The sequence below is a fragment of the Lathyrus oleraceus genome, chromosome 7 (genome assembly GCF_024323335.1).
Source record: "Lathyrus oleraceus cultivar Zhongwan6 chromosome 7, CAAS_Psat_ZW6_1.0, whole genome shotgun sequence".
Lineage (NCBI taxonomy): Eukaryota > Viridiplantae > Streptophyta > Magnoliopsida > Fabales > Fabaceae > Lathyrus > Lathyrus oleraceus.
Window position 1 is genome coordinate 26,660,887 of NC_066585.1, and position 72,089 is coordinate 26,732,975.

Consider the following 72,089-nt stretch of genomic DNA (forward strand, 5'->3'; position numbering starts at 1 on the left):
ATGTTATGCCTTTGGGTCAAAATTTAGCGCTATTTTAAGCAATCGTAATTGGACTTATGTAGAAGTAATAACTATCTGAGGTCGGGAAATAAATTGTTTGGTGTTAATGCATGTTAGAGATATGGTATAATGAACCATACTCCTAAAACATACCACACACAAAAAGAAAATGATCAAAGGATGGACCTAATCTCATCCATACTTGTATTGGTTCATCTAACACAAAGTTATTGATGGACCAATTAGCCTTAGGATATTGAGACTTCATTGGCCAATGAAAGGAATGGGATAGAATGAGATTGAAGATGAAGAGGGAGGGGAGATGAGATCAATAAAAGTTGGTCATGAGAGGACTTTTATTAAATTAAAATCATCCATTCATTTTGGGAGATGAAATGTACATTTCATCAATCCCCTAAATCCAATGATTTTAGTCGAACAAAAGTCAAATCAACCTTGACCAAGTCTCAAACACATAGTCAAACTTCACAAGTCAATAAAAATGGATGAACATAATTTCTACACAATTAATCAATTAAAAATCAAATTAAAATGTATTTAAATCAAATTATGTTTGATCCAAAACCTAAAACCTCTTCAAAATACCAAAGAAATAGCCAAGAGATTTATCCTAGGTCAAACAAGGTCAAAGGACCTTAGAAAAAAAATCATTATTTTTTGAAAGTCAGAAGTATTTTTAAACAATTAAAAATATGCAGAAAAACAATTAAATCATGAAAAATATCAAAGTTAACCCAAAAAATAATTTTAATTTATAAACTGAAAGAGGAAAATATTAGAATTTTTTTGGTGAAAGTCCCATATTTTTTGGATTAAAAATGAAATTAATATGAATTAATAAAAAATAAGAGATTAAATGAAATAAACAAAAAAAAAGAGCCATCTGATCTCCCTCATTAATTGAGGTGGCAGGTCATATGGCTAGAAACGCGCGGTCCACATGCACACGAGTCAAACACGCTGCATGCATGGTAATCTATTTGGACGCATGAGATTAAAACAATTCAAATGGATCAGATGGCCTGGATTGATCCAGCGCACCACCAAAGCCCTAACTCCGGTCATATTCTCCGACGAGGGCCATCGGACTGGTCCAACCAAAATCTTATGAAAAATGAAAGGTGAATACACTAATTTGAAGGAAAAATGCTCAGGAGCACGAATCTTGCCTCAATTTTGTCCAATTCCAAGTATATAAAAAGATACAAGGATTTGAATTTTGAGGATCACGAACTAAGTTGCTTCGATTTAACCTCAAATCAACTCAATCTTCTTGTATACATTGATAGGACTTCAGACAACCAAAAATAAACAAGAATGGTGAAGAATTGATGGGGAATCAAAGAGATGAAAATTCTAAAAATTCACCTTCAATGGAGCTTCAGATTAGCACGATCTTGCTTTCAATTATGCTTGGCCTTGCTTCAGATGCTTAATGGAGGTGAAATAGATCAAGGAAAGGTGTGGACTCTTGGAGTTTCAATCTCAAAACAGATGGAGAATTGAAACTCGATTTTTAATGAAAATCCTTAAGTTTATCCTTCAATGGTGAGGGTTTGGGGTTGCAGGTTCAAAGCTTGGGCATGAGGTCCTTAATTCTGAGCAAATAGGGTCTTATTTATAGCCAAGGATATTGATTTCCACACACTTCCAATTTTGGCAAAATTTCAAAATTCCCTTTGCATGGTTGCATGGGTGTGTGCTAGGCCCATGAAATAATGTGTTCTGATCCAAAAATGAGTGTGCATCATGCTGAATTCATGTTGGAAGGCCATGCAAATGTGTATGAAAAATGGAAGTGGAAAACATCCAAATGGTCCTTCAACTTACACCCATGCGCAAGTCCTTCATTCTTTGGCCAAATGAGACGATCTTAGACTTTTTGGGAAGGTGAGATCAAGGGGAACAACTTTATTTTTGTACACTTTTTTATTTGAAGCTTGGATCATGATGAACTTTGAGGTGGAAGTTTGGGAAATCAAACATATTTGAAAATTTTCAAAGTCCCAAGTCAAATGTTCACTTCTTCCACCTTGAATAATGTTTTCTATGAACTTCAAATGAGAAATGTTCCTTCATAAAAGTTGTAGCCGTTTCAAACCTATTCAATTGGGTCACAAATTTGACCTTATTTGGATTTGGCATGAAGGAGTTATGCATTTTAGAAGTTGAGGAAAATCACTTGTTCAATGGTATTGACCCAAAATGACCTATAATGTTTCCTCTTAGCATATGAATTTTCATGTTGAATTTGAACTTCCTCAAAACATAAAAGTTAAATTAGACACCTTGAATTTGATCATGGAATTTTAATGGATTTCATATCATAAAAATTGAGTGAGTTATGGTCTTGGGAAAGTGACCTCCAAACTAGGGTTCAGACAAAATGACGTATAATCTTTCATCATAAAAAATGACTTTCCAAGAAAAACCAGCTCTTGACCTAAACATAAAAGTTGTTTGGAATGTCATTTTGAGTAACTTTTATCTTGGAATCATTTTCATAAGACAAACATTGTAGGAGATAGGGTCTAGGGAACCCTAGTTTTGACTAGTTGACTTTCTCTGGTCAACCACCATGATCCATCTTGCTAGCTTGACATTCTATTGACTTTTGGGACTCATGGAGGATCACATATGCATAAGATTATGAAATATGAAGTATCCCTTAAAATATTTGATCAATTGTTGAAGAAACTTGTTGAATAAGTCACACAAGACACCCAGATGAATTAGGGTTTCCAAGGAAAACAAACTCCAAACTCTTGATGATTTCTTGATCAAAATAACATGTGAAGATCATGGGGATCCATATATGACACTTAGAGTGAATTAAAACCATTTCTTGATTGTACTCCTTGCACTGAGGTTCTTAAACCCTATATATGAGCTTGATAGAGCATGGGTGAGCATGCACACTGCCTACAAAAGCAACAAACTATACATTGACATATTTTTGGTATTTTGGTTAGTAGACAAAGAAAAAATGAAGTATGACACAATCAAATATGCTTGGTTATCTCTCCCAATGCAAACCCAATGGATGAAGGGTAAGGAGGATGCCAAGGTGTGATCGCAGTGCCAATGCATATGATGAGATAGCATGAGGGATCTTAGGGTCAAAATTGGGGTCTTACAGCTGTCCCTATTTAAGGACGTTCTAGCTGAGGAGATGAAGGTTAAAATCTTCGTATCGACTCAGTAGAATGGACTTAAATAACAACAATAGAGACAAATTTTGGTCCCTAAGAGACCTCATGATGCATATGATATGAAATGTTAAAAATAATCTCTGTGGGGAAAATGTTGCCAGAAAGGAAAAGAATCCGGAGAGACTGAAATTCCGTAGGAGCATAATGCATTCCATAAGGAAAACTCACCGGGGAGACAAAGACTATGAGGGATAAAAAGTTGTGCATAGGCCAGGCTACGACTTAAAATTGCTGGAGACACGAGAGGAATTCCATGAAAATAAATCAATGGAAAGACTCAGCCAGGGATAAAGGGGAAAATCTGCAGGGGAGACGGGTAAATCAGGACAAAACTGAAATACTCGATCCAAACAGGGGACAACGATTTCATTGAGGAAATAAGCACTCGAACTCAACTGGGGAAGAAATGAACTTCAACACAGGAGTGACAGAAATATATCATCTATTACCGGTTATTGGGTAAGGAGATAACATAATCTGACAGAGAGGACATCCGTTACCGATTAGGGTAAACATATCAAGGATGACTCGCTGAGGAAGACAAGAGGTGTATTCACTACCGGTCACTGGGTAAGAACAACCTGCTGGGGAAAAGCCAAATAGGATTTACAACTACCGGTTACTGGGCATAAGACCAAATTGAGAGAATATCTGTCACTGGTTAAAGTGAACATATCAAAGATAAACTTAAAGGGAAGAATATCTGTCATTAGTTAAGATGAACATATCAAGGATAGACTGTCGAGGAAAAGTAGGAATTACATATATCAGTTACTGGATAGAACACCAAAAAGAGAATATTCGTCACCGGTTAGGATGAACATATCAAGGATAGACTCAGAGGGGAGAAATAGGAATTATATCTATCCGTTACTGGATAGAATACCAAAAAAGAGAGAATATCCGTCACCGATCAAGATGAACATATCAAGGATAGACTCAGCAAAGGGAAAAAAGGGATTTACAACTAACGGTTTCTAGGCAGAAGACCGCAAAGAGGAGGAAACCTGACACCGGTTAAGATGAACATATCAAGGATTAAACCTCTAGGGAATGAAAAATAGGGATTACAACTACCTTTTTACTATGTATAAAACCACAAATAGAGTATCCGTCATCGATTAGGATGAACATATCAAGGATAAACTCAAAAGGAAAGAATATTTGTCATCGGTTAAGATGAACATATCAAGGATAAACTACCTGGGGAAACGTAAAATGAATCTGTTGGGAAAAACAAGAAGAAATAGATTACTGTTACCGGGTATTAGGTAAAAGTATGGTACTCGCAAACCGAAGAGTATTTCCAGTTACTGGGTAATAGACTCTCAGGGGACCAAAAGCATCTATCTAGGTAAGAGCTAGAATGAAACGGTCAATCAAAGACTCAACCCGGTGAGGATATAACTCAAGGGGAGTGGTTTCATACAGATAATCGACTGGGGAGGAAGCTAAAATAATAATCATCCATGAGGAAATAACTCAGTGGGGAATGAGAAAGGTTAAAAAAAATTACTTAGGGGGTTGACACTCTACAATTGAGGAAGGACAGACACACCAAATTTGCATGGGGGAAAGGATACCACCATAGTAGAGGATCAGAAATAATGAATCAGAAAGTGGAATAATAATGCAATAATGAAATCTATGAATGTATATGTATATGTATATGATGATTATGCTGACAAAGCAATCACAAAGGATATAAATGTCACTAATTTGAATCATCGCTACAACACTCGGCTAATCTCGACAGGATGGAGGCATTAGTTGGAGAAAAGAGTTAGGGATGGATATAAACCATCCATCTCAGAGGTTCGACCCTAGCTAGGGAAAGGGAACAGATCTACTGAGGATTTGAATCATCAACTCTACGAGGAATTTTAGGTCAACACCATATCGAATGGGAGACAACCTCGCAGGGGGTACTACCAATATTGCTCAAGAATAAGTGCTGACGGGGGATCAGGGGTGAAATCCGCTGGAGAACTGAGAGGAAATGAAATCTTGCACTGGAACTATGCAAACTGCTGAGAATAAATGCTTACAAATCGGCTAGGGAATCGATATCAAACTCAACTGGGGAAACAAACTCGCTGAACCGACTGCTTGGGGAGACCAACAATGTTTCTCATTTTGGGACCCACCTGTTCTCCGACTGCTGTTGATATTCCTTATTGAAATCAGTTGATTAAAAGTAATTGCTTTTATTTTAAGAAAAAGGATTTTGGTTTTAAATTCAATTTAAAAAATGACCATCATAAAATTTAATTCTATTTGGCTGAAAGATATATAAGAGTAGAAACAATTGGATAAAAAAGCTCAACTTTTATTTAATAGAATGGTAGTCTGTAAATGACAAGACTCCATAGATCTTTACAAAAGTTGAAAAATGGTAATTTACATGAGAAAGGGCTACATTGAATACAATGATCACTAATCCTTCTACACACTTCAGTCTCCACTGTGCTCTTGGTTTCTATTGAGAGTGACGAAATAGAACTAAATGACATGCTTAAGAATATCTTCAAGACTGAAGATCAGACGAATGCAGTTACTTGCCATAATCCCTAATTTTTGCATAAATTTCCCCACTTTGGGGTACTCAATTTATCGGGATAAATTTTCTGTTTTATGTCTCTAACTTTTGCCTGGATCACCCTTTCGGGTTTTCAATCCACCGAGACGCTCATTTTTACCTAAGTCGCCCTTTCGGGTTTTCAACTTAGCGAGTTGTTCTTTTCTTTTTTTAGGCGAAGTTTTTCTAGACTGCATCAACATTCACAAAACGAGTGAACTCTTCACCATCCATAGTTGTAAGAATCAAAGCACTTCCTGAAAAATCTCTCTTTACAACATATGGGCCTCCATAATTCGGAGCCCATTTGCCCCTAGAGTCTGGTTTGAAAGATAGAATCTTCTTGAGCACAAGGTCACCTTCTCGGAACACATGAGGTCTGAACTTCTTATCAAAAGTTTTCTTCATTCTCTGCTGATATAACTAACCATGATACATGGCAGTCAACCTTTTTTCTTCAATTAAATTCACCTGGTCTTACCTGGTCTGACACCATTCAGCTTCTGTCAACTTGGCTTCCATTAAGACACGCAATGATGGGATCTCAACCTCTACGGGGAGCACAACTTTAATACCATAAACAAGTGAAAAAGGGGTTGCCCCTTTTGAAGTGCGGATGGATGTACGGTACCCGTGCAAAGAAAATGGGAGCATCTCATGCCAATCCTTGTACGTTACAACCATCTTCTGAATGATCTTTTTGATGTTCTTGTTCGCAGCTTCAACAACCCCATTCATCTTGGGTTTGTAGAGAGAAGAATTATGATGTGCAATCTTGAAGTCTTTGCAAAGAGCTTCCACCATATTATTATTCAAGTTAGATCCATTATCAGTAATGATCTTACTTAGCACACCATACCGACATATAATCTAATTCTTGATAAACCTCACAACAACTTGCTTAGTTACATTTGCATACGATGCCGCTTCAACCCACTTTGTGAAGTAGTCAATAGCCACCAGAATGAAACGATGTTCGTTCTAAGATTTGGGCTCAATCACACCAATCATATCTATTCCCCACATGGATAAGGTCCATGGAGAGGAAATGACATTCAACAGTGTCGGAGGAACATGAATCTTATCTGTGTAAATTTGGCACTTATGGCATTTCTTCACAAACTTGCAACAGTCAGATTCCATTGTCAGCCAATAGTAACCTGCTCTCAACATAATTTTATCCATAGCATGTCCATTGGAATAAGTACCAAAGGAACCTTCATGGACTTCAGTCATCAATAAGTCTGCTTCGTGTCTATCCACACATTTGAGCAAAACTATATCGAAGTTTCTCTTGTACCGCATAGCACCATTCAGGTAGAAGTTGCCGGTTAATCTCCTTAAAGTATTCTTATCTTTCAAAGATGCCTCAGACGGGTAAATCTGACTTTGGAGAAAACACTTGATATCAAAATACCACGTCTTTTCATCTCTGACCTCTTCAATAGCAAACACATGAGTTGGCCTATCAAGACGTATCACAGTAAGATTGGGAACTTCATTCCAAAATTTCACCAGAATCATTAAAGCCAATGTTGCAAAAGCCTCCGCCATCCGGTTTTCATCTCGAGGGATATGATGAAATTCAACATTTGTAAAGAAAGTTGAAATCCTCCTCGCATAATCTCTATATGGTATCAAACCAGGTTGATTTGTCTACCATTCACCTTTGATCTGATTCACAACCAAAGTTGAATCTCCGTAGACGTCCAAATACTTGATTCTGAGATCAATGGCCTCTTCAAGCCCCATAGTGCAAGCTTCATACTCAGCCATATTATTTGTACACTTGAAAGTCAATCTAGCTATAAATGCAAAATGAGTGCCTTGAGGAGTAATAATCATTGCCCTAATGCCATTACCATACTGATTAACAACTCCATCAAATACCATGCCCCATCGGGAACCAGGTTCTGGCCCTTCTTCAAGTAATGGTTCATCACAATCTTTCATTTTTAGGTACAAAATCTCTTCATCGGGAAAATCATATTGTACTGACTGATAATCTTCAATTGGTTGGTGAGCCAAATGGTCAGCCAAGACACTACCTTTGATTGCTTTCTGAGATCGGTATTCAATATCATATTCTGATAACAACATCTGCCAACGGGAAATCCTCCCGGTTAAAACAGGCTTCTCAAAAATATACTTGATTGGATCCATTTTGGATATCAACCAAGTAGTATGATTCAACATATACTAGCGCAGACGCTTAGGAGCCCAAGCCAATGTGCAACAAGTCTTTTCTAGCATAGAATACCGAGTCTCACAGTCGGTGAACTTCTTACAGAGGTAGTAAATAACATATTCTTTCTTTCCAGACTCATCTTGCTGACCAAGAACACAACCCATACTTTTATTAAGCACAGTCAAATACATGATCAAGGGTCTTCCTTCAACAGGTGGAGACAGAATCAGAGGCTCAAGCAGATACTCTTTGATATTGTCCAAAGCTTTCTAGAAATCTTCGGTCCAATCACAAGACTGATCTTTCCAAAGAAGCTTGAATATAGGGGCACACGTGGCAGTCATATGCGATATGAATCTTGAGATATAATTCAAGCGTCCGAGAAAACCTCTGACTTGCTTCTCAATTTTGGGCGTAGGCATCTCTTGTATTGCTTTGACCTTGGCAGGATCAACTTCAATACCTTTCTCGCTGACGATAAAGCCCAACAACTTACCAGAACGAACACCAAATGTACACTTATTGGGATTCAAACGGAGTTTATACTTCCTCAAACGCTGGAATAGCTTCAACAAATGCTAAACATGCTTTTCTTCATCACTAGATTTAGCAATCATATCATCAACATAGACTTCAATCTCTTTATGTATCCTATCATGAAAAGAGTGGCCATAGCTCTCTGGTATGTTGCGCCAGCATTCTTTAAACCGAAAGGCATCACTCTATAATAAAATGTTCCCTAGGGTGTAATGAATGTGGTCTTCTCCATATCTTCGGGTGCCATCTTGATCTGATTATAACAGGAAAATCCGTCCATAAATGAAAAGACTTTGAATTTAGTTGTATTGTCTACCAACATGTCAATGTGTGGCAAAGGGAAATCATCTTTCGGACTAGCTTTTTTCAAATCTCTACAATCAACACACATACAAACTTTACCATCCTTCTTAGGAACATACCCCATATTGGCTACCCATTGCGGATACTCAGTGGTAACAAGGAAACCGACATCAATCTGCTTTTGCACTTCTTCATTGATCTTCACTGCCATATCAGGGTGAGTCCTCCTCAATTTCTGCTTGACTGGCGTGCATTCTGGCTTCAACGACAATCTATGCTCCACTATCTCAGAATCCAAACCAGGCATGTCTTGATAGGATCAAGCAAACACATCTGAATACTCTCGGAGAAGATCAATCAACCCCTTCTTAACCTCTGGACACAATTGAGACCTAATCTTGACTTCCTTCACATCATCTTTTGAACCCAAGTTGACTAGCTAAATTTGCTCTTTAAATGGCTGAATGGTTTTTTCCTCATGCTCAAGTAGACGAGATAGTTCATCAGATACTTCTTCATCAATCTCTTCCTCAGCCTCAAATAAATGGAAATCAAAGTTTGGAGAAGGAGTAGGACCATTGTGTTCAATGGGTTTAGAAACCAACCTGCATAATGATTTGATATTTTAATTTTAGAGAAATGAATTGTGACCAAATATTATGCAGATGGACAATTATTTATTTATGTTTTTTGTGATTACCAATTTCAGAAAAGCAAAAATAAAATATCATAGATGTGGATGAATAAAATTTTATTTTATTGATGATAATTTGAAAAATTCCCAACAATGTTCACTTCTCCTTTAGGCATAGGAGAAGGAATTTTCTTAAATGATGAAAAAGAAAATTACTTAGAATGATGGACAATAACAGGAACATCAACAACAACCCAATTGTTGCAAGTCCTGTCATGCGTTGTAAATTTGGCATAATCTTCGTCTTCATCGCCCTCGATCACAGCAGCTGAGTGTTGTTCATTGCCATGGATGGACCCTCTGCTACGTAAACTCTGTTGCAGTTCTTCAGCTTTGGAATTAGATGCCCCTCATTGGAATCCCAATCCAGCTCTGTTCTTGTTCTCGGCGACCTCTACCATACGACCCCACTGATCTGTACTTCCATCTTCAATAATTTTCTGCGCGTCTTTGAAAGAAGACATGGGTGTCCCAGTCTTCTTTACTTCAGCAATAGATAGAGCTTGGAACGGAGTTCCAACCTCCTTCTTAGCTTCAACATACATGAAAGATGACAAATGGCTCACCAAAAGCACTTTATCTCCACCTACAATGACAAGCTTGCAATTCTTCACAAATTTCAATTTCTGGTGCAGAGTAGATGTTACACCTCCAACCTCATGGATCCATGGTCTTCCCAATAAGCAACTATATGTCGGGTGGATATCCATTACTTAAAAAGTAATTTGAAAATCACTCGGACCTATCTTCACTGGAAGGTCGACTTTTCCTATAACAGTCTTGCGAGAACCATCAAATGCTTTAACGATTACACCACTATACCTTATAGGGGCGCCTTGGTAGGATAATCTGGACAAAGTTGATTTGGGGAGTACATTCAAAGAAGAACCAGTATCAACCAACACATTTGACAGTGCATCCTCCTTGCAATTCATCGCTATATGTAATGCCAGATTGTGATTTCTGCCTTCCTCGGGAAGTTCTTCATCATAAAAACTCAAGTTGTTGCAGGAAGTAATGTTAGCCATAAGGTGGTCAAACTGATCCACGGTCACATCATGCTCAACGTAGGCTTGCTCCAATACTCTTTGCAATGCTTCTCTGTGCGCTTCAGAATTCATTAGCAGAGACAACATTGAAATCTTTGAAGGAGTTTGGAGCAACTGCTCCACCATATTAAATTCACTTTTCTTGATTAATCGTAGTACCTCATCATCATCATTAGGCTTCAATTTGCTGGATTCACCAGACTGACACATTGGAGCATTAATTGGGTTTACTGCAGGTACATCAACCTTCTTACCAACTAAAATATCCTCAATCACTTCTTTCGGAAAGATTGGACCAAATACTCGACCGCTACGGGTCACCTTCGTAATATCTGCAATATTCACAACAGAATTGGTTATGGGCAACAGAACCTCTTGAACATTCTCCACCATGGTAGCATTATACTGATACGGAACAACTCTATCGGATGCATACGGGACGGGGCCCACTAACCGTCTTACTAACGGCGATACCGATCTGTTGATATTGTTGTTGCTGCTACTGTCAAACTGAATTACTACCCGCTCAGGGGTCTTGAACACTGGAACAATCACATTCACATCATCTATATCCCTAGACCGTTGAATCTGGATTACATTCTCATCCATCAACTTCTGGATATCCCTCTTGACGATCAAACACCCACGGAGGTTTACACTGCAAATTGCACAACCATCATGGTCGTGCTCACAATCACTGATGGTACACAGGGTCCTATGCATCTTCACCAGGGACCGACGAATACGTCGCACATCGAAGACTCGGAAATTTCCTAGACAACCATCTACCGTATTGACAGAGGAATTACCATGAAAGGGAAATAAATTGGCTTTCACATTTGACGCACGGTCCTCAAAGGACACCATCCCACTCTTCAATAGTTTCTGAACCTCATACTTCAACGGGTAACAGTTCTCGATATCATGGCCGGGAGCTCCTTGATGAAAGGCACAACGAAGTTCGGACTTATACCACCATGGAAGTGGTTCTGGAATTTGAGGCGGATTTCTTGGCTGGAGTAGGTTCTTGAGAACTGATAACGCGAAAATACATTGTATATTTGCCTTGATTTACACTCAAAAATTGTACCACTTTCATTTATATTCCGATTATTCCGCAAGTGTTCGAGTTATTTTTGCAGGTATTTCAATCTCCATGTTTAAATGAGAAAAGTATATAAAAGGAAGGAAAAGAAGAAGAAACAGAAGAGAAAACAACAGAAAAGCAGAAAATACAAATCCTGTGCATGTGACGACCGTCACAAACCCTGTCATGACCGTCACGCCCTGGGTGTCACGACCGTCACAGGCCCACCACGACCGTCACAAGGCCAGAAGCATCATATTGAATTTGTCAACAGAATTGATCCACGCGCCCATTTTTCTCGTTCCTCAGCCCACTTTTCCGTGAACTTCTCACTCAACCAAGTCACCCTTATTTCTCTCAATTGCCAAGACCAAATGGAGAATATAAAAGGATGGAAATTGGAAACCTACGTGCATGCTTAACTTTCCTCCCTGAAGCCAACTTTCAAGATTTTTCTCTGCATTTATTTTCCACAAGAATTCTGTTTTCTATTTTTTTCTCTTTAGCAATATTGTTTTCTTTTACCGCAATTTAGTTACCGTTCCGTTCAGAGTTTCCGTTTTCCCTTTCCCTTTCCGTTTTTCATTTAGCCAAAGTAGTAGTTTCCTAAACTGGGGAACTACTGCAATTTATTTAATTTAGTTTAAGCAATTATTTCAAAGAAGCAGAATCCAACCGACCTGTGGAGGACTGCTCAAGCACTTCAAGATTCAACATATTCTATTAATCCAATTTCTAGGTTTTTATTCAATTATTATTGTTATTGATTTATTATTATTATAATCATGTTTTCTTTATTGTTAATCTGTTTATGTTCATTTGTGTTTGCGTTATTTAACATGTCCGACTAAACTACCGGTATCGGTATGTAAACAATTTAATTAGATAGGATTGAATAATAATCGGTGTAAAACTTCTTTTCTCAAACAATCTTTTTGGCTATGGTTTTTAATTTAAATTTAATTAACTTTGTCACGAGAGTGAGAAGCTATTTAATACGATTTTTCCACGAGAGTGGGAAGTTAACTAAGGTGAGAACCGACAATCGCGAGAGCGCGAGGGTCGAACTGGATAGTAAAAGCTAGGCATTGATTTTAAAAACAGCGAGAGCACTTTAAAAGAAATTAGAACTTATTTATTTTCAAAAAGTATTTTTAACTTCAAATGGGACAGTGAGAGCATACATTCTGACTTAAAAGTACAGTCCGAGTCAACAATCACGAGAGTGTGAGATAAATCCTTTTAAATAAGTATTTTCTACTGAAAGATATTTGGTACTTAAAATATACACCGATGACTTATCGAATCCTTGACGATTAATGTGTGGCATACTGATATCCCTCTATTTATATTTTCTTAAAACTTAACTTCCTTTAGTGAATTCTATTTGGACTATGCAACGCTCCTGTAACATTTCAAAGATGCATGATGTCAATCTTCACTGACTTTATAGATGACATTATGGAAGTTTTTATGGATGATTTTTCTGTTTATGGGTAGAGCTTCGAAGGATGTCTATCAAACCTTGAAATGGTACTTGAAAGATACGTAAAGGTGAATCTCGTCTTGAACTGGGAGAAATTCCATTTCATCGTCCAACAAGGAATCGTGTTAGGACATGTAGTATCTGATAAAGTAATTGAAGTAGACAAAGCTAAGATCGAAATCATAGAGAATCTTCAACCTCCGAAAACCATACGAGAAATACGAAGCTTTTTAAGACACGCCGGTTTCTACCGACGCTTTATCAAAGATTTCTCGAAAATTACCAAACCACTTACTGGTTTACTAATGAAAGACGCTGACTTTATTTTTGATGAGACCGGAAATTCTGTCCTATGCTGAAAATCTGACCATAATCCTTACCCGTTTGGATGGTTTCCACACTAACATTAATAATGTAAAAGATGAAATAAAGAGCATGCGCCTTGATGTCTTAGGCTTAATGGATGTCTCCGTCGAACAGTTTGATCACTTGAACTAGGCTGTAGCTGCTTTGGGATAGAACTGTGGCTGATTACATCGACCGCTGAATTCTCCTACTCACATTAAAGCAATGAGGACACTACTATGTTTTAGTGTGGGGAGGGAGCACTTTTATTTCTATTATTTATTTTAATGCTTGTAAGACCCTAATTTTGATCCTAAGATCCCTCATGGCATCATATCATTGCTCATTGCATTTGCCTCAAGGATTGTAGCATGTGTGGCTCATTAACCTTTGGGTTGGGACTTGTGTGAGTTGGTTTGAGACCACTAAACATGCTTGAATTGTATATTATTGCTTTTCTTATTTTGTCTACTAACCAAAAGCACAAAAATATGTCACTAACTTGTTTTGTTTTGAAGCTCAAGCAATCACATGTGCCTTTGCTCCTAGGAGGCTCATATGCTCAATGAAATGGCCAGATGAAGATGAAAAGCAAGCATGACAATGGTTCCCAAAGCTATCAATCATCATATATGTCTCCCAAGTATCTCAATTTTCCAATTTGATCAAGATAAACCAAAGGGCTTGAGGATTGTTTCCCAAGGAAACCCTAATTCAACTAGGCATTGACTGTGCCTTGCCCATGAAGCAACCTCAAACTATGATCAAAATCAATCAAGGGAAGTTCTTTAATTCATCATTTTATGAATATATGAGCCTATGTTATTATCCTCAATCATTCATTCATCAATATTTGAAGTTTGGACTTGAGAAGTTGACCAGTCAAGTCATCTGACTATTTTGAAATGCACTGATACCTAACTTTTGATGTGTTTGTCAAATGAAGATGATCCCAAGAGCCAAAATGTTCCTAATAACCATATGAACAACTTTCAGGTTCATAAAATATCCATTTGAAACTTGTAAGGTCATTATTAAGTTCAAAACATTATAGGTCATTTTGACTGAAACCCTAATTTTGGGTCAACTTCCCAAGGACCTAACTCCTTCATTTTTTATGATTTTGAGGTGATACCAATTTCATTAGAAAGATTAATATGTCTAATTAAAATGTTATATTGAACAAAATTTCATAATCCTAAAAGAAACACATGTGATAATACAAAACATTATAGGTCACTTTGGACCAAAGCCATTGAATCTTGAAAAAGTCCAACTTCAAGTGCCTATAACTTTCTCATCAAAAATCCAAATGATGCAAAATTTAATTCCAAATTGATCATATTGAAAAGATCTACAACTATGGTGTTGAAGGGGTTTTCATTTGAGGCTTTCATCATCAAAACATAAAGGGCTTGAAGTTGGTCACTTTTGGCAAAGTTTTCAAAGACATGTTTTGTACATCAAACTTCATGGCTAGTTTTCACAATTTTCCAAAATCCAAATGAATTTTTGCCCAACATAACTTTTGTTCCTTATGTCAAGACCTTTCCAACCGTTACTCACATGCCTATGTTTGGATTTTTCATATGGGACTTTCGAAGAGGGGAACATTTGTGACCATTTATGCATTTCACATGAAACCTTCATGCATAAGCAAATACCATTCAAAATGCACGTCCAAACTTGCTTCAAATGAGCTCAACATTCATTTCCAATTGCTTTTGGGCCTCACATGTGCCTGTACAGGCCCATGCATGGAGGACCCAAAGCTTCATGCACACGGTTTTGGCACTCTATTTGCTTGCATTCCATCTATAAATACATGCCATGCTTCATTCAAATCTCATCCTTGAATCAACCTGAAGCTCTGCAGAATTGGAAACCTAACAACACTAAAGGAATTCTTATTTTTGATTTCTCTTTTGAAGTTTGAATTTCAACAAAATCAGTTGATCTTCAATACTAATTCCTTAGCCTTGCACTCATACCATACTTCAAGAGCAAGCTGCAAGCAAGAATTGGGTTGGATCGTGCTCATCAAAGCTGCACTTCAAAGGTTTACATCTCAACTGTTTTGATTCGAATCTCATCATACATTGTGCTTCGCTTGTGTTGTTTGGTTCTCTGAAGTCCTTGTGTGAGAGGCAAGCCAATGGTGTCTTTAATTTCATGAATTGGTGCATTTCAGATTGAACACCTGGATTTTCCATCTCAGATTTCTTCTTCCATAGGGATCTTGAGAGAAATCCAAGGTTACAGGGGTGATGTACATCACCCCAGCTTTAATATTGTATAAGGCACGTGTAGTTTGGTTGAGGTTGCAAAACCTGCAACTGGTGGCCGGTTTCTGTTTGCTCACCGGAGAAGACGGTGGTTTCCACCACCGTCCCCACGTGGAACTCCCTTGGACCTTGGATCTGACTCCTATGATCTAATCTCAGCCTTTGTTATATTTGACTTTTTTAAATCCATTTTGTTTCACGCTTGACTCATGTACATGATACGTGCACGCCTCTGATCCGTTGATGTTGTCCACATCAATTAATGAGATGGATCGTGCGCTTCCTGATTTTTCTATTTTTTAATTTCTGTTTTATTTTCTTTAATTCCTTTTATTTTCAAAAATTCATAACTCTTTTATTTGGAATCACAAAAATATGGGACCAATTGCAAAAATTTTCTTTTAAAATCTAGTTTCATAATCTGATTTTTAATTATTTTTGTGATTCCATTTAATATTTTTTGTGAATTATTTTGTTTTTAATCTTTTTAATTCATTTTAAATACTTTTTGATATTCGAAAATTCCAAAAATATTTTCTTAACACATTTGGATCATGATAAGCCTATGAAAATATTCTCATCAATTTCTTAATTGATTTGAGATTTATTTGAGATTTTAATTCATTTGTTTTATATTTTAATGCTTTTAATTGATTTTAAAATAGTTTCTGTTTTCAAAAATATTGAGAAAATTTGTCAAGCTTTGTTTGACCATGTTAGACTTATGATGATTCAATTGGACTTATCCAAGTTGATTTGAATTGAATTTGAAGTTTGACCATGCATTGTTCATTTTATTTTATGTATTATTTTAATTCCAAAAAATACCAAAAATATGTTTGACCTTTCTTGACTTCTAATCTTCATTTCACTTCTGTTTACCATTGATTGATGTTGATTCCATTCCCATTTGACCATTGTATTTTGATTATGTCATTTGAATTCTTCTTTATTCATTTCATTTCATCTTCTTCTTCGTCTTTTTTTCTTTTGGCCAATGAGTTAATGATTTGTAGTTAGCCTTGACATATGAGAGGCTTAACCTTCTTTGATCCAAATCAAATTCAACTTGATCAAAGATCAAGTGAATTGCTTTGTGTCCAAGATAGGTTGCTTCTTGGTCAAGCAAAGAACTTGAAATCCATACAAGGCCTTTCCACCTTTTCTTTTGGCATGGCAAGTTGTAGGAGCTTGGCTTACTAGTCATGATCTCTAACTTGTGTTTATTTGCCTATAGTTTTATTGACCGGACTCAGATAGGTGTGACTACTACATTAGTCCACTTACGATTGCATAACATAATGCTAAATTGTCTTATGGCACACTAACACTAATTACTAATTACTAATTTTTAATTCAAGCATTTAATTCTTGAAATTTACTTCAATGCAATTTAATTTCTTGCTCATTTATTCATATTGTCTTTTTCCTTTGCTCATTTGAGCTCATGTTTATGTTTATGCCATTTTCCTTTTGGTCATTCGAGCTTATTATTGTATATAAATATATTGTGCTTTGTGCTTGTTTTGTCTTTGTTTGTGTGAACCCAATGCAAAAAGGAGAAAGGACTTAGAATTAGGACCTTACCTATGCTTAATGGAGTTCAAGAGCAACTAGGCCTCATGCCTTTAGAATGCTAATTTTGTTGAAGAGCAACTTGGCCTCATGCCTTTAGAATGCTTAATCAAAGGACCCCTAATCCAAAACTCTTTCTTTGTCCATTCCTCTTATTGCATTGTGAGCTTTTTTGATTATTTGTTCTTGTGTGATAGGGAATCCAAACTTGTGATAGTAAGAAGGACCATTGTCATGGATTACCAAGTTAAGAGAAAGACAAGCCAATTGGAGATCCTAGGAGCTTGAATGTTTAACTGTTTTGATTGCTTGTTGCTTGCTAAGTCCAAAGGAAAGGAGCATCTTGAATCATCTTTATGATCTCAAGAAAGGAACTCCAAGGGTTTTATCTCTTCTCTCATCTTTGCATGTTTAGAACTAGCCCTTCTCTTCTTCTCTCCACTCTAACCCAAGCCAAACTCATTTTGTGCAAACATTGACATTGTTTTCAAAACTAGAAACCTAGGCCATATGCCTTTGATTTTTCAAACTCTTTTCATTTAATACTTATTTGGAATGAATCTTAAGTCAACTTTGACTTCATTTTGTGAATACTTCTAATTTGTAAATACAACTCACTTCAAATTGATTTTTGTGATTCCAATGGCCACCTTTGTTAAAAACCTTTTTATAAACAATAGTCATTAGGTTTGAGTTATCATAGTGGTTGATGTAAACCTCACCTTATCCTTAGTGATTGGACTATAAGTCTTCCATACTTATTATAGGGTGGATCCCTCACTAGTATGTTGAAGCTCTCCTCACATGGTAGATTGTTGGTTTAGGTTGAGTTTTCTCCCTTTGATAACAAAAGACCTTAAGGCTTTTGATCAAATCAATTCACCCATATTTTGAGATTTTTACCCCGAACTACGAGGTTTTGATCCTACCTTTGTGATGGTACATAGGAAATGGGTTTATCCATTCAAACACAACAAAAATTGTAAATAATCTGTATATTCTTTTCTCATCTCCCCAATCATGTTTGCACAAATATTTTCACAAATACCAACCTACCATACAACTTTGCAAAAAGGCTCCCTTAGAGTACTAAGGATGTTTTGGGTGCTTAAAACCTTCCCATTGCATAACCAACCCCCTTACCCAGATCTCTGACATTTTTATTAGTTTTTGATTTGATAAAACTTCTTGGTTTTTGTTCGCTTTCTAACCTTTCCTTTGGATAAATAGAAGTGCGGTGACGACTTGAATTGTATGCTTACTTTTGATTTAGTCAATAAATCTAAAGGTAACGAATACCCTGCTACAATGCTTAATGTTACATTTAAATTTAGTCTTTTAATTTAATTTAAATAACATTGTTATTTCTTTCTGCTTCTATGATCAATCTAATTTACCTCCGTCAGTTTAATTTTATTATTTTTACTGCTGTTAATTCCATACTACTCTTATTTTATTGTATACTGCTGTTGTACTGTGTTTCTACTATCGTTACTACTGTTATTTTTTTTTAAAATATTTTTGGCCTTTTTGCAAAAATTGTGATCGTTGCATGTGACGAGCATCACATGCAGTGTTACGCCCGTCATAGAGGCGTGACGTCCGTCACAGAAACACCATGCCCGTCACACATGAAGTATATGACTGTTACACACGATCGTTGCATATGACCATTACGCAAGACCATTACGTGTGACGACCGTAACATCCCTGTGACGATCGTCACGGATCCAGAAGGCGCGTTTTGTTTCCCTATAAAAACAGGCGCACTTCTCTTCTTCTTCCTCATCTAATACTTCTGTTTTCCTTAACCATCCCACTCACACCACTTTTTTCTCCATTAACCCTTCCATCACATCCTATTTCAAGCGAGAAACGAGTGAGTTCCCTATAACTCACAAAATCCATCTCTTCCACCAAAACCTATATTTGCAATTCGCACACTCAATGGCCCGTCAAGAGAGAGCTGCTCCCGACCTTTCAAATATAGTATTCAGAGAGGGAGAAGCCGACGAGCGACAGAGAGACAACTACCTCAGGTTCTATCAATGTTCAGTCCAAGCTACGAGGTACATTGATGATGACTGTCTGACGGAGTTAGGGCTTTCAGAGGGTGTGGAATGGATGCTGAACACCTCTGGTCTGACGTAGCTCTGCACCAACCAACAACCAACTTATGAGGCGCTGACCCTGGAATTCCTGAGTTCGTTCTCCTATATAACCCCTCCGGGTGCAACTCAGTTTCTCACCATATTTAGAATGTTCAGTATCGAGTATTCCCTAAACCAAACTCAAATAGCGCGGATACTTGGTTTCCGACATGGAGATGGAGTTCACTGCTGTATCTCGGACGGATGGTCAGAAATAGCATTTGGAGTGTGGCATAGCCTCACCAACATGAACGTCACAAGCTAGGATGCGCTCAACGCAACGTATATTCACAACCCGTCTATAAGATATTTCCATCGAGTCTTAGGACACGGTTTTTGGAAGAGTCAACAATCATAAGGAAAACTCTAAGGAGATCTTCTTTCTTCACTGTGTGTTCACTCTGGTGGCATTTAATGCCACCCCATTCTTGTTGGCCAACATCCAGGTTGCCTGCATGAGAGGCAACACAGCATTCTATTTTGGAGGAATCATCACCTCCATAGCATTAGGCCTGAATCTGGGGGATAGGTTCGCCAACTTACCTGCCTTGCCAGCCGAGTTCCTCAACATTGACTATTGTCGTTCCTCGCACCTCATCAAGGTTAGAGACGACGGGAAGTGCCATCCTGTGGTTCGAAACAAGATAGTTCGATGCATCATTATGCCCAACAGGAACCATACGGATCCGCAAAATATGGCGAATTGGATTTTTGATCTGAACGCTCCTGAGCCCAATGAAGGAGATCCTAATAATGGAGCGGATGAAATTGAGGAGGAACTTAACCGACAAATGCGACAACCACCTCCTGAGTATGCTGCAGAGACATCTTCCCGAGGCCAGCGAAGAAATGAGCGCCGACCCGCCACCATGGAAGACATCTACGTTGAGATGTTGCGACATAACCAGAGAATGAAGGAGCTCTAGAAGGAAATGATGCAAAAGATCCAGCAGATACAGAGGGATCAACATGACTATGCGAACTGGAATGACCAGGGGATGGCAGAATGTTCGGAAGAGATGAGTGCCTTGACACATCGTGTTGATGCCATCCAGGAGTACACTCAGCATGTGGGATTGGATTCTATCCAGCGTGGTAGAAGTGAGCGTGCATGAGCAAGATTTAGAGCACGCAGAGCCCAACGTCATGGCGAAGAGTAGCGATCTTCATGTTTCTTCCCTTTTCATTCTTTATATTGTCGCATTGAGGACAATGCTTTGTTTAAGTGTCGGAGGGAATCCTTGTCTTTCCTTTATTTGTTTTTATTTTTAGCCATAATAAAAAATTTGTCTTTCGTTTATTTGTTCGTATCTAATCGTTCATTTATTTCTATCTAATTTGCAATAATAAATTTTTTGTTTTTATGTTAAATGCATACCCTACGAGTATATAGGTTGTCTTACATAGGGTCTGTTAGGAAGTTGAGAAAAATCTAACAAGATTGATACCATCCTGACACCTTAGATCTCTCACTTTTACGAGATCAGTTTGAACACCCATTATACCGATACCTTGAGTCTCCGTTCTAGATTAACCCCTAGTAGTTTATACTAGTAGTCAGCACCATCTTAAACAGAAACCATGTGAAGAGCTGATGAATATAAGTGATTGATGCCTACGAATTAAGAAGATCCTTCATACTTTTGCTATCGAGAAATTGAAAATTCACCATACAAACGGTTGCAAGATGTACAAAAGGAAGGAACAGAAAAACCCGTTGCCGGTTGGTTTAGAGGTACTTGGTAATGGAATCGGTAGGGAGAACTATGGTTCAATCCCCCACAACCTTCAAATGGGATATATATAAAGGGTTACCACACTAGTGTACCATACCCCGTGCTAAAAAAAGGATCAAAGCCACTAACCGGCTACTTCACAAAGTGCGTGTAAAGGCAAAGGGCTTAATGTGATTGTGCTAGAATGAAACCGGGTGAAATAGGAACGTGAAGCATTAGGTTGAGCTATAATAGCATGATTCGAACTGGTTTGTACAAAAGAGAGATCTATGTTAATGCTTATTGCTTGTGTCGTCACTGTATCTTTAGTGTTTTACTTGAGTATCTGTCATCTTAACGAAGTACCTAACAACCACGTATGAATTGGAAATGTGTTATGTATTCGCGTTTAACTAGTGTTTGAAATTTTATACTGATTATTTGCTTGAGGACAAGCAAAGATTCAAGTTTAGGGTAGTTTGATAACGCGAAAATACATCGTATATTTTCCTTGATTTACACTAAAAAATCGTACCACTTTGATTTATATTTCGATTATTCTGCAAGTGCTCGGATTATTTTTGCAGGTATTTAAATTCCCATGTTTAAATGAGCAAAGTATAGAAAAGGAAGGAAAAAAAGAAGAAACAGAAGAGAAAACAACAGAAAAGCAGAAAATACAAATCGTGTGCATGTGATGACCGTCACAAACCCTGTCACGACCGTCACGCCCTAGGTGTCACGACCGTCACATGCCCACCACGACCGTAACAAGGCCAAAAGCAGCGTGTTGAATTTGTCAACATAAGTGATCCACACACCCATTTGTCTCATTCCTCAGCCCACTTTTCCGTGAATTTCTCACTCAACCAAGTCACCCTTATTTCTCTCAACTGCCAAGACCAAATGGAGAATATAAAAGGATGGAATTTGAAAACCTACGGGCACGCTTAATTTTCCTCCCTGAAGCCAACTTTCAAGATTTTTCTCTGCATTTATTTTCCACAGCAATTCTGTTTTCTATTTTTTTTCTCTTCAGCAACATTATTTTCTTTTACCGCAATTTAGTAACCATTCCGTTCAGAGTTTCCGTTTTCCATTTCCCTTTCTGTTTTTCATTTAGCCAAAGTAGTAGTTTCCTACACTGAGGAACTACTGCAATTTATTTAATTTAGTTTAAGCAATTATTTTGAAGAAGTAGAATCCTACCGACCTGTGGAGGACTACTCAAGTACTTCAAGATTCGGCATATTCTGTTAATCCAATTTCCAGGTTTTTATTCAATTATTATTGTTATTGCTTTATTATTATTATAATCATGTTTGCTTTACTGTTAGTCTGTTTATGTTCGTATGTGTTTCCGTTATTTAACATGTCCGGCTAAACTACCGGTATCGGTATGTAAACAATTTAATTAGACGAGATTGAATAATAATCGATGTAAAACTTCTTTTCTCAAATAATCTTTTTGGCTATGGTTTTTAATTTAAATTTAATTAACTTTGTCACGAGAGTGAGAAGCTATTTAATATGGTTTTGCCACGAGAGTGGGAAATTAACTAAGGTGAGAACTGACAATCGCGAGAGCGTGAGGGTTGAACTGGATAGTAAAAACTACGCATTGATTTTAAAAACTGCGAGAGAACTTTAAAAGCAATTAGAACTTATTTATTTTCAAAAAGTATTTTTAACTTCAAATGGGACAACGAGAGCGTACATTCTGACTTAAAAGTATAGTCCGAGTCAACAATCACGAGAGTGTGAGATAAAGCCTTTTAAATAAGTATTTTCTATTGAAAGATATTTGGTACTGAAAATATACACTAGTGACTTATCGAATCCCTGACGATTAATGTGTTGCATATTGATATCCCTTTATTAATATTTTCTTAAAACTTAACTTCCTTAAGATTTAGTTTTTGTTCAACCAAACCTCTAAAAATCATCTCCTTAGCTAAACATAGTAACATCGATAGTATTAGTTTCACCATCGGTCCCTGTGGGTTCGATATCTTTTAAAACTAAAACGACTAGACTGTGCACTTGCAGTCAAGTACCCGATAGACTATACTCTATATACAATAACCTTTTGTATCAAGAACCAAAGACGGGTAGAGTTCGGCATATGAGATCGGAATAGGGTCAAAAGAGACCTTCTTCCTCTTGAAATTTTGTTATTGTTGATTATTGTTGTTGTTGTAGTTGTTGGTTCTTTGTTGCGGTTGTAGTTGACGTTGTTGTTGAACCGACATTGATTGACTGTTTGAAAATACTGGGATAAATGACGAGACTTGGTGATGATGCTGACATGATTTCAGATTTATTTTGACATGAGGCCTCCCCTGCCTCCCTACTGATACTGCATTGGTTTCCCTTTCCTTCTTTCTGGCGAAACTGCTTCCATATTTATTGCTTGATGACACCTCTTCTTTAGACAAACGTCCCTCTCAGACTCCTTCTTCTAACGTCATCCCCATGTTTACCATCTCGGTAAAGACACTAGGGGCAGTGGCAATCATTCGTTCGTAATAAAACGAACTCAGGGTCTTTAGGAAAATCTTGGTTATCTCCTTCTCTTCCAACAAAGGATTAATCTTAGCAGCAAGCTCTCTCCTCCTCTGGGCATACTCTTTGAATGTCTCTTTGTCCTTTTGAGACATAGACCTCAGCTAGTCTCTATCTGGCGCCATGTCCACATTGTACTTATACTGCTTCACAAAGGCTTCACCTAAATCATTAAAGATGTGAATACTTGCATTGTCTAGCCCCATGTACCATCTCAAAGCGGCACCAGTCAGACTGTCTTGGAAGTAATGGATCAATAACTGATCATTATCAGTTTGTGTTGACAATTTCCTGGCATACATAACAAGGTGGCTAAGTGGACAAGTATTTCCCATATACTTTTCAAAGTCGGGGACTTTAAACTTCATCGGGATCTTGACTTTTGGTACCAAGTGTAACACCCCAAAATTTGCCCTCCTCATTCATGCATTCATTTAGCATTTCATATTGCATTTCATCATGTCAATCAGAATTAGATCCGAAAAAAAAAATGAAAAAAAAAATGAAAAAAAACGAAAAAAATAAAATAAAATATTTTTTTACAAAATAAATAAATAAATAAAAATAATAATAATAAAATAAATAAAATATAATAAAATTTTTTGGACTTGGGTCTCTCTCATTTGAGCCCACAAAACCATGAAATTCAGTCTATAAATACCAAGGCTTCACTTGAGAAAAAGAGAGAGAAGCAAAATACTTTGAGGTTTCCTTGGAACAAAACCCTTGACAAAACCTGGAGAGAAACCTGACAGAGAACTCAGAGTAACCCCCAGGCAGCTCTGAAAAATTCAATCTGACTCACACACTTTCATTGCCTTGCAAACCCAGCCGTGCCATTTGATTTCAACCGGTCTCTCCCATCAGGTTTGCCTCATTCCCATGATTTTATGCTCTTAATTTGGATCATCTGAATGTATGAGGTGTGATGGATGAATTTCGTTATGTTTTTGCCCACGGGTTTAATTATGCATGAATGGGTGAAACCTATGCCTTGAATGTTTAATCACATGATTTCTGAAATGTATGCCACAGGGTTTGAGGTTTCTGAAACCATACTGTTATTCATGAAAAAAATGCTTATCGTGTTTCACTAACCCTTTTGTTGAGTTTTTGTGAGGGCTCACAGACTCTTGCAGAGATGGTTTGTGTGGTTTTCCCACTTTATTTGTGGGATACCCCCTGGAGGTTCATTCCGATTACCTGTACTGACTCACTTTTCTTTGATGGCATTAGCTTGGGAGGTCCCTGGGTTTCTTACTCCTTTAATTGCTGTTACTTCGGATCTTCATCCGTGTGGTACTTTTACCTCTTTTCCGCATTTTATCGCTTTCTTAGCTGGAAGACCTCGATAGGAGGCATTTGTTTTCTTTTGTTTATTTACTTCTGAGCCCCTTGTTGGCACATTTACTTTATACATGTTTGTTTTGTATGTGTTCGTATCCCTGCAGGTAGCGCGGTTCCTTCATCAAGGACTGCCTTTTTGCCCTTGAGCATCCCAAACCCTAAAACCCAAAGCAACATGTTAACTCCTTCTACTACAGGCGAGTAAGTCTCCAAAGGTCGAGCATCCGGTAGATTGCGTAGTGACGTCGTTCGTCCCAAACCCAATCCATAACCCCATAGTTAGCCGAACTACGTTTTGCTCTGATTCTCAGGCCAGATGAGATACGTAGGCATAAGACGCGATGTCTTAGCGAGCACACATCCCCCCAACCCATAGGTAGCCGAGCTACGAAGACTCTGATTCTCATATTCAGATGAGATACGTATGCAGTGGATGCGACATCCGCGCGAGTCATTTTCATTTAACCCTTTTTTTTGGCAAACAACACAAGATAAACCCACACCCTTTAGACGAAAACTACAAAAGTGGATCCCGTAGAGTACTACGGATGCGTAGGGGTGCTAATACCTTCCATTCGCATAACCGACTCCCGAACCCAAGATTTGGTTACGAGACCCCGTCTTATCCTTTCCTTTTTCAGGTTTACTTCGAGCGTTTCCTTTCCCTCCTTTGGGATGAATAACGCACGGTGGCGACTCTTCTGTCATTTTCTTTCGCCGGTTGTTTTTTCGCGCACTGTATTTTTCAGGTTGCGACAGCTGGTGACTCTGCTGGGGACTAAGAAGTTGACCTCTTGCTGGTCCATCTTCCCTAAGCGAGTCCCTCCTAGCTTGTGTGATTTCTTGTTTATTGGGTGTTCATGCTTTTGTACATTTATTTGCTTACCTGCTTGCATGCATCTGTTGTATCTATTGGATCTGTTTGTTTGTTTGTTGGGATGGGATGTTCTATGAGAGATAAGCCCATTACCCAGGCTTGAGTGTACACACAGGTTTTAGAGTGGATGATCATGAGGCTTGCGTGGCATGTTGCTACGTTAAGTCGTTCGTGAAGAACCACACCCAGACGAGGTTTCTTTTGGATATATTATGTCCTACGGATGTTCCGTAACGACATGGTGTTCCTTTAGAAATCGTCGACTCTGGTGACCATTTCCCGAGAACTCAGTCGAGGCCTCTCCTCCGAGACGAGATTATGTTAGCTCTGGTGGGCGCATTCTCGCTGATCAATCCGAGGACCCCGAGACTGGGAACTTGCTTTAGGATGTCTTGTTGAGGGGAGTCAGTGGAGGTCTTTTATCCCGTAATAATGCCAAACCTTCAGTGGTAAACGTATTATTCGCGACTGAAGGGCTGAAGCTGACGAACTTCTGTTCTTAGAACCTACCAGTGAGGGGTGGGCTAAATTCAGGAAACCTTAACCTCCAACCAACCCGGTTTTCTGGAGCAGAGTTTTGGTCTTGTATTATATTCCTCAGTGAATTACTCTCCAGGCAGTGCAACCTGACAGATGTTCAAGCGGATCCATCAATTTTGATTGACATGCCTTTGCATTGCATAACATCATCTGCATATTTGCATCCAACATCTCATGCTTATTCATTTGCAGGGTATTCCCTTTCAAAACGAGGGTGCCTTAAAACCGAACAAGCAGTGCATCGCATACCATGCATATTAACCCTTGTCTGTTTTGCAGGTGTCACCGCAGTGTCTAATGTTTGTTCCCTGTATCAGGCAGTTATTGGTCCCAAGCGAGTTCACAGATACCCGACAAAGGAAAATCGTCCACAGCTAGCGATGGACCAAGTACAGAAAGAGCTGGCTGATATGCGTGAAAGGATGGATCAGTTCATGACATTGATGACTGGTATGGCAGAAGGCCAAGCGAAGCTGAGGGAATTGGTTGAGCAACCGAGACCCGATCTGGAGGTGGAGATACCAAATGCTGAGGGAAACCCTGGTAACCTTGGGAACACTGATAACACTGTGAACACTAGTAACGCGGGTAACGCAAATGCTGATGGAAACCCGGGTAATGTTGGCAACACAGGGAATGTTGGGAATGGTATTGGCGGAAGGTACGATGTGAATCAAGGAATTCGGATTAACGGGCGCCCCGTTACTGAAGATTATCAGTGTGATCAATTTTCTTTGCATGACGAGGCCCTCGAGACCACTCGCCGTATGGATGAGCTTGCTGAGAAGCTCAAATCTTTGGAGTCTCAAAATTCCTTAGGCTTTGATGTCACAAATCTTGGTCTGGTTCAGGGAGTAAGGATTCCTCACAAGTTCAAACCCCCTACTTTTGAGAAATACAACGGGGCTTCTTGCCCACGCACTCATCTCCAATCTTATTTGGGAAGGTTGGGAGCTCACACGGAAGATGAAAAGCTGTGGATGTACTATTTTGAAGACAATCTAACTGGAGCTTCTCGTGAATGGTATTCTCATTTGTCTCGTACTACCATCAAGAGCTGGAAAGACTTGGCAGAGGCTTTTGTCAAGCAATATCAATACAACTTGGACATGGCTCCAAATCGGACCTTGTTGCAAGGTATGTCCCAGACTGCCAAGGAGACCTTTAGAGAATATGCTCAGCGTTGGAGACAGATTGCTGCGTCCGTCCAACCCCCTATGTCTGAAAGGGAGATGGCGGACATGTTCATGAACACTCTTCAAGGCAATTATATTGAGAGATTGGCTGCTTGCCCGTCAATCAGCTTTGCAGAGATAGTAATTGCTGGAGAAAGAATCGAGAGTCTGTTGAAGATGGGCCGAATTCAAGACAATAGTGTTTCCAACCCATCAGGTCCCAAGAGACCGTTTGCCGGTAACGGTCAGCGAAGAAAAGAAGGCGAGGCAAGCGTTGTGTATGCCGGCAGAGGCAGGAGTAAAGGACGCCCTAATTATTATCAAGATCAAGTGGCCGCAGTCACTATTCTAACACCTGTTCCTCAACCGCAATATCATCCGCAACAACAACCCAGGTACAACAATCAACAACAAGGAGGTAATCCGGGTCAGCAGAGACACTATCGACAACGTCCAAGGCAGACGGACCGGGTCATCGAGCCAATCCCAATGCCTTATTCAGTATTACTTCCCAAGCTGATTGACATGAATCTGGTTACATTGAGAACTCTGGCCCCACCAATCGATCCCAATAATTTTCCTAGAGGTTACGATGTCAACGCTAGATGCGCTTTTCACTCCAACGCACCTGGCCATACTACAGATAATTGCAAGGCTCTCCAGTTAAAGGTACAAGATTTGAGAGATGCCCAGGCTATCAATTTTGCTCCAGTGCCTAATGTTATCCAGAACCCGATGCCGGCTCACGGCGGGCAGAGGATTAATGCTGTTGATAGTGGGGAAACTTTGAATTTGGTTTCTGATGTGACTAAGGTGAAGACTTCGCTATCGGTGGTTAAAGACCGACTTCTGAAAGGACAAATTTTCCCGGGCTATGGGGAAGAATGCAGAAATTGTCAAGCTGCCGAAAACGGATGTGACAGTTTGAGAAGGGGTATTCAGCAGCTGATTGATGAAGGTTGTCTTCAGTTCGATCAGGCTCGTCCGGTGAAGAATGATGTATCGACGGTGACGTTTTATTTCACTCCTGAAGAAATATATGTTCCCGAGAGACTCGCTCCGACAACAATATATTTCCCAGAAAGTACAGAACCAGCAGCGGTGAACATCGAAAGTTCAGCACCAGTCGCAATTTACTCTGACAGCCCTCAACCGACTTTGGTTGGTCCAATCACCATCACGGTACCAGAACCTGTTCCGTATGAGAAAGACAGTGCTATCCCGTGGCACTATGGGGCTGATATCTACTGCCAGGGGCAGAAAGTTAACGAAGAAGACATTGACATTGGTAGCTCCGCTGTAGACAATGTTGGAGGGGTTGGTGGCTTCACTCGCAGTGGACGCCTATTTGCACCATCAACATTACGCGCGAATACTGAAGCCGAGGCAGCTGCCAAGGCTAAAGGGAAACAGGTATCCACCGAAGAGGTTACTACTGAGGAAGATCCTCCTAAGACCGCATTCGAGAAAGAAGTGGATGAGTTTATGAGGATTATCAAGAAAAGTGACTACAAGGTAGTCGACCAGCTAAATCAGACACCCTCAAAGATCTCCATTCTCTCACTATTGCTGTGCTCTGAGGCGCACAGAGCAACCTTGTTGAAAGTACTGAATATGGCCTATGTTCCACCGGAGATAACTGTTAACCAGTTGGAGTCGGTAGTTTCCAATGTAAACGCTAGCCGGGGGCTAGGTTTCACCGATAATGACCTGACACCTGAGGGCAGGAATCACAACAAAGCCTTGCATATCACAATGGAGTGCAAAGGGGTGGTGCTTTCCCATGTTTTGGTTGATACAGGCTCTTCTCTGAATGTTCTTCCAAAGAAAGCCTTAATGAAGTTGGATTGCGATGGCATCATCCTAAGGCCAAGTAACTTAGTTGTGAGGGCTTTTGATGGCTCTAAGAGAGCTGTCTTTGGCGAAGTTGAGTTGCCAGTTAAGATTGGACCGCAGGTGTTCAAGAGCACCTTTTATGTGATGGATATCCAGCCTGCCTACAGCTGTCTGCTAGGTCGGCCTTGGATTCATGCTGCCGGTGCTGTTACTTCTACCCTCCACCAGAAGCTCAAATATGAACTAGAAGGTCAGATCGTCACTGTATGTGGTGAAGAGGATATTTTTGTTAGCCACCTGTCTACATTTAAGTATGTAGAGATGGACGGCGAGATGCATGAGATGCTGTGTCAGGGCTTTGAAACTACAAACATCAATGAGGTCGCGCCCGAAGCTGTCTTTTCACCTGAGTTTGAGAAGGTCGGGACTTCTATCTCTTCATACAAGCAAGCTGTCGAAGTGGTTAAAGCTGGTAATGCCCAAGGCTGGGGCAAATTTGTGGAGCCAGTCATCAAAGAAGACAAGTTTGGATTGGGGTATGCTCCGGGATCTCAGAAGAATGAAACCGGTACTCTCTCCAGCGGGGGTTTGGTTTCCCCCCACATCGTCAATGCTACAGATGAAGACAAGGCTGACAGCGACTGTGACTTAGATAGCTGGATTCGCCCGTGTGTCCCGGGAGAAAAGCTCGACAATTGGTCGTCTGAAAAAACCGTCCGGGTTACTCTACTGAAAGAGTGATTTTTATTGTTTTCCTTTATTACATGCATAATAAAGTCTTACACTTTGCCCAAGGTGTAACGGCTCATTTGTAGGGCCATCCATTTAGTTACGTTTCGCAATTATTTTTATCATCAATAAAGGACGGCTTTTGCAAACAATTTTGTGTTCTCTTTCTTTCAGTTTTTTTTTTACAAAAAAAATGGCAATGTTTCTTTTTTCGTTTTTCCTTTCTTTCAAAAAAAATAATCTCTCATTCTAAGGTAAAGCATGATCCTCCATCATACAGAGCCGACCACTCAGATCTCACTGCTAACGACACTGCTATGGCCAAGTATGACTTCGACAATCCTATCTATCAAGCCGAAGAAGGGGCTGAGGAAGATTGTGAATTGCCTGAAGGGTTAGCCAGATTGTTGAAACAGGAGGACCGAGCTATTACACCTTATCAGGAGGTGATTGAGACCGTCAACATCGGTACCGCAAGCGACAAGAAAGAGATCAAGATCGGGGCCAGTCTACAGGCCGAGAGGGAAGACCGTTGATCATGTACTTGACTGTGTTAGAAAGGTCAATGGGTTGTGTGCTCGGTCAGCATGACGAGTCAGGTCGAAAAGAGCATGCAATATACTACCTTAGCAAAAGTTTACCGACTGTGAACAAAGATACTCATTGCTCGAGAAAACTTGCCGCGCTTTGGCATGGGCTGCTCGCCGACTAAGACAGTATATGTTGACTCACACGACTCTATTGATATCAAAAATGGATCCAGTCAAGTATATTTTTGAAAAGCTATCACTTACCGGAAAGGTTACTAGGTGACAAATGATACTGACAGAGTATGACATCCAATACACTTCACAAAAAGCCATCAAGGGAAGTGTCTTGTCAGACTATCTTGCAGAGCAACCGATTGATGATTACCAACCTATGAGGTTTGACTTTCCTGATGAGGACATCATGTTTCTCAAATCGAAAGATTGAGAGGAACCACTCCCGGAGGAGGGGCCTGACCCTGAATCCAAATGGGTTATGATGTTTGATGGGGCGGTCCACGTTAATGGTCGCGGAGTTGGTATAGTGTTGATCACACCGGAAGGGGGTTCATATGCCATTTGGTGCCAGAATAACTTTTCCCTGCACCAACAATGAAGCCGAATACGAAGCTTGTATCCTAAGACTTGAGGAAGCCGTCAATATACAGATTAAAACCCTGGATGTATTTGGGGATTCAGCTTTGGTCATCAATCAAACCAACGGGAAATGGTATACACCTCATCCTCATCTGGTTCCTTACAGAGACTACACGAGAAGATTGTTAACTTTCTTTTGAAGAAAACCAATTTGCTGATGCTTTGTTTACCTTGTCTTCGATGATTAAGGTGCTATGCTGGAACTACGTACCCAGAATTGACGTATCTCGGTCAGAGACGAATGAAGAAAGCATTTGGTCAGAAAGTGCGCCCTCGGGGGTATCAAGTCGGTGAATTGGTACTCAAAAGATTTCTTCCTCCCAACACAGATCACAGGGGCAAATGGATACCGAACTATGAGGATCCGTACGTGGTTAAAAGGATTTTCTATGGTGGAGCTTTGATGCTAACAACCATGGATGGCGAAGGATTCCCGTCCCCTATTAACTCAGACGCAGTTAAAAAAAAAATACTTCGCATAAAATAGACCCGCTGGACGATAAAAAGAATAGTCCAGGCAAAAAAAGGGCATCCCGACGAACAAAAAAAAAAGAGAATAAAGAGGTTCGGGCAAAAATTAGGGATATAAAAAAAGAGTACACCCGGTGAGTCGAAAACCCAAAAGGGCGGCTCAGGCAAAAATGGGTATCCCGATGGATTGAAAACCCGAAAAGGGGGCGATCCAGGCAAAAGTTAGGGAATTAGCGAATGACTGTGATCTGAGTTCATCAGTGTTATATCACCGTTTCATTCAATCCGGCAATCTTCGAAGGTTAAAGATCGACTAATCATCCACTTCAGAAAGCAAGATGAGCAGAGCGTCTTGAGGACATACGAGTCATAGCAGAGTCGAAACTCAGTGGGACCCCGTATCCCCGTTGTCATTAGGATAGTTCTCTTTTTATAGCGATCACCTCTTTTAAGGGATCAGCTTCCTGATACCCTCGCCTATTCCTGGCACAAATTTTCTCCCCATTAAGAGTCGAATAATTCAGTTAAAGAGCATCTTTATTTTTCATTTATCAGTTTGTTTGCAAACATGTCCGAATTTTTGATAAAACATATTGCATATGAACATAATGGTGGCTTTTGCAGATGATTTGAACAGGAAAACATTTAAAATTGCTTTGAATGTGCTTAATCCCGGACGGTGAATTCAAACCGAGTAATTCCCCCGAGGCATACGTGTATTTTTGGTTGCAGGTCACAGGAACCGGATGCCAAGTCATGAATCCTCATCCCCAAGCGGTTGACAAAGTCTCTCCTCAGCAGAGCATGTTCCCCAACAGAGTTGACAGTATCCAGACTGTCTATCCCCAGTAGAGTTGACAGTATCCAGACTATATATCCCCAGTGGAGTTGACAGTGTCAGACTGTATCTTCCTAGCAACAGCGGAGTGGTTGCATAACCAACAGATGAGAGGGTGGCGTTCCCAGTGTTCATCTCATTCCCCAGCAGATTATTTTTAACAGATTTGTTAATCCCCAGCTTGAGGGCGATTAGCAAGTTCATATCCCCAGCAAAGGCCGTTTCCTACGACATTTCCCCAAGAAGTGTTTTCCCCGCAGACTCTCCTCACAGAGCCTCGCCGAACAAAGTTTCGATAGTTGATACTCCCCCCGCAAGGTCAACTTTTCAAGCAGCCAATTTATTTTTGGTGGCTCATTGGTCCCGGTAGACGGATCATTCCCCACAGAGCATTCAAGGATTGATACAGCGATCTGTTCCCTACCGGAGTTTGCTTCCCCAAGCAGATTTCTTTTTACACCATGCATAATGTAACACCCCGAATTAAATAAGAGGATTTTTTAATTAAGTTAATAATATATTTAATAATTTAATTAAATAAATTGAATTATTGGATTATTATTATTATTATTATTATTTGGAATAATAATTAGTGGAAAATATATAAGTTGGAATAAGAGAAAAAGGGTTCATTGTTGGTAAAGAGTTTTCACGTGAAACAGAGAAGCGGCTGAAAGGTGAAAAGTGGAGAAAGAGCAAAGGTTGAAGAACGGAAAAGCTTGAAGCTTAGAGACTGCTGGATTATCTCAGGTAAGGGGGGTTTATCGTCGCTTAACGGGTATTATAGAATAACATGTCATGGGTAGTGAGAAACCGTTGAATTGACCCTAATTGGGATTGTTGAATGCTGAAAGATTGTGATGAATAAACTGAGTTTAAGCTGTAATTGAGTCCGTAACTGTGTGAGTCGTGTTTCCCCGAACGCGTAGCTTTTTACGGAAATTGAATCGGAGGTCCGGAAGTCCTCCAACGGCGGAAAATGCGGAAACTCTGCATTCTGCCTTGTGTTAGCGCAGGAACTGCTGTTTTGTCTGCGTTAACCGGTTAACCCAGGGTGTTAACCGGTTAACACTGTTATATTTTGTGAAAATGTGCTGTTTTGCCTGCGTTAACCGGTTAACCCAGGGCGTTAACCGGTTAACACTGTTGCGTTTTGCCAGAAAATGTATTTTTGTCCTGCGTTAACCGGTTAACCCAGGGCGTTAACCGGTTAACACTGTTGGAAATTAGAAAAATTGGTATTTTAATGTTGTGAACGTGATTGGTGATTGGCCTATTTTAGTTGATTGTGAGGAATAATTTTGTTGGGTTTATGTTATGAAATGTTGATCCAAATATGTGGATCAGTTGTGTTAAAGTTGTTGAAAATACTGAGTTGGAGGCTTGATGAGCCAAAGTTGATTATAAGTTGATTTTTGTTGAAAACGTTGTTGTGTTGATATTATTATTATGTTGTTGACAGTTTAAAGTCGTGTATGCCATGTACATTCATATGCATTAAGTCGGAGCTTTGCTCACACCACGTTGGCCTGGATTGGCAAAATTTTAAGTTGAAAGTTGAAGGCTTATGCCTTGATGCCCACTAAAATGGCAATGATTTTAAGTTGGGAGTTTTACTCCGAATGGTACCACATGCATGACGAGTCGAGTCTCATTAGAGTTGCATTCTGTTGGTTTGTTGTATGTGTATCAGTGGTATTGATCTTGAGTATGTACATGAGTTGTGCTGATATTGGGTGATTAATGAGTTAAATTACTTAACATAACATGATAATGTATAATGTTTGTTACATCGATTGAGGAACTCACCCTTACAATTATTTTTCAGGTAACGAGCAATGAGTTGAGTAGAAGCTAGTGCTTGGAGCCTAGTGTAGTCACCATAGTGGGTCATGCTCTGATAGATGTAACATCGGGACGGGATGTTTTAATTGTTTATTGTCGGTTGTTGAACCATTTTTCATGTAATACGTTATATGTTTGTGGAATGGTTGAGTTGATTTTTATCCGCTGCGAATTGTGCAAACAAAAATGTTATTTTGATTAAATAATGAGCATGACAGTTATTATGTTGTTAAGTGTTGTGTGACACCCTTGGCGCATAATTATTCTGATTGATATGTGTTATTTTAATTAAATATTTGGGGTATTTTAGAAGGGTGTTACATTAGTGGTATCAGAGCAGGTCGGTCTGTCCGGCCAGTTGTCGTGTCATTACTGTCTAACAATTATGTATTGTTACCAATCTAACTTTAAGTTGTGTTGTATTAATAAGTTGAAATGGCTGGAAGGAATGACGCTGCAATGGCTGCCGCAATGCAAGCAATGGCACAAGCGGTGCAGAACTTGCCAAATGATGGTGGGGATGCTGGATCACGTAGCTTGGCGACTTTTCAAAGAGAGAATCCGCCGGTGTTTAAAGGGAAGCATGATCCAGATGCAGCCTTGGGGTGGTTGAAAGAGATTGAGAGAATCTTCCGTGTTATGGATTGCACTCCAGCTCAGAAGGTTCGGTATGGTACTCACATGCTAGCAGTCGAAGCTGATGACTGGTGGCTAGAGACTCACGAGAGGTTGACCGTGGCAGGTGAAGTCATTACTTGGGATGTATTCCGCAGGGAATTCCTGAGAAAGTATTATCCGGAAGATGTCCGTGGTAAGAAGGAAATTGAGTTCCTCGAGCTGAAGCAAGGAAACATGTCTGTCACTGATTATGCTGCGAAATTTGTGGAGCTGTCCAAATTTTATCCTCATTACACTGGTGCTGGTGCTGAATTTTCAAAGTGCATCAAGTTTGAAAACGGACTGCGCTCTGAAATTAAGAAGGCTGTTGGGTATCAGAAGATACGCATTTTTACTGAATTGGTTGATAGCTGTAGGATATTTGAAGAGGACAATAATGCTCATTACAAGATTGTCAGTGACCGCAGGGGCAAGCAACATCAAAATCGTGGCAAGCCGTATGATGCCCCAGTGGGAAAAGGGAAACAAGGAGCTGCTCCGGCTCAGAGGACTAGTAGGGGAGGTGCTCCTGCTGGTATAGTTTGCTTCAAATGTGGTCAGGCTGGTCATAAGAGTAATGTATGCACTGCTGAAGTAAAGAGATGTTTTCGTTGTGGTAAGACTGGTCATGCAATGGCTGATTGCAAGCACAAGGAAATGATTTGTTTTAATTGTGGCGAAGAAGGGCATATTGGAAGTCAGTGTCAGAAGCCAAAGAAATCTCAGACTGGGAAGGTGTTCGCATTGACCGGAACTCAAACCTCCAGTGAGGACAGACTTATCCGAGGTACGTGTTATATTAATGGCTTTCCTCTTGTAGCTATTATTGACACAGGTGCGACTCATTCCTTTATATCTTTGGATTGTGCTGTGAAACTTAAGTTAGAGATATCTGAGATGTTTGGTAGTATGGTAGTTGAGACCCCAGCTAAGGGATCAGTAACTACTTCTTTGGTATGTTTAAAATGTCCTTTGTCGATTTTCGATAAAGATTTCTATGTTGATTTAGTATGTTTGCAGTTGGATGGGATGGATGTAATTCTTGGTATGAACTGGTTAGAGTATAATTATGTTCACATAAATTGTCATCATAAGTCGGTGAGGTTTTCCACTCCTGAAGAGGAAGGAGTTGACTTATTACCTTTCAGAGAATTGCGAAAATTGATGAAAGAGGGAGCTCAGATGTTTTCTTTGATGACGACGTTGTCGGTTGAAAGTAAAGCTAAGATAGAGGAACTGTTAGTGGTGAAAGAATTCCCTGAAGTTTTTCCTGATGAAATTCCTAGTGTGCCGCCAGAGAGGGAAGTTGAATTTACTATTGATCTGGTACCTGGTACTAGGCCTGTTTCGATGGCACCGTATAGAATGTCGGCATCTGAATTGTATGAATTAAAGAAGCAATTGGAAGACTTACTTGAGAAGAAGTTTATAAGACCAAGTGTGTCGCCGTGGGGAGCTCCAGTGTTGCTAGTAAAGAAGAAAGAGGGTAGTATGAGGCTTTGTATTGATTATAGACAATTGAATAAAGTAACGATCAAGAATAAGTATCCACTACCGAGGATAGATGATTTGATGGACCAATTAGTGGGTGCTTGTGTGTTCAGTAAAATTGATTTGAGATCGGGCTATCATCAGATCAGAGTGAAAGATGAAGACATCCAGAAGACAGCGTTCAGAACTCGGTATGGACATTATGAGTATTCTGTGATGCCTTTCGGTGTGACTAATGCGCCGGGAGTATTTATGGAATACATGAATCGTATTTTCCATACTTATCTGGATCATTTTGTGGTAGTATTTATTGATGATATTTTGATTTACTCTAAGTCCGAAGGAGAGCACCAGGAACATTTGAGATTAGTATTGGAGGTTTTGAAAGATAAGAAATTGTATGCGAAGTTGTCCAAGTGTGAGTTTTGGTTAAGAGAAGTCAGTTTTCTCGGCCATGTAATTTCAGGAAAAGGTATTGCTGTAGATCCTTCCAAGGTAGAAGCTGTATTGCAATGGGAAACTCCTAAGTCGGTTACCGAGATTAGAAGCTTTTTGGGATTAGATGGATATTATAGAAGATTTATTGAAGGATTTTCTAAGTTAGCACTTGCGTTGACTAAATTAACTTGCAAAGGTAAAGCTTTCGTGTGGGATGTTCATTGCGAAGAGAGTTTTAATGAATTAAAGAGGAGATTGACGTCGGCGCCGGTTTTGACTTTGCCAAATCCGGGGGAACCGTTTATAATTTACTGTGATGCTTCGTTGATGGGTTTGGGAGGTGTGCTCATGCAAAATAATAAAGTAATTGCTTATGCGTCGCGACAGTTGAGAATTCATGAAAAGAACTATCCTACGCATGACCTTGAACTTGCTGCTGTAGTGTTTGCGCTAAAACTTTGGAGGCATTACCTTTATGGTTCCAGATTCGAAGTTTTCAGCGATCATAAAAGTTTAAAGTATCTATTTGATCAGAAAGAGCTGAACATGAGACAACGTAGGTGGTTCGAATTGCTTAAGGATTATGATTTCGGTTTGAATTATCATCCAGGAAAAGCAAATGTTGTGGCCGATGCTTTAAGTAGAAAGACCTTGCATGTGTCAGCAATGATGATTAAGGAGTTGGAATTAATTGAGCAATTTCGGGATATGAGTTTGGTTTGCGAAGTAACACCGCAGAGTGTGATGCTAGGAATGCTAAAGATTAATAATGATTTTATGGATAGTATCCGAGAGGCACAGAAATTGGATGTGAAATTAGTAGATATCCTTAATCGTTGTGGTCAATCAGAGAAAAGTGACTTTACGGTTGATGCGAGAGGTGTGTTGAAATTAGGGGAAAGAATTTGTATTCCTGACGACGCAATTTTGAAGAGAAGTATTCTAGAGGAGGGTCATAGAAGCAGCTTGAGTATTCATCCAGGAGCTACTAAAATGTATCAGGATTTAAAGAAATTATTTTGGTGGCCCGGAATGAAAGAAGATGTGGCTCGTTTTGTGTATGCGTGCTTAACTTGTCAGAAGTCGAAGATTGAGCATCAGAAGCCTACTGGGTTGATGCAACCGTTAGACGTTCCAGAATGGAAATGGGATAGCATTTCTATGGACTTTGTAACGGGGCTGCCTGCTACCTTACGAGGGCATGATTCGATTTGGGTAATCGTTGATAGGCTCACGAAGTCGGCTCACTTCATACCTATTAACATCACTTACCCAATTGCGAAGTTGGCAGAGATTTACATCCGAGTAGTTGTAAAGTTGCATGGTGTTCCTCTGTGTATTGTGTCGGACAGAGATCCGAGGTTTACATCGGGATTTTGGAAAAGTCTGCAAGATTCGTTGGGATCTAAGTTGAGGTTGAGTTCGGCATATCATCCTCAAACTGATGGCCAAACTGAGAGAACTATTCAGTCATTGGAAGATTTACTGAGGGCTTGTGTTCTTGAACAAGGAGGTTCGTGGGACACTTATCTTCCATTGATCGAGTTCACATACAATAATAGTTACCATTCTAGTATCGGAATGGCGCCTTTTGAAGCATTATATGGTCGTAGATGTAGAACTCCGTTGTGTTGGCACGAATCTGGTGAGAGTGTAGTACTTGGACCAGAGTTAGTTCGAGAAACTACCGAGAAAGTGAAGTTTATCCGGGAGAAGATGAAAGCTTCTCAGAGTAGGCAGAAGAGTTACCATGACAAGCGGAAGAAGGATTTAGAATTTCAAGCTGGTGACCATGTGTTTTTGAGAGTCACGCCTGTGACCGGAGTTGGGAGGGCTTTGAAGTCTAAAAAGCTCACTCCTCGCTTCATTGGTCCGTATCAAATCTTAGAACGGGTTGGAAGAGTTGCTTATCGGATGGCATTACCACCTAATCTTTCGAATTTGCATGATGTATTCCATGTGTCGCAGCTTCGGAAGTATATCTCAGATCCGTCTCATGTGGTTAGTATGGATGATGTGCAAGTGCGAGATAATTTAACCGTAGAGACAAAGCCTGTGCGAGTTGAAGATCGTGAAACAAAGACTCTTCGAGGAAAAGAGATTGGGTTGGTTAAAGTCGTTTGGTTGGGAGCTGCGGGCGAAAGCATGACATGGGAACTTGAGAGTCGGATGAAGGAGTCTTATCCAGAGTTATTTGCTTGAGGTATGTTTTCGAGGACGAAAACTCTTTTAGTAGGGGAGAGTTGTAACACCCCGAATTAAATAAGAGGATTTTTTAATTAAGTTAATAATATATTTAATAATTTAATTAAATAAATTGAATTATTGGATTATTATTATTATTATTATTTGGAATAATAATTAGTGGAAAATATATAAGTTGGAATAAGAGAAAAAGGGTTCATTGTTGGTAAAGAGTTTTCACGTGAAACAGAGAAGCGGCTGAAAGGTGAAAAGTGGAGAAAGAGCAAAGGTTGAAGAACGGAAAAGCTTGAAGCTTAGAGACTGCTGGATTATCTCAGGTAAGGGGGGTTTATCGTCGCTTAACGGGTATTATAGAATAACATGTCATGGGTAGTGAGAAACCGTTGAATTGACCCTAATTGGGATTGTTGAATGCTGAAAGATTGTGATGAATAAACTGAGTTTAAGCTGTAATTGAGTCCGTAACTGTGTGAGTCGTGTTTCCCCGAACGTGTAGCTTTTTACGGAAATTGAATCGGAGGTCCGGAAGTCCTCCAACGGCGGAAAATGCGGAAACTCTGCATTCTGCCTTGTGTTAGCGCAGGAACTGCTGTTTTGTCTGCGTTAACCGGTTAACCCAGGGTGTTAACCGGTTAACACTGTTATATTTTGTGAAAATGTGCTGTTTTGCCTGCGTTAACCGGTTAACCCAGGGCGTTAACCGGTTAACACTGTTGCGTTTTGCCAGAAAATGTATTTTTGTCCTGCGTTAACCGGTTAACCCAGGGCGTTAACCGGTTAACACTGTTGGAAATTAGAAAAATTGGTATTTTAATGTTGTGAACGTGATTGGTGATTGGCCTATTTTAGTTGATTGTGAGGAATAATTTTGTTGGGTTTATGTTATGAAATGTTGATCCAAATATGTGGATCAGTTGTGTTAAAGTTGTTGAAAATACTGAGTTGGAGGCTTGATGAGCCAAAGTTGATTATAAGTTGATTTTTGTTGAAAACGTTGTTGTGTTGATATTATTATTATGTTGTTGACAGTTTAAAGTCGTGTATGCCATGTACATTCATATGCATTAAGTCGGAGCTTTGCTCACACCACGTTGGCCTGGATTGGCAAAATTTTAAGTTGAAAGTTGAAGGCTTATGCCTTGATGCCCACTAAAATGGCAATGATTTTAAGTTGGGAGTTTTACTCCGAATGGTACCACATGCATGACGAGTCGAGTCTCATTAGAGTTGCATTCTGTTGGTTTGTTGTATGTGTATCAGTGGTATTGATCTTGAGTATGTATATGAGTTGTGCTGATATTGGGTGATTAATGAGTTAAATTACTTAACATAACATGATAATGTATAATGTTTGTTACATCGATTGAGGAACTCACCCTTACAATTATTTTTCAGGTAACGAGCAATGAGTTGAGTAGAAGCTAGTGCTTGGAGCCTAGTGTAGTCACCGTAGTGGGTCATGCTCTGATAGATGTAACATCGGGACGGGATGTTTTAATTGTTTATTGTCGGTTGTTGAACCATTTTTCATGTAATACGTTATATGTTTGTGGAATGGTTGAGTTGATTTTTATCCGCTGCGAATTGTGCAAACAAAAATGTTATTTTGATTAAATAATGAGCATGACAGTTATTATGTTGTTAAGTGTTGTGTGACACCCTTGGCGCATAATTATTCTGATTGATATGTGTTATTTTAATTAAATATTTGGGGTATTTTAGAAGGGTGTTACATTAGTGGTATCAGAGCAGGTCGGTCTGTCCGGCCAGTTGTCGTGTCATTACTGTCTAACAATTATGTATTGTTACCAATCTAACTTTAAGTTGTGTTGTATTAATAAGTTGAAATGGCTGGAAGGAATGACGCTGCAATGGCTGCCGCAATGCAAGCAATGGCACAAGCGGTGCAGAACTTGCCAAATGATGGTGGGGATGCTGGATCACGTAGCTTGGCGACTTTTCAAAGAGAGAATCCGCCGGTGTTTAAAGGGAAGCATGATCCAGATGCAGCCTTGGGGTGGTTGAAAGAGATTGAGAGAATCTTCCGTGTTATGGATTGCACTCCAGCTCAGAAGGTTCGGTATGGTACTCACATGCTAGCAGTCGAAGCTGATGACTGGTGGCTAGAGACTCACGAGAGGTTGACCGTGGCAGGTGAAGTCATTACTTGGGATGTATTCCGCAGGGAATTCCTGAGAAAGTATTATCCGGAAGATGTCCGTGGTAAGAAGGAAATTGAGTTCCTCGAGCTGAAGCAAGGAAACATGTCTGTCACTGATTATGCTGCGAAATTTGTGGAGCTGTCCAAATTTTATCCTCATTACACTGGTGCTGGTGCTGAATTTTCAAAGTGCATCAAGTTTGAAAACGGACTGCGCTCTGAAATTAAGAAGGCTGTTGGGTATCAGAAGATACGCATTTTTACTGAATTGGTTGATAGCTGTAGGATATTTGAAGAGGACAATAATGCTCATTACAAGATTGTCAGTGACCGCAGGGGCAAGCAACATCAAAATCGTGGCAAGCCGTATGATGCCCCAGTGGGAAAAGGGAAACAAGGAGCTGCTCCGGCTCAGAGGACTAGTAGGGGAGGTGCTCCTGCTGGTATAGTTTGCTTCAAATGTGGTCAGGCTGGTCATAAGAGTAATGTATGCACTGCTGAAGTAAAGAGATGTTTTCGTTGTGGTAAGACTGGTCATGCAATGGCTGATTGCAAGCACAAGGAAATGATTTGTTTTAATTGTGGCGAAGAAGGGCATATTGGAAGTCAGTGTCAGAAGCCAAAGAAATCTCAGACTGGGAAGGTGTTCGCATTGACCGGAACTCAAACCTCCAGTGAGGACAGACTTATCCGAGGTACGTGTTATATTAATGGCTTTCCTCTTGTAGCTATTATTGACACAGGTGCGACTCATTCCTTTATATCTTTGGATTGTGCTGTGAAACTTAAGTTAGAGATATCTGAGATGTTTGGTAGTATGGTAATTGAGACCCCAGCTAAGGGATCAGTAACTACTTCTTTGGTATGTTTAAAATGTCCTTTGTCGATTTTCGATAAAGATTTCTATGTTGATTTAGTATGTTTGCAGTTGGATGGGATGGATGTAATTCTTGGTATGAACTGGTTAGAGTATAATTATGTTCACATAAATTGTCATCATAAGTCGGTGAGGTTTTCCACTCCTGAAGAGGAAGGAGTTGACTTATTACCTTTCAGAGAATTGCGAAAATTGATGAAAGAGGGAGCTCAGATGTTTTCTTTGATGACGACGTTGTCGGTTGAAAGTAAAGCTAAGATAGAGGAACTGTTAGTGGTGAAAGAATTCCCTGAAGTTTTTCCTGATGAAATTCCTAGTGTGCCGCCAGAGAGGGAAGTTGAATTTACTATTGATCTGGTACCTGGTACTAGGCCTGTTTCGATGGCACCGTATAGAATGTCGGCATCTGAATTGTATGAATTAAAGAAGCAATTGGAAGACTTACTTGAGAAGAAGTTTATAAGACCAAGTGTGTCGCCGTGGGGAGCTCCAGTGTTGCTAGTAAAGAAGAAAGAGGGTAGTATGAGGCTTTGTATTGATTATAGACAATTGAATAAAGTAACGATCAAGAATAAGTATCCACTACCGAGGATAGATGATTTGATGGACCAATTAGTGGGTGCTTGTGTGTTCAGTAAAATTGATTTGAGATCGGGCTATCATCAGATCAGAGTGAAAGATGAAGACATCCAGAAGACAGCGTTCAGAACTCGGTATGGACATTATGAGTATTCTGTGATGCCTTTCGGTGTGACTAATGCGCCGGGAGTATTTATGGAATACATGAATCGTATTTTCCATACTTATCTGGATCATTTTGTGGTAGTATTTATTGATGATATTTTGATTTACTCTAAGTCCGAAGGAGAGCACCAGGAACATTTGAGATTAGTATTGGAGGTTTTGAAAGATAAGAAATTGTATGCGAAGTTGTCCAAGTGTGAGTTTTGGTTAAGAGAAGTCAGTTTTCTCGGCCATGTAATTTCAGGAAAAGGTATTGCTGTAGATCCTTCCAAGGTAGAAGCTGTATTGCAATGGGAAACTCCTAAGTCGGTTACCGAGATTAGAAGCTTTTTGGGATTAGATGGATATTATAGAAGATTTATTGAAGGATTTTCTAAGTTAGCACTTGCGTTGACTAAATTAACTTGCAAAGGTAAAGCTTTCGTGTGGGATGTTCATTGCGAAGAGAGTTTTAATGAATTAAAGAGGAGATTGACGTCGGCGCCGGTTTTGACTTTGCCAAATCCGGGGGAACCGTTTATAATTTACTGTGATGCTTCGTTGATGGGTTTGGGAGGTGTGCTCATGCAAAATAATAAAGTAATTGCTTATGCGTCGCGACAGTTGAGAATTCATGAAAAGAACTATCCTACGCATGACCTTGAACTTGCTGCTGTAGTGTTTGCGCTAAAACTTTGGAGGCATTACCTTTATGGTTCCAGATTCGAAGTTTTCAGCGATCATAAAAGTTTAAAGTATCTATTTGATCAGAAAGAGCTGAACATGAGACAACGTAGGTGGTTCGAATTGCTTAAGGATTATGATTTCGGTTTGAATTATCATCCAGGAAAAGCAAATGTTGTGGCCGATGCTTTAAGTAGAAAGACCTTGCATGTGTCAGCAATGATGATTAAGGAGTTGGAATTAATTGAGCAATTTCGGGATATGAGTTTGGTTTGCGAAGTAACACCGCAGAGTGTGATGCTAGGAATGCTAAAGATTAATAATGATTTTATGGATAGTATCCGAGAGGCACAGAAATTGGATGTGAAATTAGTAGATATCCTTAATCGTTGTGGTCAATCAGAGAAAAGTGACTTTACGGTTGATGCGAGAGGTGTGTTGAAATTAGGGGAAAGAATTTGTATTCCTGACGACGCAATTTTGAAGAGAAGTATTCTAGAGGAGGGTCATAGAAGCAGCTTGAGTATTCATCCAGGAGCTACTAAAATGTATCAGGATTTAAAGAAATTATTTTGGTGGCCCGGAATGAAAGAAGATGTGGCTCGTTTTGTGTATGCGTGCTTAACTTGTCAGAAGTCGAAGATTGAGCATCAGAAGCCTGCTGGGTTGATGCAACCGTTAGACGTTCCAGAATGGAAATGGGATAGCATTTCTATGGACTTTGTAACGGGGCTGCCTGCTACCTTACGAGGGCATGATTCGATTTGGGTAATCGTTGATAGGCTCATGAAGTCGGCTCACTTCATACCTATTAACATCACTTACCCAATTGCGAAGTTGGCAGAGATTTACATCCGAGTAGTTGTAAAGTTGCATGGTGTTCCTCTGTGTATTGTGTCGGACAGAGATCCGAGGTTTACATCGGGATTTTGGAAAAGTCTGCAAGATTCGTTGGGATCTAAGTTGAGGTTGAGTTCGGCATATCATCCTCAAACTGATGGCCAAACTGAGAGAACTATTCAGTCATTGGAAGATTTACTGAGGGCTTGTGTTCTTGAACAAGGAGGTTCGTGGGACACTTATCTTCCATTGATCGAGTTCACATACAATAATAGTTACCATTCTAGTATCGGAATGGCGCCTTTTGAAGCATTATATGGTCGTAGATGTAGAACTCCGTTGTGTTGGCACGAATCTGGTGAGAGTGTAGTACTTGGACCAGAGTTAGTTCGAGAAACTACCGAGAAAGTGAAGTTTATCCGGGAGAAGATGAAAGCTTCTCAGAGTAGGCAGAAGAGTTACCATGACAAGCGGAAGAAGGATTTAGAATTTCAAGCTGGTGACCATGTGTTTTTGAGAGTCACGCCTGTGACCGGAGTTGGGAGGGCTTTGAAGTCTAAAAAGCTCACTCCTCGCTTCATTGGTCCGTATCAAATCTTAGAACGGGTTGGAAGAGTTGCTTATCGGATGGCATTACCACCTAATCTTTCGAATTTGCATGATGTATTCCATGTGTCGCAGCTTCGGAAGTATATCTCAGATCCGTCTCATGTGGTTAGTATGGATGATGTGCAAGTGCGAGATAATTTAACCGTAGAGACAAAGCCTGTGCGAGTTGAAGATCGTGAAACAAAGACTCTTCGAGGAAAAGAGATTGGGTTGGTTAAAGTCGTTTGGTTGGGAGCTGCGGGCGAAAGCATGACATGGGAACTTGAGAGTCGGATGAAGGAGTCTTATCCAGAGTTATTTGCTTGAGGTATGTTTTCGAGGACGAAAACTCTTTTAGTAGGGGAGAGTTGTAACACCCCGAATTAAATAAGAGGATTTTTTAATTAAGTTAATAATATATTTAATAATTTAATTAAATAAATTGAATTATTGGATTATTATTATTATTATTATTTGGAATAATAATTAGTGGAAAATATATAAGTTGGAATAAGAGAAAAAGGGTTCATTGTTGGTAAAGAGTTTTCACGTGAAACAGAGAAGCGGCTGAAAGGTGAAAAGTGGAGAAAGAGCAAAGGTTGAAGAACGGAAAAGCTTGAAGCTTAGAGACTGCTGGATTATCTCAGGTAAGGGGGGTTTATCGTCGCTTAACGGGTATTATAGAATAACATGTCATGGGTAGTGAGAAACCGTTGAATTGACCCTAATTGGGATTGTTGAATGCTGAAAGATTGTGATGAATAAACTGAGTTTAAGCTGTAATTGAGTCCGTAACTGTGTGAGTCGTGTTTCCCCGAACGTGTAGCTTTTTACGGAAATTGAATCGGAGGTCCGGAAGTCCTCCAACGGCGGAAAATGCGGAAACTCTGCATTCTGCCTTGTGTTAGCGCAGGAACTGCTGTTTTGTCTGCGTTAACCGGTTAACCCAGGGTGTTAACCGGTTAACACTGTTATATTTTGTGAAAATGTGCTGTTTTGCCTGCGTTAACCGGTTAACCCAGGGCGTTAACCGGTTAACACTGTTGCGTTTTGCCAGAAAATGTATTTTTGTCCTGCGTTAACCGGTTAACCCAGGGCGTTAACCGGTTAACACTGTTGGAAATTAGAAAAATTGGTATTTTAATGTTGTGAACGTGATTGGTGATTGGCCTATTTTAGTTGATTGTGAGGAATAATTTTGTTGGGTTTATGTTATGAAATGTTGATCCAAATATGTGGATCAGTTGTGTTAAAGTTGTTGAAAATACTGAGTTGGAGGCTTGATGAGCCAAAGTTGATTATAAGTTGATTTTTGTTGAAAACGTTGTTGTGTTGATATTATTATTATGTTGTTGACAGTTTAAAGTCGTGTATGCCATGTACATTCATATGCATTAAGTCGGAGCTTTGCTCACACCACGTTGGCCTGGATTGGCAAAATTTTAAGTTGAAAGTTGAAGGCTTATGCCTTGATGCCCACTAAAATGGCAATGATTTTAAGTTGGGAGTTTTACTCCGAATGGTACCACATGCATGACGAGTCGAGTCTCATTAGAGTTGCATTCTGTTGGTTTGTTGTATGTGTATCAGTGGTATTGATCTTGAGTATGTATATGAGTTGTGCTGATATTGGGTGATTAATGAGTTAAATTACTTAACATAACATGATAATGTATAATGTTTGTTACATCGATTGAGGAACTCACCCTTACAATTATTTTTCAGGTAACGAGCAATGAGTTGAGTAGAAGCTAGTGCTTGGAGCCTAGTGTAGTCACCGTAGTGGGTCATGCTCTGATAGATGTAACATCGGGACGGGATGTTTTAATTGTTTATTGTCGGTTGTTGAACCATTTTTCATGTAATACGTTATATGTTTGTGGAATGGTTGAGTTGATTTTTATCCGCTGCGAATTGTGCAAACAAAAATGTTATTTTGATTAAATAATGAGCATGACAGTTATTATGTTGTTAAGTGTTGTGTGACACCCTTGGCGCATAATTATTCTGATTGATATGTGTTATTTTAATTAAATATTTGGGGTATTTTAGAAGGGTGTTACATTAGTGGTATCAGAGCAGGTCGGTCTGTCCGGCCAGTTGTCGTGTCATTACTGTCTAACAATTATGTATTGTTACCAATCTAACTTTAAGTTGTGTTGTATTAATAAGTTGAAATGGCTGGAAGGAATGACGCTGCAATGGCTGCCGCAATGCAAGCAATGGCACAAGCGGTGCAGAACTTGCCAAATGATGGTGGGGATGCTGGATCACGTAGCTTGGCGACTTTTCAAAGAGAGAATCCGCCGGTGTTTAAAGGGAAGCATGATCCAGATGCAGCCTTGGGGTGGTTGAAAGAGATTGAGAGAATCTTCCGTGTTATGGATTGCACTCCAGCTCAGAAGGTTCGGTATGGTACTCACATGCTAGCAGTCGAAGCTGATGACTGGTGGCTAGAGACTCACGAGAGGTTGACCGTGGCAGGTGAAGTCATTACTTGGGATGTATTCCGCAGGGAATTCCTGAGAAAGTATTATCCGGAAGATGTCCGTGGTAAGAAGGAAATTGAGTTCCTCGAGCTGAAGCAAGGAAACATGTCTGTCACTGATTATGCTGCGAAATTTGTGGAGCTGTCCAAATTTTATCCTCATTACACTGGTGCTGGTGCTGAATTTTCAAAGTGCATCAAGTTTGAAAACGGACTGCGCTCTGAAATTAAGAAGGCTGTTGGGTATCAGAAGATACGCATTTTTACTGAATTGGTTGATAGCTGTAGGATATTTGAAGAGGACAATAATGCTCATTACAAGATTGTCAGTGACCGCAGGGGCAAGCAACATCAAAATCGTGGCAAGCCGTATGATGCCCCAGTGGGAAAAGGGAAACAAGGAGCTGCTCCGGCTCAGAGGACTAGTAGGGGAGGTGCTCCTGCTGGTATAGTTTGCTTCAAATGTGGTCAGGCTGGTCATAAGAGTAATGTATGCACTGCTGAAGTAAAGAGATGTTTTCGTTGTGGTAAGACTGGTCATGCAATGGCTGATTGCAAGCACAAGGAAATGATTTGTTTTAATTGTGGCGAAGAAGGGCATATTGGAAGTCAGTGTCAGAAGCCAAAGAAATCTCAGACTGGGAAGGTGTTCGCATTGACCGGAACTCAAACCTCCAGTGAGGACAGACTTATCCGAGGTACGTGTTATATTAATGGCTTTCCTCTTGTAGCTATTATTGACACAGGTGCGACTCATTCCTTTATATCTTTGGATTGTGCTGTGAAACTTAAGTTAGAGATATCTGAGATGTTTGGTAGTATGGTAGTTGAGACCCCAGCTAAGGGATCAGTAACTACTTCTTTGGTATGTTTAAAATGTCCTTTGTCGATTTTCGATAAAGATTTCTATGTTGATTTAGTATGTTTGCAGTTGGATGGGATGGATGTAATTCTTGGTATGAACTGGTTAGAGTATAATTATGTTCACATAAATTGTCATCATAAGTCGGTGAGGTTTTCCACTCCTGAAGAGGAAGGAGTTGACTTATTACCTTTCAGAGAATTGCGAAAATTGATGAAAGAGGGAGCTCAGATGTTTTCTTTGATGACGACGTTGTCGGTTGAAAGTAAAGCTAAGATAGAGGAACTGTTAGTGGTGAAAGAATTCCCTGAAGTTTTTCCTGATGAAATTCCTAGTGTGCCGCCAGAGAGGGAAGTTGAATTTACTATTGATCTGGTACCTGGTACTAGGCCTGTTTCGATGGCACCGTATAGAATGTCGGCATCTGAATTGTATGAATTAAAGAAGCAATTGGAAGACTTACTTGAGAAGAAGTTTATAAGACCAAGTGTGTCGCCGTGGGGAGCTCCAGTGTTGCTAGTAAAGAAGAAAGAGGGTAGTATGAGGCTTTGTATTGATTATAGACAATTGAATAAAGTAACGATCAAGAATAAGTATCCACTACCGAGGATAGATGATTTGATGGACCAATTAGTGGGTGCTTGTGTGTTCAGTAAAATTGATTTGAGATCGGGCTATCATCAGATCAGAGTGAAAGATGAAGACATCCAGAAGACAGCGTTCAGAACTCGGTATGGACATTATGAGTATTCTGTGATGCCTTTCGGTGTGACTAATGCGCCGAGAGTATTTATGGAATACATGAATCGTATTTTCCATACTTATCTGGATCATTTTGTGGTAGTATTTATTGATGATATTTTGATTTACTCTAAGTCCGAAGGAGAGCACCAGGAACATTTGAGATTAGTATTGGAGGTTTTGAAAGATAAGAAATTGTATGCGAAGTTGTCCAAGTGTGAGTTTTGGTTAAGAGAAGTCAGTTTTCTCGGCCATGTAATTTCAGGAAAAGGTATTGCTGTAGATCCTTCCAAGGTAGAAGCTGTATTGCAATGGGAAACTCCTAAGTCGGTTACCGAGATTAGAAGCTTTTTGGGATTAGCTGGATATTATAGAAGATTTATTGAAGGATTTTCTAAGTTAGCACTTCCGTTGACTAAATTAACTTGCAAAGGTAAAGCTTTCGTGTGGGATGTTCATTGCGAAGAGAGTTTTAATGAATTAAAGAGGAGATTGACGTCGGCGCCGGTTTTGACTTTGCCAAATCCGGGGGAACCGTTTATAATTTACTGTGATGCTTCGTTGATGGGTTTGGGAGGTGTGCTCATGCAAAATAATAAAGTAATTGCTTATGCGTCGCGACAGTTGAGAATTCATGAAAAGAACTATCCTACGCATGACCTTGAACTTGCTGCTGTAGTGTTTGCGCTAAAACTTTGGAGGCATTACCTTTATGGTTCCAGATTCGAAGTTTTCAGCGATCATAAAAGTTTAAAGTATCTATTTGATCAGAAAGAGCTGAACATGAGACAACGTAGGTGGTTCGAATTGCTTAAGGATTATGATTTCGGTTTGAATTATCATCCAGGAAAAGCAAATGTTGTGGCCGATGCTTTAAGTAGAAAGACCTTGCATGTGTCAGCAATGATGATTAAGGAGTTGGAATTAATTGAGCAATTTCGGGATATGAGTTTGGTTTGCGAAGTAACACCGCAGAGTGTGATGCTAGGAATGCTAAAGATTAATAATGATTTTATGGATAGTATCCGAGAGGCACAGAAATTGGATGTGAAATTAGTAGATATCCTTAATCGTTGTGGTCAATCAGAGAAAAGTGACTTTACGGTTGATGCGAGAGGTGTGTTGAAATTAGGGGAAAGAATTTGTATTCCTGACGACGCAATTTTGAAGAGAAGTATTCTAGAGGAGGGTCATAGAAGCAGCTTGAGTATTCATCCAGGAGCTACTAAAATGTATCAGGATTTAAAGAAATTATTTTGGTGGCCCGGAATGAAAGAAGATGTGGCTCGTTTTGTGTATGCGTGCTTAACTTGTCAGAAGTCGAAGATTGAGCATCAGAAGCCTGCTGGGTTGATGCAACCGTTAGACGTTCCAGAATGGAAATGGGATAGCATTTCTATGGACTTTGTAACGGGGCTGCCTGCTACCTTACGAGGGCATGATTCGATTTGGGTAATCGTTGATAGGCTCACGAAGTCGGCTCACTTCATACCTATTAACATCACTTACCCAATTGCGAAGTTGGCAGAGATTTACATCCGAGTAGTTGTAAAGTTGCATGGTGTTCCTCTGTGTATTGTGTCGGACAGAGATCCGAGGTTTACATCGGGATTTTGGAAAAGTCTGCAAGATTCGTTGGGATCTAAGTTGAGGTTGAGTTCGGCATATCATCCTCAAACTGATGGCCAAACTGAGAGAACTATTCAGTCATTGGAAGATTTACTGAGGGCTTGTGTTCTTGAACAAGGAGGTTCGTGGGACACTTATCTTCCATTGATCGAGTTCACATACAATAATAGTTACCATTCTAGTATCGGAATGGCGCCTTTTGAAGCATTATATGGTCGTAGATGTAGAACTCCGTTGTGTTGGCACGAATCTGGTGAGAGTGTAGTACTTGGACCAGAGTTAGTTCGAGAAACTACCGAGAAAGTGAAGTTTATCCGGGAGAAGATGAAAGCTTCTCAGAGTAGGCAGAAGAGTTACCATGACAAGCGGAAGAAGGATTTAGAATTTCAAACTGGTGACCATGTGTTTTTGAGAGTCACGCCTGTGACCGGAGTTGGGAGGGCTTTGAAGTCTAAAAAGCTCACTCCTCGCTTCATTGGTCCGTATCAAATCTTAGAACGGGTTGGAAGAGTTGCTTATCGGATGGCATTACCACCTAATCTTTCGAATTTGCATGATGTATTCCATGTGTCGCAGCTTCGGAAGTATATCTCAGATCCGTCTCATGTGGTTAGTATGGATGATGTGCAAGTGCGAGATAATTTAACCGTAGAGACAAAGCCTGTGCGAGTTGAAGATCGTGAAACAAAGACTCTTCGAGGAAAAGAGATTGGGTTGGTTAAAGTCGTTTGGTTGGGAGCTGCGGGCGAAAGCATGACATGGGAACTTGAGAGTCGGATGAAGGAGTCTTATCCAGAGTTATTTGCTTGAGGTATGTTTTCGAGGACGAAAACTCTTTTAGTAGGGGAGAGTTGTAACACCCCGAATTAAATAAGAGGATTTTTTAATTAAGTTAATAATATATTTAATAATTTAATTAAATAAATTGAATTATTGGATTAGTATTATTATTATTATTTGGAATAATAATTAGTGGAAAATATATAAGTTGGAATAAGAGAAAAAGGGTTCATTGTTGGTAAAGAGTTTTCACGTGAAACAGAGAAGCGGCTGAAAGGTGAAAAGTGGAGAAAGAGCAAAGGTTGAAGAACGGAAAAGCTTGAAGCTTAGAGACTGCTGGATTATCTCAGGTAAGGGGGGTTTATCGTCGCTTAACGGGTATTATAGAATAACATGTCATGGGTAGTGAGAAACCGTTGAATTGACCCTAATTGGGATTGTTGAATGCTGAAAGATTGTGATGAATAAACTGAGTTTAAGCTGTAATTGAGTCCGTAACTGTGTGAGTCGTGTTTCCCCGAACGTGTAGCTTTTTACGGGAATTGAATCGGAGGTCCGGAAGTCCTCCAACGGCGGAAAATGCGGAAACTCTGCATTCTGCCTTGTGTTAGCACAGGAACTGCTGTTTTGTCTGCGTTAACCGGTTAACCCAGGGTGTTAACCGGTTAACACTGTTATATTTTGTGAAAATGTGCTGTTTTGCCTGCGTTAACCGGTTAACCCAGGGCGTTAACCGGTTAACACTGTTGCGTTTTGCCAGAAAATGTATTTTTGTCCTGCGTTAACCGGTTAACCCAGGGCGTTAACCGGTTAACACTGTTGGAAATTAGAAAAATTGGTATTTTAATGTTGTGAACGTGATTGGTGATTGGCCTATTTTAGTTGATTGTGAGGAATAATTTTGTTGGGTTTATGTTATGAAATGTTGATCCAAATATGTGGATCAGTTGTGTTAAAGTTGTTGAAAATACTGAGTTGGAGGCTTGATGAGCCAAAGTTGATTATAAGTTGATTTTTGTTGAAAACGTTGTTGTGTTGATATTATTATTATGTTGTTGACAGTTTAAAGTCGTGTATGCCATGTACATTCATATGCATTAAGTCGGAGCTTTGCTCACACCACGTTGGCCTGGATTGGCAAAATTTTACGTTGAAAGTTGAAGGCTTATGCCTTGATGCCCACTAAAATGGCAATGATTTTAAGTTGGGAGTTTTACTCCGAATGGTACCACATGCATGACGAGTCGAGTCTCATTAGAGTTGCATTCTGTTGGTTTGTTGTATGTGTATCAGTGGTATTGATCTTGAGTATGTATATGAGTTGTGCTGATATTGGGTGATTAATGAGTTAAATTACTTAACATAACATGATAATGTATAATGTTTGTTACATCGATTGAGGAACTCACCCTTACAATTATTTTTCAGGTAACGAGCAATGAGTTGAGTAGAAGCTAGTGCTTGGAGCCTAGTGTAGTCACCGTAGTGGGTCATGCTCTGATAGATGTAACATCGGGACGGGATGTTTTAATTGTTTATTGTCGGTTGTTGAACCATTTTTCATGTAATACGTTATATGTTTGTGGAATGGTTGAGTTGATTTTTATCCGCTGCGAATTGTGCAAACAAAAATGTTATTTTGATTAAATAATGAGCATGACAGTTATTATGTTGTTAAGTGTTGTGTGACACCCTTGGCGCATAATTATTCTGATTGATATGTGTTATTTTAATTAAATATTTGGGGTATTTTAGAAGGGTGTTACACATAACATTTGCATTTGCATGCATATCATATCAAGCATACACATAAGCTGATAAACAGGTTCTTCCAAGCAGACTGAAGAATTACTTTACAACCAAGGTCATGAGATCCAGCCAGAGGATCAAGCGTGAGTGATCCAGCCTGAGGGTCATTTCGAAGATTCAGCCTGAGAATCGTGTTCCAGTGATCCAGCCTGAGGGTCATTTCGAAGATTCCCCAGTGAAGTCGCCTACAAGCTTTAGTTCCCCAGCAAGTCTAATTGAGGAGTCGTTACAACATGTTCTAGCCCGAAGAATATGTACGAAGCCCAAAAGTGGAATATGCTCGAAGCTGCATATCTAATATGAAGGTTGGGTGTAGATTTCAAAAGAGGGTCAACCAACGCATGCCTCAGATGCGGGATCCTAATGATGGGAATTTATCATCAAAACAACCCAGATCTAGCCAGAAGATCGAAATAGATTCAGCCAGAGAATCGAAACAAAGGAGATCTAGCCAGAAGATCGAAGAAGATCTAGCCAGAAGATCGAAGTCAGGTCTAGCCCGAAGACCGGAAATAGATTCAGCCAGAGAATCGAAACAATTCAGATCTAGCCAGAAGATCGAAGTAGATTCAGCCAGAGGAAATAGATTCAGCCAGAGAATCGAAACGAAGGAGATATAGCCAGAAGATCGAAGAAGATCTAGCCAGAAGATCAAAATCGTATCCAGCCCGAGGATCAAAATTAATATCCAGCCAGAGGATCGAAACTCCAGATTAAGCCAGAGGATCGGAAGGAAAATAAACAGCACGGTGTATTTCCGCGTTTTTGTGGTGTTCTCGGAGCGCAAATTTTCGGTCTATCTTTGGTATTCAATCACAGCTCACCCCGTTTGTCTGATAAGCTGTTCGCTTTCATCCTACTCGGTTTAGCTGATGATTTAATAGGGGCAGCTGTAACACCCCAAAATTTGCCCTCCTCATTCATGCATTCATTTAGCATTTCATATTGCATTTCATCATGTCAATCAGAATTAAATCCGAAAAAAAAAAGAAAAAAAAAAGAAAAAAAAAATAATAATTTTTTACAAAATAAATAAATAAATTAAAATAATAATAATAAAATAAATAAAATATAATAAAAATTTTTGGACTTGGGTCTCTCTCATTTGAGCCCACAAAACCATGAAATTCAGTCTATAAATACCAAGGCTTCACTTGAGAAAAAGAGAGAGAAGCAAAATACTCTGAGGTTTCCTTGGAACAAAACCCTTGACAAAATCTGGAGAGAAACCTGACAGAGAACTCAGAGTAACCCCCAGGCAGCTCTGAAAAATTCAATCTGACTCACACACTTTCATTGCCTTGCAAACCCAGCCGTGCCATTTGATTTAAACCGGTCTCTCCCATCAGGTTTGCCTCATTCCCATGATTTTATGCTCTTAATTTGGATCATCTGAATGTATGAGGTGTGATGGATGAATTTCATTATGATTTTGCCCACGGGTTTAATTATGCATGAATGGGTGAAACCTATGCCTTGAATGTTTAATCACATGATTTCTGAAATGTATGCCACAGGGTTTGAGGTTTCCGAAACCATACTGTTATTCATGAAAAAAATGCTTATCGTGTTTCACTAACCCTTTTGTTGAGTTTTTGTGAGGGCTCACAGACTCTTGCAGAGATGGTTTGCGTGGTTTTCCCACTTTATTTGTGGGATACCCCCTGGAGGTTCATTCCGATTACCTGTACTGACTCACTTTTCTTTGATGGCATTAGCTTGGGAGGTCCCTGGGTTTCTTACTCCTTTAATTGCTGTTACTTCGGATCTTCATCCGTGTGGTACTTTTACCTCTTTTCCGCATTTTATCGCTTTCATAGCTGGAAGACCTCGATAGGAGGCATTTGTTTTCTTTTGTTTATTTACTTCTGAGCCCCTTGTTGGCACATTTACTTTATACATGTTTGTTTTGTATGTGTTCGTATCCCTGCAGGTAGCGCGGTTCCTTCATCAAGGACTGCCTTTTTGCCCTTGAGCATCCCAAACCCTAAAACCCAAAGCAACACATTAACTCCTTCTACTACAGGCGAGTAAGTCTCCAAAGGTCGAGCATCCGGTAGATTGCGTAGTGACGTCGTTCGTCCAAAACCCAATCCATAACCCCATAGTTAGTCGAACTACATTTTGCTCTGATTCTCAGGCCAGATGAGATACGTAGGCATAAGACGCGATGTCTTAGCGAGCACACATCCCCCCAACCCATAGGTAGCCGAGCTACGAAGACTCTGATTCTCATATTCAGATGAGGTACGTATGAGTGGATGCGACATCCGCGCGAGTCATTTTCATTTAACCCTTTTTTTTGGCAAACAGCACAAGATAAACCCACACCCTTTAGACGAAAACTACAAAAGTGGATCCCGTAGAGTACTACGGATGCGTAGGGGTGCTAATACCTTCCCTTCGCATAACCGACTCCCGAACCCAAGATTTGGTTGCGAGACCCCGTCTTGTCCTTTCCTTTTTCAGGTTTACTTCGAGCGTTTCCTTTCCCTCCTTTGGGATGAATAACGCACGGTGACGACTCTTCTGTCATTTTCTTTCGCCGGTTGTTTTTTCGCGCACTGTATTTTTCAGGTTGCGACACCAAGCAGAGTTCAACAGCACTCTTACCGACCATATTTTTTCCTCTCAATGTTTTCAACTCCTTGCGCATATTAAGGAAGTGATCTTTCATTTCATCCATCTTCTTATAAACATCCGGACCCTCAGACGGTTCAGAATGGTAGATGATGTCCTTAACACGAGGCAAGGTATGAACAACTAGAGGCGGCACATAAATGACCAGGCTAGATGCCGGCATATAAGCAAATGTGGGTGCAAACCCTTCAGGCATAAAATTCGGTGGCATCCCCCATGGGAATCCAGCAGGCATAGTTGGACCGAACTGAGTAGCAGCAACAGGGACATTTGAGGTAGCAATCCTTGAGATGACAATCCTCTAAGGATGCGGAGTTGCGGGAGTTGAAGAAGACTGATTCTGGGCAGCTAGAACAGACTCCATCATAGCATTTAGGCGAGCAATCTCATCCTTCAGTTCTCGGTTCTATTGCTCTAAGTGCTCCATGATTCTCGGTTGATTGGAGCGAGTGTTGTATCGGTGAGTCAGCTTGGCTGAGGCACAGAAGAATAACCGATAAGACATCTGGCGGAAGAAAACCTGTTATGAAAATGATGCATGAAATGCAATGCTTGTTTGTTTTTATTTTCAAGGAACATACTATTTTATTTGAAAATATATATAATAACAATAATAACAATTTGATTGACCATACAAATGTCTTTTACTCATAAGGATTTGGAAGGATTACACTGAGTACAATTTTTAGAAACTAAAATACAAATATAAGAGAAAATGAAACTAATCATCCTAAGGATCCCCTAACAACAATGTCAGATGATCTGGCTGCAGGCATGTACTTCCTTCGGATGCTTCGGATCTCGGACTCAAAAGAAGTCTTCATCTGAGCCTTCTCAAGGACAATCTGGTCAACAATCTTCTTCCAAGCACCGGAAGGCCGAGACATACTAGAGGAAGATGGACCCTTTGGTTCTCTCTGCCTCTTCACTGCTCGGTCTTCAAGAAGTTCAATAAGCGCGTCTTTGTCCTTTGACTCAAGCCGCAAATCCTCATGCTTTCGGCTCAAGGCATGGAACCACTCTTCCCACATATCCTTCTCTTGCTTCATCTTGGCGAGTATGTATTCCAACTCCTCTACATCTTGGTTAAGGAGAGTTAATGGCTCAACCACAACCATAGACATAGGTATTTCACAGGCATATGACATCTTCAATTCTAAAGCTCTCTTCTTCACCCAAGTAGTGTAAGCTTCGAAAGCTACACAGTTGCGTGAACCAAGCTCGGATCTTCCTTTCCTATGCACATTATGCCAAACATGTATCATCTTCTGCTTCAAATGTTGGGGATATTTACTCTCTTGATAGAAAATACCTTCTAACTGAGTGTTATTAGGTTTGTCTCACAAGGGGAACCCAAGTTGACGACGAGCCAAAGCAGGGTTGTAGTTTATTCCTCCTTGTGTACCAATGAGGGGCACATTAGAGAATTCACCACAACTGCCAAGAATATCCAAGCTACTCAATATAGATTCATACCAAACTATATCATCATTTGTGAGAGACATAAGTCTTTGAGATCACAGTAGACATTGTTTGTTCTCCACAAAAGCAGGCGTCTGAGGCAAGTGCGGAATAAACCACTTGTACAGAAGAGGCACACAACACACAATAGTTCCACCACCTTTAGAATTCCTCAAATGCAAAGAGAAGTACATATCACCTAATAGAGTAGGCACACGATTCCTAATCAAGAAGATTCTAATGGCGTTAACATCAACAAAATCGTCAATGTTAGGGAACAAAGCTAAACCATAGATGAGCAACACAAAGATGGCTTCAAAAGTGTCCACACCACCTGCTTGAGAAAAATCAGTAGCTTTCCCAATAAGGAACTCATAAGTCAACCCAAACATTCCGCCTTTCTTCATCCAATGAGCCTCAATTTAAGACTTCTTCAGATGAAGAGCTTCAACTATAATAAGAGATTTGGGAATCTCCTTCAATCCACTAAAGGGCAACTTGTCAGAAACAGGTATTCCCAAGAGATGGGCATATTCCTCCAACATAGGCATAAGCTGCTAATCGGGAAAAGTGAAGCAACGATAGAGAGGGTCATAAAATTGAACCAACACACTCAAGAGTCCTTCCACTACATCAGCAAATAATACAAATAGAAGCTTCCCATGATGTTGCTTGAAGTCTAAGGGATTTAATACAAAAGATGATAACTTCCTTAACTCTTATAAGTTAGGACATCAGAAACTGTACTTCTTAGTGTTCCTTCGTCCATAATCCAAGGTCTAAAAAATATTTGCAAATAAAACCTCAGTTCCCTGAAATTATTTTTCGTGTGATGTATGTCATGATGCACATGAATGCATGAATGCAACAATAAAAAATAAGGTATCACACACAAGGCAAACAAACAAAGGTCAAGGGATGAATCAAGTCATTGTCAAGATCAATCATCCATTTTGGTGGATTATGGCTTTCACCTTATCAACACTCAAGTTCCATTTATATTGACAAGACTTGATTGGATCAACCAAGAATCAAGGTTTGTTGTGAGTCACGAGCATGGAGTCAGGTTAAGAACCATCCCAAAGGAGTGTACTAAGGATAAAAACCTGTAGATCATGTTCTAAAAAGTTCCTAGAGTCTTAATTCCATCTATAGGATATTACAGGGTAGGATGACTGACTCATCAACCCATAATATTCTCCAGAGAAACTCGTCTGAGTGTAGTATCGCATAACAACTGTTATCAAGTCTACACCTGAACAGTCTCCGCACTACTTCCTAAATAGGCCAAGTTGGGTTAAATGTTCTACGGTCCTCAGCTTCTCGGACCCCAAATTAGAGAAACTAATGCCTAACCACAAATAACTTGTGTGACATCAATAACTCCAAAAGGCTCTCCATCGAGTAGATGGTTCTCAAGACAACTTGTTAAGGATTACTCCACACAAGTCGAACATGACTATACCATCCTCCTAACTTAATTGCATTCAAGTTCGGGTTAGAACTTATCTCACCACTCAGAGATCACCAAGCACAACAAGCAGATTATATCACACATAAAAATACAAACAATAAATATATAATTATATACGTATAAAAAAAGTAGGCTAAAGCCACTGAGGACTACTCCCTAGCAGAGTCGCCACTTAATTTTTGTAGCGGTAAATTCATGACCATTAAGCTATGGGTAAACTTAACGTCAATAAAACCAGAGTCGCCACCACGCTTTTATTGTTTCCAAAGGAAAATGGAAAAGTACGAACAAAACCCAAAGATAAGAAATTTTCAAATCAAAACTAATAAAATGCCAGAGATTAAAGGTAATGGGGTTGGTTACATAGAGGGAAGGTGTTAGCATCCAAAGTATCCTAGGTACTCTTAGGGAGCCCTTTTTTATGTGTGTATGTGTTTTTGGTATAAAAGATGTTTGCAACATATAGAGTGTGGGGATGAGAAAAGAATTCATTAATTATATTTTTGTGATTAACAAGACCTTCAGACTTGTGCCTATGTGTAATACCCCAAAATTTACCCTTCATTTTTCCTGGAAGCATGAGATTATGTTTTACACTTCATTAGCATCATATTAGGTCATACTCATTGCATACTGCATTAGTGACATAGAGATCAGGTTTTGATTGATCACTCCTTAACAGAAGGAGCCCACACAAAGCAAGATTGAGAATTGGACTTCATTTTCTAAGTATACAAGTCTCGAGGGTCTCAGGGGGGTCCAAGTATCTTATTATGGTCCTCAGTTCATCAGTGAAGGATTCATAGCTATCAGAGTGTTCATCTAGATTTAATCAGAAATTAGGGTTTCATGGCTACCTGCAACAAGAAATGTTTGGTTGGAAGTAGAGGAGCTCATTCATGTCATGATTAGAGAGGCATCTTGGCCTAGGAAGATTCATAATTATCTCAGAAAGATCCATTGGCAATCAGTGCAATCAGTTCCTGATCATTTTGCCCTAAAACTAGGGTTTGGTATAAAATCAGTTTATTTCTGATTCTTTGGGTGAAACTCTTTTCCATGGCCCTCCATATGTCCACAAGGGTCTACATACAAAAAATCAGCTCTTTATTTGAGCTAGAAGTGCTTCAATTGATCAATGGAATCGGGAATCAAACAGTTCGGGAAAAGTCAACTGTGGGGCCAGAAAAGTCAACTCCTGACATTTTGAGAGTGGAATCTCAAAATCCATGCCTAGGGGATCCTACATGTGAAATTTGATCAAGGTTGGATCATGGATTCATCATTTAATCAGGAATCGGAAAAGTTACTTAATTTGGAAATGGTTGACTTTCAATTTTGCATCACGTTAAGCCCATTTTGCATCAAGATAAAAGCTCCATTTGAACATTTCTCCAACATGAAAGTTGTTACTCTTGTTCCAAGCTTTCTAGAGATACAAAGTTTGCTCCATTTGGATTAGAATTGAGAAAGTTATACTTAGTCAAAGTGAGACATTTTTTTAGGACACTTAGAAAAATTTCTAAGTCCAAAATCTTCAAAATTTGTCAAGACTTCTTGGCCAGTTTTCTTGCACTTCAAGGCATTATTTGAAAATACTTTCTTCACAACAATTGTACCTTGCCATTTCCTATTTCACATCCGTTTAGAATCATCTCATTTGGATCCATGGTTTGAGAGATACATTCATTTAAAGTGGGCATCATGACTTGATTTTCTAGGTAGATTTTGGGCCTGGCTGGCCCAATCCGATTTTCTAAGCATGCTGCACAAACTAGTCACATTTTTTACCTCTTTTGGCCATGCATTGGACATCCATTCACTTAAGTTTGGCCCAAAATAACAACATTTTACACCTCACTTCACACTTTTATTCTTATGGATAAATCACTTATTAAAAAGTCCATGAGAACACCTAATCCACCCTATTTAAGAAGCTGAAACCCTAACCCTAAAGGAGCATTGAAATTTCGTGGAAAGGAGGAAAAGCTTCATCACATATCAGATTCCATTCGACTTCTATTGTCCATTAGTTAATCATCTCTTCCATGGCCATGTTTTGATATATCTACGCTTGCTTACCATGTTCATCACCATTAATCCTTCCATTTTTGTATTTCTTTTTCTTATTTAAAATATTTTCTTCGTCCATAAAATTACCCAAAAATATTTTTCACTGTTCATAACGTTTTATTTAATTTTATATAATTTTTATTTTTGTATTTTTTTAATATTAATATTTTATTTTAATTATTTATTCTAACTGGTCCGTTTTAACACACTTTTTTTTATTGATTTTATTTTTATGACTTAAAATTATTGTTAGCATTTGATTTTTGGGATGAAGGTTGACCATTGTCTCATGGTCAACCTGACCTTTTCTTGGAATTTTAATTCTCATTTTCAATTTATTTTGCATTTATTTTTGACCTAGTTTGGTTGGTGGATATTTGGTTTGACCTATGTTTTGTTTTAATTAATTCACGTGCCAATTTTCATTATTTTTAAAATCGTTTTGGGAGATGATGATGCCCTGGCCCCACCTTATTTAGGTTAATTTTTCATTATTTTCTTGATTAATTTACTATTTATGCTTGGTTTATTTCTAACCTAGTCTTATTAATTGACTTTTGGTTTGACCTATGTTTTGTTTTAATTAATTCATGTGCCAATTTTCATTATTTTTAAAATCTTTTTGGGGGATGATGATGTCCTGACCCCACCTTATTTAGTTTTATTTTTCATAATTTTCTTGATTAATTTACTATTTATTCTTGATTTATTTCTAACCTAGTCTCATTAATTGACTTTTGGTTTGACCTATGTTTTGTTTTAATTAATTCACGTGCCAATTTTCATTATTTTTAAAATATTTTTGGGGGATGATGATGTCCTGACCCCACCTTATTTATTTTAATTTTTCATAATTTTCTTGATTAATTTGCTATTTATTTGTTATTTTTTAAGTTGACTTGATTTTTCAGTTGACTTCTTTATGATCGATGTTTGACTTAGGGATTGCTTATGGTAATTGAAGAGATCTCTTGATCCTCCCTTGTTCATCTCATATGACATGTATTAGAGGCCTTTTACCTTGATTTTATTTGGTCCTTACCTCATTTCTTGATTAAATTATTCAGTGGACCCTTCGTGTGTATATTTTCATCTGTTTGATTCATCTGTTATCTTTTATACTTGTTTCTCTCATTCATGCTTTCTATTGCTTGATTATTTAATATGTTCACACTCCCATGCATTGTTTAAATGCTCCATTATTTGATTCTTTGGTTTGATTATATATTGTTTATTTATCCGATCTGATTGATAATTGTTGCCTACTTGTATGATGTATGAGGCATATATTCTTATTGTTTGTTTGCCATGAACAATCCCCATTCATAACAAATGTAACCCTCTCCCATAAAGTGTATAATATTTATTTCTTTATTTCTTTAGTCACCTGTTAATACAAGAATTAAAACGAACATCCGATAACCATTTCAAAATAAGATCAAAAGCTCGATCCAACGTCGAGTAATCATTTTCAAAACTTAACAGAACCAACACGCATTCATCCATCCTCTTGTAAGTAGATTTCCTCAGGCATCGCCATCTACCTGTAAGTCGATTGCCTCCGGCATCGCCATCTACCCTTATCCGTAACTCCTCTCCGCGCTCCATCCGTCGACTCTTGTTCCGTTTAGGTAACACCCATTAGGTAGAACCCTTTGTATGCTAACATAGGTAGAGTTCCCCTATTCTTTGCATGCTAACATTAGGTAGATGTTCCCCTTTGTAAATCCTAACACATAGGTCCATATTTCCTGACAACTCTAGAGCAGAGCTTCCCCACTTTTAGACCTTCCTTGCGTCTCCGTTCTTGTGGCATGTCAGTCTGTTCTATTGCAAAGAGGTAACTGCCTAAGACTCGATTCAACAAGCTGCGACACCTACTGCTAGGACGTTGAACACACTGCCCACCCTCCTTTGAACAGCTGGTGTCTTCTTTTGTAAGTCCATGTTCAGATGGCAATCCTTAACCCCTAGTTAGCCGAACTACGTTTTTCTCTGATTCTCATTCCAGATGAGATACGTAGGCATAAGACGTGACGTCTTACCGAGCACACTTATCTTTAACCCATAGGTAGCCGAGCTACGAAGACTCTGATTCTCATACTCAGATGAGATACGTAGGCAGTGGATGCGACATCTTTGCGAGTCATTTTCTTTTAACCTTCCTTTTAGTAAATTGTACTTTAGATATACCTACACCCTTTAGACTAGAACAACACTTATGGAAAGGGCTCCCTAGGAGTACCTAGGATGTTTTGGGTGCTTAAAACCTTCCCATTGCATAACCAACCCCCTTACCCAAATCTCTGACATTTTTACTAGTTTTTGATTCGATAAAACTTTTAGGTTTTTGTTCGCTTTCTAACCATTCCTTTGGATAAATAGAAGTGCGGTGGCGACTCGACTTGTATGGTTTACCTTGGATTCAGTCAATATCTCTAATGGTAACGAATACCCCGCTACAGAAAAGTGGCAACTCTGCTGGGGAAAACATAATTTGCCTAGTTGGTTTTACCTACTTTTCATATTTGTTGTATTGTATTGTATAATTCTTTGTGATATATTTTTGTGCAATTTGGGATTACTGTATTGTATGTAATGATTGAATTGTTTGAATATTAATTCCTTGTATGCTTGGTGATCTTTGTGAGATGAGTTCTATACCCGAACTCGAGTGCACTTAGGATAGGAGAATGGCATAGTCTTGTTGACTTGTGTGGAGTTATTCCTTTGCAAGTTGACTTGCAAGCCCATTCACTTGGTGGAGGATATGTTGGGATCAATAATGTCACACGAGTAGTCGTGGTTAGGCATTACTCTTTCCAATATATGCCTTAGAAGCCAAGGACCTTAGTTTACCACGCCAATCTTGGCCTATTTTTAGGACGTAGTGCGAAGATCGTTCAAGTGTAAGATTTGATACGATTGTTACGCGATACTACACTCATAAGAGTCTCTCTTAAGAATATTTTTGGAATACGAGTAGTTGTTTATCCGATAATATCCGAAAGATGGGATGATGACTATGGGAACCTCTTATAGAACATGATTGTCAAGTTTAACCATAGTACACTCCCTTTAGGTGGTTCTTAACCGAGACTCCATGCTCGTGACTCGCAACAAACCCTTGATTCGTGGTTGATCCGTTCTTGTGTATCCTTAATATCAATAGAACTTGGGTGTTGATAAGGTGTAAACCATAATCCACCAAAATGGATGATTGATGTTAAGGATGACTTGATCCATCCCATGACCTTTGTGTGGTGTGATTTGCTTGATCCTTGAGTGTGATTGTTGCATCCATGCATTCATGCATTCATACACATCCATATCATCAACAATGAGAAAATTTTCAAGGAACTTAAGAGGTCTATTTGTAAATTTTCAGACATGGATAAGCAAAGAAGGAATACGAAGAAGTACAATTTCAGACAACCCGACTTGAAAGAGTTAAGGAGTTTGACATCCTATGTATTAGATCCCTTGGAATTCAAGGCTCGTCATGGGAAGCTTCTGTCTATTCTGGCTACTCAAGTGGATGAAGGTCTGATGAGTGTGTTGGTGCAGTTCTATGATCCCTTGTACCGTTACTTCACTTTTCCGGATTTCCAGCTTTTGCCCACGCTTGAGGAGTATGCCTATCTTGTGGGCATACCTATCCTAGACCAGTTGTCGTTCAGTGGCTTGGAGAGAGTTCCTTCTTCTCAAGAGATTGCTGATCTGTTGTGTATAGATGAATCTATTATTGGTGCTCATATGACTACCAAAGGTGGAATTCAAGGTCTCCCATCTGATTTCCTCATTGATCAAGCTACTATGTTTGGGAAGGCCATGAGTGAGGACGCCTTTGAGGCCATATTTGTACTTCTCATCTATGGGCTAGTGTTATTCCCCAACATCGACAAGTTTGTGGATGTGAACGCCATTAGGATTTTCTCTACTCTTAATCCCGTTCCTACTCTGTTGGGTGACACTTATTTCTCTTTGCATATGAGGAATGCAAAGGGCGGTGGTACCATTGTGTGCTGTTTGCCTCTGCTGTACAAGTGGTTTATTTCACACTTGCCTCAGACGCTCGCCTTCAAGGAGAACAAAGGATGTCTACGGTGGTCCACGAGACTTATGTCTCTCACTAATGATAATATCTTTTGGTACAACCGTGTATATGATGGTGTGCAGATTATCGACTCTTGTGGTGAATTCTCCATTGTACCTCTTCTTAGTACATGCGGTGGAATTAACTACAACCCTATTTTGGCACGTCGTCAGCTTGGGTTCCCCCTAAAGGATAAACCCAATAACATTCTGTTAGAGGGTGTGTTCTTTCAAGAGGGTAAAGATCCCTAAGGCTTGAAGGGCAGGATGGTCCGCGCTTGGCGCAAGATCCATAAGAAAGGAAGGAAGGAGCTAGGTCCGAAGAACTGTATCTCTTTGGAACCCTATACCTCTTGGGTTAGGAGGAGAGCTTCCGAGTACCTCATACTTTATGAGTATCCAATACCCACACCTTTGGTTGTGGTTGGGCCTTCAACCCTTCTTAGCTAAGGAGTAGAGGAGTTGAGAGACGAAGACCGTTCGCGTGCTTGGATCCGTGAACGAGAGGAGTTGCTTCAGCAAATCAGAGAGAAGGATGCTTTGATAGAGTTCCTTAAGCACCAGGTTATTGATGATCCTGATGATGCATTGACTTCTCTACTTCCTCAGTCTTCCAAGTTTTAGAAGGGGGAGTATGATCGGCTCGCCAAAGAGAAGGCAGATATGGAGGCAGCCTATGAGAGGGAGGTGAAGAGGCTTCGTGCAGCTTATCTTCCGGTCTCGAGGGCTTTGGATGATTGCTTCTAGGGATCCATAGGATGTTCATTTTCCTTCTCTCTTGTATTGTATTTGGTTACCAAGACTGTACTTCTTTGGGGTAAAAACATTCCCAAATATTAATTGACGTGATATTTCCGTATGTGATAAACGTTTAATATTTCCAAAATTTGCAAATAAGACTCTAAAGTTCCTCTGATATAAAAATTAAATCATAAGCATTGCATGCATCATGTTTATCTATTCCTAGGGGTTTATATCTTCTTCTTGATTCTAGTCAGGGTTTTCTTACACTGTTTATCTAATGTGAGACTGGAATAAAATGGGTAGAATACCCTTTGAAATTGATAAACATGTCATTGCATTTGCATATTCATTAGCATTTATTGCATAACAGGTATCGCCGCAGTATTCTCATCTTGTTTGGTATTCCATTATTAGGATAGCTGACTCAGGCATTCACCGATACGGTACCCGAAGGAATCAATAGAGAGCAATGGAAGGTTTACAAGGAGAGCTCGCTGAGATGAGGATTCACATGAATCAGTTCATGGAAGTGGTCCAAGGAGTGGCTCAGGGACATCAGGAGATTAGATTGTTGGTACAGGGGAATCCCCCTACTACTCAACCGGAGGTTGTGGCTGATCCTCCCGCTGGAGAGGCTAATGGAACCAATAGACCGGGGCCTATCCCAATCCCACATGGCAACCTTGGTCAACAACCCATCCATGATGATCAGGAGGATCAATTCCCCCTGCTTCAGGAGGACTTTGGCATGGGGCATGGTATGGACCCTATGTTTCGGAGACTGGAAGAGAGGTTGAAAGCTGTGGAAGGGCAGAATGCTCTTGGTGTGGATGTTGCTGACTTGGGGCTGGTCCCAGGCGTGAGAGTTCCGCCAAAATTCAAAGTCCCCGTGTTTGATAAGTACAATGGCAACTCTTTCCTGAAGACTCATGTACAAGCTTACTTCCGCAAGATGATCGCGTATTCTGATGATGAGAAGCTGCTCATGTACTTCTTCCAGGATAGCCTAGCTGGGGCATCCTTGGAGTGGTATATGAGGCTGGACTGAGCCCATATTCGCTGCTGGAGAGACTTGGCTGAGGCCTTTGTGAAGCAATATCAGTACAATGCGGGTATGGCACCTGACAGGACTCAGCTCCAGAATCTGTCTCTCAAGAGCAACGAGTGCTTCAAAGAGTACGCTCAACGCTGGAGAGAGTTGGCTTCCCGTGTTCAGCCTCCGATGTTGGAAAAAGATATGGCCAACATGTTTATGAACACACTGCCTAGATCTTATTTGGAGCGTCTGGTGGGTTGCAACGCCTCGAATTTTACTGATGTGGTCTCTACCGGTGAGAGGGTGGAGAACTACTTGAAGACATGTAAGATCCAAAATGGGGTCGGATCATCTTCGGGGTCAAAGAAGCCGTTCTTAGGAGGACAGAAGAGGAGAGAAGGGGATGCAAATGTCATATCTTCTTATAAGAACAGGGGTAACTAGAGGAATAACTTTCAGAATTACCATCAACAACCTTATGTTGCAGCAGTGCCCATTCCGGCTGCAGCACCAGTGCAACAACAACAACCTCAACGTCAACAAAATCAATACCAACAACAACAGGGTAACAGACCTGCTTATCAACAGAGACAGAGGATGATGGATAGGCGTTTCGACACTCTTCCGATGTCGTATGCCCAGTTGCTTCCCAACCTTCAAGATTTGCAACTTGTGCAGTTACGCACTTTGGCTCCTCCCGTTGGCAGGCTTCCAGTGGGTTATGACGCCAATGCTAGGTGTAATTTCCACTCTGGGGCACCTGGCCACACTATTGAGAACTGCAAAGCTTCTAAGCACGTAGTTCAGGACCTTATTGATTCAAAGGCCATTAACTTTGCGCCGGCTCCTAATATTGTCAACAATCCTATGCCGCAACATGGTGGAGAAAATGTTAACATGGTGGAAGGAGAAGTCGAATCAGTCAAAGATGTCGGTCAGGTCTCTGCAATCAACAAAGAAGATGAGGATAGTGATTGCGACATTGACAACTGGGTGCGTCAAAGGGTCCCGGGTGAAGTTCTCCGCAACTGGTCTTCTGAAGAGATTATCCAAGTCACTCTTCTTAAAGAGTATTTTTCTCTGTTTATTCATGCATATCCAAGTCTTACGTTCCCCAGGGCGTGATGACTCATTGTAGGGCTCATCTATGTGGATACCTGCATTTTTTATCATAAATAAAGGACGTCTTTTTGCATTCAAATATTTTGTTCACTGTCTTTCTATTTTTGCAATTTTCAAAAATCAAAAACAAAAAAATTAAAAAATACATTTTTGGCAATGTTTTGTTTAGTTTTCCCTCCTTGTTCACACTCATAAGCACATACCATCACTCATGCAGATGCACGTCATCGGATCCTATTAATAACAGTTCTACTATGGCTCGCTTCGACTTTGAAAATCCAATCTTTCAAGCTGAAGAAGAGGGTGATGAAGACTGTGAACTCCCTGAAGAACTTGCCAGGTTGTTAAAACATGAGGAAAGGGTCATTCAACCGCATCAAGAGTCTATTGAAGTGATTAATCTCGGCACCGAGGACGCCAAGAGAGAAATCAAGATAGGGGCTACTTTGGAAGATAATGTGAAGAAGGGGTTGATTGAATTGCTGCAAGAGTATGTTGACATCTTCGCTTGGTCTTATCAGGACATTCCAGGGCTTGACACAGACGTTGTGGTACACCGTTTGCCTCTCAAAGAGGATTATCCTCCGGTCAAGCAGAAGCTCAGAAGAACAAGACCGGAGATGGCTGTCAAGATAAAAGAAGAAGTGCAAAAATAGTTGGACGCAGGGTTCCTAGCGGTTACAAATTATCTGCCATGGGTTGCAAATATCGTTCCAGTACCTAAAAAGGATGGAAAGGTACGGATGTGTGTTGACTACCGGGATCTGAACAGAGCTAGTCCTAAAGATGATTTCCCATTACCTCACATCGACGTTTTGGTGGATAACACGACTCAGTTCTCGGTATTCTCCTTCATGGATGGATTTTCTGGCTATAATCAAATTAAGATGGCACCAGAAGACATGGAGAAGACAACTTTCATAACCCCATGGGGCACCTTTTGCTACAAGGTGATGCCGTTTGGTCTGAAAAATGCTGGGGCAACATATCAACGAGCTATGGTAACTCTTTTCCATGATATGATTCATCATGAAATCGAGGTTTATGTTGATGATATGATTTCCAAATCTCAGACGGAAGAAGAACATTTGGTGAATTTGCAGAAACTGTTTGAGCGTTTGAGGAAATTCAAGCTGAGGCTTAATCCGAACAAGTGTACTTTCGGGGTGAGATCTGGAAAACTGCTGGGTTTTATTGTTAGTGAAAAAGGGATTGAGGTGGATCCGGCCAAAGTGAAAGCGATACAAGAAATGCCTGAGCCAAGAATAGAAAAACAAGTCTGTGGTTTCTTAGGAAGGTTGAACTACATTTCAAGGTTCATCTCTCACCTAACAGCCACGTGTGAGCCAATATTCAAATTGTTGAGAAAAGATCAGGTCATCAGGTGGAATGATGATTGTCAAAGGGCTTTCGAGAAGATAAAAGAGTATTTGCAGAATCCTCCAATCCTTATGCCTCCAGTCTCAGGGAGACCGCTGATTATGTATTTGATAGTAGTCGATAATTCCATGGATTATGTTCTCGGTCAACACGACGAGACAGGTAGGAAAGAGAATGCCATCTACTACCTGAGTAAAAAATTCACAGATTGCGAGTCGAGATACTCAATGCTTGAAAAGACATGTTGTGCATTTGCATGGGCTGCTAAGTGATTGAGACAATACATGCTGACTCACACGACCTTACTGATCTCCAAAATGGATCCAGTCAAGTATATATTTGAGAAGCCAGCTCTCACCGGAAGGGTTGCTTGTAACAACCCAAATTTTAGTATATATTTATTATACTATTAATACTTATGTGGAGTGTTAATTAATTATTTAGTTGATAGGAGATATCATGAATAATTGAATTAATTAATTTGGTGGATATATGGAGTTAGTTTAATTTATTTGAATTAAATAAAGATATTTAAATATTAGGTCTTATTGGGCCTATTAATTAAATTAGAAGTATAATGACTTAAGCCCAAATAGAATACTAATATAAATAGTAAGAGGTGAGGAGAGTGAGAATTATGATTCATTTGATCATTGAAGGCAATAGAGAAAGAGGAGAGGAAAAGTGAAGAGAAGAGCTAGGATTTTCAGAAAATTGAAGAGGTAAGGGGGGGATCCTTATTATTATGGGTTAGTATGATTGGGTCAATGGGTAGAAGCATGTTTAGGTTAAAATCCCTAATTTTGTATGGTTGTTTGGAATTGTTAGGTTTGATGAGTACTCTTGATTGTGGTGATTTAATTGTGTTAAAACTGAAAATTAACGTTATATAATTATGGTATTATATGAGTTATAAGTTTCTGAACGTGTAGCTTTTTACGGAATCGAAATCGGAGGTTCGGAAGTCCTCCAATGATGAAAAACGCAGAAAATTCTGCATGCTGTTTTACAGTAACCGGTTACTCACCGAGCGTTAACCGGTTACTTGCTTAAAAATCTGCATTCTGTTAAACTGAGTAACGGGTTACCCACTGAGCGTTAAGCGGTTACTTGCTTAAAAATCTGCATTATGTTAAACTGAGTAATGGGTTACCCACCGAGCGTTAACCGGTTACTTGCTTAAAAATATGTTAATTCTGTTTTACAGTAACCGGTTACTCACTGAGCGTTAACCGGTTACCACTATTTGAAAAGGGAAAAATTGAGATTTTAAATGCTGTATTTATTTTGAAATGCAATCTAAGTGTGTGTAGTTGATAATTAGCCTATATTTGTGAATGATATACTGTTATGAATGTGTATATGTACCATTGTTGGATTGTGAATGATATACTGTTATGAGTGTGTTTATGTACCATTGGTGGATTGTGAATGATATATTGTTATGAATGTGTATATGTACCATTGGTGGATTGTGTATGATATATTGTTATGAATGTGTATATGTACCATTGGTGTATGAATCATAGAGTTGAATTATGGTGATATGTGGAATGTTAAGATGGTAGAGATGATCTTAATTGCTTATGTATTGGTATTTGTACATTCATTCATGGCATGGTCGGCTTCATTGTGGAAGCAGTGAAACTATGGGTTCACATGGTATTAGAAGTTGATCCTTGAATGGAAATAGGCGTAGCAGACGTTGATCCTTAATTGGAAATAGACGTAGTGGCTTGGATTCTAGATATTGAATCGGAAAGCGGTGGAACGTTGGGTCCATATAGACGTTGATCCTTAATTGGAAATAGGCATAGCAGACGTTGATCCTTAATTGGAAATAGGCGTGGTAAATATACGTTGATCCTTAATTGGAAATAGGTGTAGCAGACGTTGATCCTTAATTGGAAATAGACGTGGTGGCTTGGATTCTAGATATTGAATCAGAAAGCGGTGAAACGTTGGATTCACATTATGGTACCACATGCATAGAGTCACATGTCTTGCATTGAGTCACATTAGAGTCATGTGATAGTTGAATGTTTGCATTGTTGTGATTGTGATGTGTGTATGAAATATGGTAATTGAATTTGGTGATGTTTGGATACATAACTTGGCAAATCATGTGATTATGTGATAATTGTCGTTATGTGTATTTTTGGGAATATACTATTGGATTTGAATATTATACTCCTTGAGTTTTTATATGTGCTTGAAACATGTGAAATAAATGTTGTTTAATATTATTTACATGGTTATATGAAGTGTGACGAATTCCTTTAATTGTTGATTTAATCATTGTGCTTGATTAATACTTCTTCATAATGATTTGAATTCTCACCCTTTCTGTTTGAATGTTACCTTTACATGGGTATCACGTAGATACTCAGGAGTAGTATCGTTGAAGTAAGTGGACGATAGCTCACTCGAGATTAGCTGGAGAGCTGCGGTACTTCGTT